Raw genomic sequence first — 60948 nt, 5'->3', positions numbered from 1 at the left:
ATATATTTCAAATGTTCATTTCTTTTAATTGTGATGAGCATGACTGACAACTAATGAAAATCCCAAATTCAGTATCTACGAAAATTTGAATACTACTTAAGACCAATACAAAAAAAAAAGATTTTTCAAAATGTTGGCCAACTGAAAAGTATGAACATGAAAAGTATGAGCATGTACAGCACTCAATACTTAGTTGGGGCTCCTTTTGCCTGAATTACTGCAGCAATGCGGCGTGGCATGGAGTCGATCAGTCTGTGGTACTGCTTAGTTGTTAAGGGCCTGGTTGCTCTGATAGTGGCCTTCAGCTCTTCTGCATTGTTGTGTTTGGCGCATTGCATCATCCTCTTCACAGTACCCTATTTTCTATGGGGTTAAGTTCAGGCGAGATTGCTGGTCAATTAAGAACAGGGATACCATGGTCCTTACACCAGGTAGCCTACTAGCTTTGGCACTGTGTGCAGGTGCCAAGTCCTGTGGGAAAATGAAATCTGCATCTCCATAAAGTTGGTCAGTAGCAGGAAGCATGAAGTGCTCTAAAACTTCCTGGTAGACGGCTACGTTGACCCTGGACCTCAGAAAACACAGTGGACAAACACCAGTAGATGACATGTCACATGGCACCCTAATCCATCACTGACTGTGGGACCTTTACACTGGACTTCAAGCAACGTGGATCGTGTGCCTCTCCTCTCTTCCTCCAGACTCTGGAAATCCAGGTCCCAGATTGCTGGTGATGTTACGTGCTGTGCCGACCGAGGCTTCGGAGCTTGAGAGGAAGTTTGGCGTGAAGCGCATATTGAGGCTTGTATCGTTTTAGAACAATGACGTCATTGATGACGCCCGAAGCCCTAACACCATTGATAAATTATTGTTTTAATGTCTATGAAAACAAAAATTCTCCCCTCTACATAACTGGTTTAGTTACACAAGCAGATGCACTGCCCTTTGAAGAGTTTACAAGTATATTCACTTCCCTGCGCCCGGATAAACCACTGCCCCTTTCCAGTTTTAGAATGATGATGAACAGTGATGTTATATTATGAAACAATTATTTACCAAAAGATGGATTGCACATGATACACACTTACAAGATAGACAGGTATATTATAAAGCATAAGCCTACTTATCAGGAAAATATAGCTGAAACTATTATTATTTTATTCAAAAGCCTTCTTCTGTAACATCTGCTTGTTTTACTCTCTTTGACCAACAGGTGGTTTCGTGTGCATATTAAGCCTCGAGAAATTATCCCTTTTGCAAGCAAATTTGCTCGAACGCTTCACTGATTAATTAAGATTCATCTCGCCATCATTTGTATTTTCTTCCACTCCACTGAGTGCTGAAATGTCCGTTTGTGTGTAGGCTAGGCTATGTTTGAATTTGCTTGCGTTCAGCTATGGTCTATTTTTCGTTTGATCACCCCGTGCGATAGGAGGCGATATAGGCAAGTGCGTCGGGTTGCTCAGTTTTTTCCTCTCCTGGTTTTAATGAAACTACGGATTTACATCCTCACTGGAGCCGGAGCCACTTATCAGAAATGAGAGGGGTTTTGTGCCTTTTCCATTCAGTTTGTGTTGTGTTTGCTGCGCTGCTCTCGGTTGTGGTGCAAGCTAGCTCATAGACAACGCTGACTGTTGGAGTTCACACAGTCGTCTGGCCTGTTTTTACTGAGCGGCATTTGTGTCCGACTGCGCTTCCGCCATGTTGAACTGATTCAAGTTGTGACTGCTGGAACTGAGGTGACAAGCCCCAGACATCGGACTAACGTTAGAGAGAGTTAGGGGGCTGTTACCGCGCCGGTGACGCAGGAAAAACACCCAGAAGCAGAGGGGAAAACGTAGGAATTAGATCTTTCTAGCAACAGATTTTGGGTCCCGCGAAACTGTCCCTGATATAGGCCACGTTTATGTAATATACGACATCGTTCAATGCTGGACGTAGCCCGTGAATAAAGGGGGAAGTCATATCAAATTCCTGGTGAGTTGTTAGCTAACTAACGTTAGCTCAGTGGTGATTGTTAGCTGGCTGCTGCTGCCATTAGCGTCAGCTGGTGGTGGATGCAAGGTAACAATACTGCATTTTGGTTGCTTGTGTTGTTCAGTTGCTGTGGGTTTTATCTCTGTTAGCTGCTGCTTATTGAATCTGTGACAATGTCAACGCGATTAAACTGCAATTCATGGTTTTTACCGTACGTGTAGTCTGATTAGCTCATTCTGCTAGGTTAGATTCACTGAAGCTAGCGCAGATGGTCCTTGACACTGTCTACAGTCTGAGAAGGAACATTTCTTTTAAATGTTTACAAGTGACTGCTATTTGGTTGTCCTCCACTAACAATTGGGTGTATTTCATTAACAGTAGATTTATCAAAATCACATTGTTGTTAACGTTTTGTATCACCCTAGCTTCCGATATATAAATTTCAGTTTGTTTTAGCTAACGTTAAGTTATAACTTATACGGTACAGGTCACACAACACCAACGTTACATTTCAGGAAATAGACGACTCCCCTGTCACCGATATGTTTTACGTTATCTAAGACAGCAAGCAACTTATTTTGAACGCTGAAATTTCTGCATAGTGACGTTAAGCTAAATTGCGGGTTATTCATTTTATACATGGGAAACGTAGTTAGTTATAAGCCGCTTGTTCATAATATGAACGTTAGCCAGCTCTATGCACCTACGGGTATTTACTCGCACGAAAGCTAACGGCTAGCTAACTGTTTATCTTGCTAGCTAGATCGCTGGTCGTTAGCATGCTAGCACGACCGATGCTTATTTTAAATGGCGTTCCGGGAACATGGTTGGTCAACAATAACGCCGGGGAAAGTGATGTTAAATCGATAATAATTTTGGTTAGTGAGTAAACTACATGTGTGCTTAAGATCATCCGTTATATAGCAAATATTTGGTGAGCAAGATTAATGTCAGGCCCTGGCTAAATAATGCGGCCTGCGAGTCTGTCTCAGCGCAACGGGCTTTGGACGAGAAGGCCGTCACTGCTCTTCTGTTTGGGCGGATCGCCTTGTAGGCTAAACTAACGTTAGTTGCCGCATCTAGCTATAGCTAAACCACCAGCTGTTAACGCCACTAGTTTGTATTGATAGTTACGTAATGCCACCGTGTATGTTATATGCACCTGGGCTGTCTAATTTTAAAGTTATTCCAAGCTAACAGGCATAATGTAACATGGTCGATTTCAGCGTCCATTAAATGTATTATGTTTTTATAATAACGCTATCGTTTCAAAGCCGGTTCAGTCCAAAAGGCCGCAGTTGTACATAGCGTAGCGCCTGTTTTAATGGTGGCTGTTGTTGCCGTGTGTGTCACTTTTTTGACAGTGCTAAAACATAACCTGTTTTTTGTGCGTCATTAGTGAAGTAACCCACCCTGTTCCCCCATTAGTAGATAGTTAGCTACCCAATGATTGGTTTCACTGATAGTAGCTTTCAATACATGAAATGACATTTCGTTCTCAATAAGCCAAAGACACTTGCCAGATTCTGCCATAATAATGACTAGTGTAACGTAATATACCCTCTGTAATGACAGCTGCAACCCAGCTTGCTGATGCCAAAGCAGATGTCACTGGCCACTTGTAAAATACGAAATAATCTAGATTCACTACCCTTAAGTTGGGAAAACACTCTTAACCCACCCTATCTCCCCATTAGTAGATAGTTAGCTAATAAGGGGTTTCACTGCTCAATATATGACATTTTGTTCTCAGCCAGTCAAATACAGTCGCTAGATTCTGACTATAGTAATAACTTTAATGTACTGTCTGTTATGACTAATGCAACCAAATTGCTGATGCAGATGTCACTGGTCACCTGATTTGTACAACATTAAAAAAATCAATGTCTACCAGTAAATAGAATTATAGTCAAAAAGTCAAATCAGCCACTTGAATGCAACAGTCTTAAATTGCAAGACACATTTTCAAGACATACTATTGGTTTTAGTCATTCCTCTACCAGAGGGCATAACAGCAACAGTTATGGTTCCTAATTACGTTCTCACATTTTTTGTTATATCGCAATCTATATTTTTGCATTATATGCATCAAACATTCAACTTGAATTATTTTTTTTCCCGTTTGTTGTGCTGGTAAACTTTATGTTTCTGTGCAGAAGACTTGGTAGATACAGTGGGGAGAACAGGTACTTGATACACTGCCGATTTGGCAGGTTTTCCTACTTACAAAGCACCCTAGGTCTGTAATTTTTATCATAGGTACACTTCAAACAGTGAGACGTAATCTAAAACAAAAATCCAGCCCTCCTGTTCTCCTTCATTACCTGTATTAGCTGCACCTGTTTGAACTCGTTACCTGTTTAAAAGACATCCATCCACACACTCAATCAAATAGAGTCCAACCTCTCCACAATGGCCAAGACCAGAGAGCTGTGTAAGGATATCAGCGATAAAATTGTAGACGTGCACAAGGCTGGGATGGGCTACAGGACAATAGGCAAGCAGCTTGGTGAGAAGGCAACAACTGTTGGCACAATTATTAGAAAGAAGAAGATTCAAGATGACGGTCAATCTACCCCGGTCTGGGGCTCCATGCAAGATCTCACCTCATGGGGCATCAGTGATCATGAGGATGGTGAGGGATCAGCCCAGAACTATACGGCAGGACCTGGTCAATGACCTTAAGAGAGCTGGGACCACAGTCTCAAAGAAAACCATAAGTAACACACTACACCATCATGGTTTAAAATCATGCAGCACAGGCAAAGTCCCCCTGCCCAAGCCAGCGCAGGTCCAAGCCCGTCTAAAGTTTGCCAATGACCACATGGATGATACAGAGGAGGAATGGGAAAAGGTCATGTGGTCTGATGAGACAGAAATATAGCTTTTTGATCTAAACTCCACTCGCTGTGTTTGATGAGTACAACCAAGAACACCATCCCAACCATGAAGCATGGAGGTGGAAACATCATTCTTTGAGGATCCTTTTCTCCAAAGGGGGCAGGACGACTGCACCTTTTTGAGGGGAGGATGAATGTGGCCATGTATCTCGAGATCTTGGCTAAGAACCTCCTTCCCTCACTAAGAGCATTGAAGATGGGTTGTGGCTGGGTCTTCCAGCATGACAATGACCCGAAACGCACAGCCAGGGCAACTAAGGAGTGGCACCTTAAGAAACATCTCGAGGTCCTGGAGGGGCCTAGCCAGTCTCCAGACCTGAACCCAATAGAAAATCTTTGGAGGGAATTGAAAGTCCATATTTCCCAGCGACGGCCCCGAAACCTGAAGGCTCTGGAGAAGGTCTGTATGGAAGAATGGGCCAAAATCCCTGCTGCAGTGTGTGCAACCCTGGTCAAGAACTACAGGAAACGTATGAGCTCTGTAATTGCAAACAAAGGTTTCTGTACCAAATATTAAGTTCTGCTTTTCTGATGTATCAAATACTTGTCATGCAAAAAAATGCAAATTAATTCTTTAAAGATCATCCAATGTGATTTTCTGGATTTTTGTTTTAGATTGTGTCTCATAGTTGAAGTGTACCTAAAATTACAGACCTGTACATGCTTTGTATGTAGGAAAACCTGCAAAATCAGCAGTGTATCAAATACTTGTTCTCTCCACTGTATGGGCTTTTATACATCTTTCACACCATTGACCAGGGTCGGACTAGGGTTATCTGACGAGTGACAAGAGCAAATTTGCAATTAGCCATATTTTTTCTTAAACAGCCCTTATTTAAGCACTACAGAGTTAATTTCTCTCATAAAGTATCAGAAGTGAAATAGACAAGCGTGCGTGTGTGTGTGTGTGTGTGTGTGTCAAATCAGTGACCTGTACATGTTATCTGTGTAACATGTAGTGGTAACTAGTGTCACATGCAACAGTGTTTTGGTTGCCTCTAACGTTTGTTTGGGTGCATCAGAGGGCAGCGATGGCATTTCAGTGGCACCAAAATCTACGATACTATTCAGTCTGGTAGAGACCGGTCGTTAGGTTGTCTCTGCCATAAATTGGTGCCTAAAAATGTATCAGAATCCAGGAAATGATGTTGTTGATGCTAAAAATTTCCTAGGTAGGACCAACCCCCCCCCCCCAGTCTCATTCTGAGCCAGGAAGAATCCTGCTAGTAGCATGTAGCAATGTAACCTGTTATCATCAAATAATGTGATAAACACAACTTTAATGAATTGATATGGGGGGGAAAAGGCCAAAACAACAACAAAAAAGACAAGGGTTGCAATAAAAAGAATTGACAGACTTACGTAGCCGGATAAAGTATGTGAATGATGACATGCATTACTAATGAAAAAGGCAGGAGTTTTTCAATTTCCCCAGTTAGGAAAACTGTAAAAATGTATGTAAAATAGTGTTTTCCCTTTGCTATCTGTCACAGCTTCCCAGTTGCCACAATAAACACCTGAGGCTGTATGTTCATATTTGAGATGGTGCTGTTGACTGGGTTAGGACCTAAGATGGATTCAGGCAGGCTGGATCCTCTGGCTGCTTGCTTGTTCATAGCGAGTGTTGAGGGATCAGTGTTAGCATGATGGAACAGAGTTTCATAGTTAAAATGAAGCTAAGCTTTTGTAGTATTACATTCACAGTGTAGCTGAGTTTGATATTCATGTTTTAAGCTGTTTATTGTTATTATTATAAGGCTACATGGGCTGGTAGGGAACCAGCCGCTGCGGTTTTAACTCTTCGTTGGCAAATTTGGTATCCGAAAGAATCAGTATCAGTCCTCCAAAGCCTTGCTGGAGCATCCTAATACATAACACATCTAGTTGGTCATTGAGCACAGAGCGGTTTTGATGAAGCATGTGAGAAAAAAGTAGTTGACTACAAAGCACAGCCCAATTAAGAACAAGTTGATGTAGATAGTAATTTTAGTACAAGAATATACCCATCTGGTGTATTTGGCTCATGCATTATAAGTAACTTAACCAGCCTGTTGAAAATTCTTACCTTAAACCTGCTTTCCTGTTGCAGGTTATGCAATGGTCTCAGCGGCACATCCAGATCTCCAGGTGCTTGTGTCCCTCTCTCGTGTGTTCGGCCTCTCTTCCCTCTGCTCTACAGCTGAGGTGGCTGTGATTTCCCTCCTGGCCAGCGCTCCCTAAGAGGCCAAGATTGCCAAGATCTGCCCTGTGGCGAGCATGACAGCCACCACGCGTGGCTCTCCGGTGGGGGGCAATGACAGTCAGGGCCAGGGCCAGGCACCTGATGCTCAGAGCCAGCCCCCCCTACCACAGAACCAGGTCAGCATCATCCTTCTAACTAATACTCAACATAGACCTTCACTTACTGTCTTTCACTGCACTCACCACATTTTGTCCTACATGTTAAATATTTTTGTTTGTGTCTCCTTTTGGCTGGCTGGCAACTGGTTTCATTCCACTAGTTTTAAAGTGCTCATATTATGCTTTTTGTCTATTTCCCCCTTTCCTTTATTGTGTTATCTTTTTTGTGCAAGTGAAAAAAAAACAAAGTCCACCCCAAAGGGACTTACCATCTCCAACAGAAAACACTGTTCACGTTGTAGTCCAGCCTTTACTTCCGTGACAAACTTGCATCACTTTGTAACACATGTAACATGCCCTCATACTCTGCTTCTGAGTGGCTTATAGTGCTGACTAAAGATTGAACAGAAGTGAGATGCCTCACTTTGTAGCTAAAACAGAGAGAACACACAGGGTGAAAAGAGAAACTGCAGCAATGTGCAGTACAACAAAATATGGTGTTTTTTGAAAACCTGTGAAAACATGTGAACCTATTCTGATAAAACCTCTAAATACAATTATGAACCTGAAAATTAGCATAATATGAGCACTTTAACTGACTAAGCATTGCACTTCCTTTCCAGTAATAGGCGCATGTATTTAAGTTAACCTGGGAAGGGAGAAGGAACGGAGTGGTTTTTTGATTTCCCACTTTGTTAGTCCAGACGCTTTAGCCGTTTTTTGGTTGTTTTTACAGATATTGCTCTTACCTAAACCACACACAGATGCCCAAGGGAACAAAAAGGGAGGGGAGGGGGGAGCGGAAAAGAGGGAGAAAGAGTGAAAGGCGAGGCATCAATGAACAGAGCTGTGTGTGTCGTGTGTGCGCGCGCGCATGTGTGTTGTGTGTGACGCGCGCGCCTGTATTGGTTAGAGATGAGCTGTGGTGAGATGTGAGAGGCAAGCTGCCTATGTAGGTCAGCCAAGCAGAAGGAGCCTTCACCACACACACCCCCACATTTAATATTTCTCAGTTACAGTATGCATCTCCCAACAGCAACTTGCACTATAAATGGCATCGCGAAAGACTGCGATATGTCGCGAAAGAAACGGATTTTTTTAGTTCGTTGAGAGAGTATCAGTCAAAAACTGAACTTGACCTGAACACTTATGTTACCTTTTCTGTCCATTCTAATGTTAAATTTGTTAAATAAAATAATGTCATTGTTTTTTATTCTGCAAGCAATTTGTTGTATGTTAGCAGTAAACTAAAAACTGCAAAAAGGCAAAACTGAGTACATTGTAAAATCTGTTTATCTCAAGAAATATTGTTATTGGGATATTAAACAATATTTTCCTCATATCTTGCAGCCCAAATGGTTATTTTGGTGCTTAAATGCACATTCATTGATGCACATTGTTGCCTTGGATTCTCACTCTTCTTTCCAAAAAATTCTATTTGACAGCACCGTAACACAGATACACCCACACACTAACACGTTTATACTTCCAACATAACCATGTCAGCCCTCAGTTTTTGTTTCCTCTGGGTAGATAAGAATAAAAAGAGCATTACTCTGTTTGCCAAATACTATGAGTGTAGGGAGTTGAATAGCCTTGTTTAAAGTCCTTTTAGGAGAGACACCTGCTTCTTTATGCCTACATGCATGTACACTTAGTGACCACTACAATAGAAACCCTAACCCCCCCCCATACAAGAAATGGGCCTTGCCTTTCTATTGGTATATGGCTCCATAGAAACAGGTAGTAAAGTTCCACTTTTGCTTTGGAGGTCAAAAAGTCAGTTCCTTACACTTTTAAAAGAAATATTCAGCCTAAGTCTGTTTTGTTGTTTTGCCTCAGATTTTGATTCATTCATGCAAAGCCATTAGTAAAATACAATCCTTCTATGGCTGTAGTAAGGCAGACAGATGCATCGACATTTTTTGGCTGGATTGGTATCAGCTTTTTTTAAGCAGTTGGCTTTATTTGCAATTGTTTCTCAAAAACATCATATGTCTTACAGAAACATACCAGGATATAATGTAAGTGTCCGTTCCCTGTCCTTTCTCACAGAGAGAGTTTTTGGATCAGAATAAAACCTTCTTTAGCCTAATGTTACTGCTGTGAGTCGTTCAGCATTAGGATATTACACATAGCAACAATTTCAGACACATAACACATTTAGCAATGTGCATTTCATATAACATTTTCCCTCACTAATCACTATTACTAAACATTGTAACAAAATATTAACGTTGCCATTAGTGGGCTTATTTGCTAACGTTAGCTACTGCTACCTCCAAAAAATCCAGCAAATAGATGGTACACTAGGATACCGTTACCTAAAACCGGTGATTTAACGTCACCCCTCATTTTACACACAGTTTAGTAACAAAACAAAATGCTGAGGGAACATTAACTGTGTTTTTAGCTTCTTATTTTATGATAAAACAGTAAATTCATCAAATTCAGTGTCCATGAAGCGATTTTTCCAATATTCTGTAACTGTCATATTTCACGGGACCCAGGTGAGTGTAGTTTTCATGTCGAGGCCTTTGTCACCATTTGTCTTTTTTATTTTTTATTTTTATTTTTTATTTATGACCAAATCATGTTAATAGACACAAAAATCAAAACGGATCGCCTCGAGGCATTCTGGTTGTTTACTGGTTTAATACACATGTCGTGTTACCACGACATCCAACCAGGAACCTGCCATGCCCCCCATTTCACTGTTTTCTGGCACTGTCATAATATCAAAAAACAAAACAAATCACCAGCAATTAAAACATTAGAGGATGAACAACAACATGGCTGTTGCGTATCGTCACCTGTAAGCCAAACATGCAATCTTCACATCAATTCTTCCTTGTATGATTTTGACTGTTCTTTGGTTTTCTAGACATCATCTCCGAACTCATCTAATGAGAACTCTCCAGTAAGCCCACCAGATGAGCAGGGCCAGGGAGATGGCCCCCCTCAGCTGGAAGAGGAGGAGCCCGCCTTCCCTCACACTGACCTAGCCAAGCTGGATGATATGATCAACAGGTATTTATTCACATGCTTATACAGAGGCTGCATCCTCAGCCACCCCTTATTCAGCACACAAGATACTAAAGTGCATAGAAATATTGCTCAGTGCTATTAAGTAGTCAAAAACGCAACGGTGTGTCTTTTAAGTGAGTTTGCTTGTAAAGTGGCACTTCCTAAAGTTATGGTCTGTATTTAATCCTGACAAACAGACAATATACCAATTATATTATCAGTAGCAGTCAGAGGTGTCAAACGTATTCACATTCATCGCTGAGGTAGAAGTACAGATACTGGGGTTTATAAAGACTTCAGTTGAAGTATCAACTCAAGCTTTTTACTCAAGTAAAAGTGTAAAAGTACTTGTTTCAAAATTAAAAGTATAAAAGTAACGTAAGGAAGAAAAAAAAATATCAGTTTGCCTTTTCAAATTAGATGGGGAGTTTTGGAAACAATTAGCTCATGGTACTTGGGAGCGTAGAGCTTGCAGCACATTGGAAACGAGCTGTTTTTGCATCCAACCATTTAAAAAAAAATTCTTCCAGGTACAGCCAGGGATGTAGAAGGGCTGGCTGGTTTTCCTGGCCAACAACCTCCTCACTGGTGCTTGGTTGGGAAATTTCACTTGAGTATTTGCCATGGACATCTTCGTACTAGGCTACATACGTCTGCTACTTCCTTGCTGGAGTGTGACGTGATTTGTGTCAAGTGCAGGTGCGATGGATCGCGTACAAACCAATAGGGTTTCGGAATGGTATACGTTTATACCTCTCATCCAATCACAATCAAATTCACATTCTGGAGAGCGCGATTTTTCAAGAATGAAAACAAGCCGAACTGAAATAGGAGTAACAAGGCTGTTATTGAAATGCAACAAGTAGAAAGTACAGATAATTGTGTGAAAATGTAAGAAGTAGAAGTAAAAAGTCAGCTGTAAAGTAATGCAGTATTTGTACTTTGTTACTTGACACCTCTGGTAGCAGTAGATACTTTGCAATACCCACAGATGTTTTTTTGTGTTGACTGGCAACTATGACTCGTGACAATTTAAAAACTCACCAGGAATTTATTTTATAGTGTGGGGGGAGGCAGCATGTGAATGTGCAGGCATGCCATTAGCTATCGGTCTGTGAATCTCTGGGGCGGAGCTTCTAAAGGGAGGGTTGTATTTGTTTGGCAGTTGAGTTCAAATAACAATCTTTGTGCAGCATTGCTTACTGCATCTTTAACACTCTACCCCTGCTGCTGCACAGAGTGGTTGCTTGTTTATCCAATTTTTTTAAATATTCAGCATGTTTAAATTTCATTTAGTTCAACAATGCACGTCATTGGGTCCCCAAAAATACACCTGCTAAGTGTGAAGTAGTTTAGGTGAACTGTTCTTGGGATATGTAAAAAACGGAAAGACAGACACTAATTCCTTACTTTATAGTTTAAATTATTACATTTTCACACTCAGTCTGATAAACATCACAACAGTCACACTTAACGCCAAGGTAAATTGAGCTCGTTGGGGTACTTTTAGAAATACCATGCAGCATCCATGCTTCTTACACACAATGGTTTTTCTGTTGATTCACGTTTTCTTTTTTTTCCCCTTTCAGGCCTCGTTGGGTCGTTCCAGTTTTGCCAAAAGGAGAGTTAGAAGTCCTCTTGGAAGCTGCTATTGACCTGAGTAAAAAAGGTATGAATATGCAGAATGTCTATAGAAATGCTTTGTGATATTCACATTCAGTCAAGCACAGTAATGGCTAGTTATGCAGTGCAGATTATCAGGAATTATAGTATCAGCCCTCTACCAGAGCCCAATGTGTCTTTTTCTAATAGTATTTTTTGTTACTTTGATCTAAAAAAGCAATACATATTCACATTTTAGAAACTGTAACCAACAAAAATAAACCTGTTGTGTTTAGGATTAATGGATTATAAATATAGTTTATTCATTTATGTTATTTTCATTATAAAATCTTCTGTGCTTTTTTTGCCCAGCAAACAGTCCAAAGCCCAATGATTTTTAATTTACTATTAAATAAAGCAGCACATTGCAAAACATTTGACGTTTCACCACTAAATCAAGCCTTCTTCCACCTGATACTTCCTAAAACATGACCTTCACTTTTTTTCTGCCCTAATTATGTATTTAAAACCACCTACCTCATGTCAGTGCCAGAATTGCAGGCCTACTCTGCCTATTACATCCAGGCTGATTGAATCAATAATCCGAAATATCTCTTCAATATATATTTTGTTGTGTGACTGAGATCAAATTTGATAAAATCCATTTTGTTGTGTTGTCTGAAAAAAAAAAACATAGTTGAGATGGATGTTTTGTCTGGAAAGAGAATCATTCATTTACAATAAGGTATTAAGTTACAGATGCATAATTTCATTTTGAGTGTTGCATACATAACTTAGCTTACTTTGGATGTATGGTGAGCTAAACCAGGTATCACTGTCACTGTGTCAAGAGCCAAAGCATTAAGAGATGGTTGTACTAACCAACGTTTTTATTTATTTTTAACCTTTATTTATTCATGGAAGGTTCACCTAGAGGCAGCCTCTCTTTTGCAGAACACCCTGATCACATTCATACCTGAAAGCTGACGTGTACAACCACAGCTGCTGGCCACTGAGCAGCTCCACTGGAGCATTTTTTAAGGTTAAGGGCCTTGCTCAAGGGCACCTCAGTAATGGTAATGAGGGAGAGACAAGCGCTGCTCTTTCACTTTCCCCACCTAAATTTTATCCTGTTGGTCTAGGCATTGAACTGACAACCTCCCAGTCACAAGCTCTCTTCTCTAAACTTAATGCCACCATTGCCTATTTAATAACTCTGATTAATATAGTGCATTATATGAAACCTGAGGACGCTTTACACACTTATAAGGGAACAAGGGGAAAGAAAATAGTAGGCCAACACAAACACGGACTGAAAAGAATAAATAAAACCAAGCGCTAAATGGAAGGGGGACTTAATTTAATGTAGGTTATTGACGTACAACCGCATTGCGCATTGTAAATTTCCATTCAATTATTTTATGAATGAAATTAACATATTGTGTACCTAAGATTGGGGTACTATTTTGAATCATTTCCAATCTAGTAATTGTTTTCTTTTATTGAAAGCCTGACCAAATCGGGTTTTCACACGTCGTTGTTTACTTTCCCTTTTTAGCTTTTAGTTCTTTGTTTTAACTTCCTTATTTTCTGTGATGGCCCTGCAGCACTATCAGCTTTAAATACAAAAAAACCTTCTAAAGTAAAAATACGATCGGAGAAAAAAATCGGACCTGGGAAGAGGCTTTATTTAAAAAAAAAGAAGCCAAAATGGTTATTCTCGTTGGGTCTTACAGGTCATTTATGATCATCAGATAGAAAAGAAACATTTTAAAGTTACATATAGTTACTTTAAAAATAATAAGTATAATTATTTGATATTTGCAGAGAATCTACATTTGGGGCCGTAACACCTTCATGCTCTTCATGTTCATTAGTGTCTTTTCATTTAACTTTGTAGCACATTTTATATGAATTGTGTGTTATTAATGGGATGTATTTCCTTGCAGGACTGGATGTGAAGTGTGAGGCATGTCAGAGGTTTTTCCGAGATGGTCTGACCATCTCCTTCACAAAGATCCTGACAGACGAGGCAGTCAGTGGCTGGAAGTTTGAGATTCATGTGAGTTTTAATTGTTGTATGTATTTTGGTACTTTAAAAATATGCATTTTTTTAAGCCAAGAAATCTATGTCAAAGGAGACCTATGATGCTTTTCTGTATTTTTTTGTCATATCTACAATGTTACAATCTTGGATGTTCATATTCATCAATACTATCATATTTTAACCTTCAAATGATGAGGTAAACGATACAAATAAAGATAAATTCCTGCCAACTCCTCCGATTTTCCACTGTTCCCACTCTAAAACTTTATTTTACAGTTAAACAGGAAAAACGTACTTTTTATGAACCACAGGTACTTAAATGAGTATCATTACACTCAGTAATGTTTAGGGTGCAACCAGATTCTTGTAAAAGACTTGACTTTACTGATCTCCGTAAGTTTCTTAGTCAGTCAGTCCCATATTGATTACTGTTATCTGGCTTCTTCAGATCTGTGAACCAGTCTGGAGCCATGCAAAACGGGCAGCAAATTGTCATTTTATTAATTATATAATTAACAGGCACACTTTAATTTGCTGGAAATCGGAAGTTTTCACTCAAAAAATGTTAATGTCAAATTCCAGTAATTGCACCAAAATGTGAGTAAAACATTTGACTTGGCAGGTAGTCCATTTTCTGGAGAGAAGTCTGTAGCAGCTCTCCCATTAATACTCGCTGGACTGCAGGGTAACGTGGTAGAATCCATGAATAATATAGTATTTCTCATATTTCTAGGTACTTTTTATTACTGTTAAGGTTAGGCCTGCATGATTAATCATTATAAAATGGTGACCTTGATTCACCCTGTTCACGATTTTAATTTTTAAATAACTTTAAAATTAACTTAAACTTTTTTTTGATTTTGATTCTCATTTAATTTTACGAGCCAACTGCATTACAAACTCTACTACTTCTGTAAGTTTTAAAAATAGACTGTATTAAATAGTTTTTTAAAGCTCCCAAGCGCAAGTTATTTGTGCAAAAAAAACATTAAATATACAGTGACTTGCATAAGTTTACACACTCATGCTAAAGTTGACTAAAAAGAGGAATAAAAAAACATTGTTCTTAAATTGATCTTGAAAATCTGAAAAGTCCCACCTTAAGGACACCAGTTTTCTTTGGGATTCAGTTCAAATTAGATACTGTCAAACTGTATTTATGAACATTTTTGTTGTAATAAGTCAAAATATACTTGGACCTCCCAAGCAAAGTCTATGTGTGGAAAACACTGGATTTTCAGATCAAAATGCAAGAGTATTGTCAACAAACCAGACGTGGATGGCAGCATTTCTAAGAAAGGACATTTTCCTGTTAGACTTGAAATTTTCTTCCTCACTGCCCTGCTTTTCCCCCGTCTTTCGTAGTCTAATTGTTGATATGCCACTGTTTTTATTCTGTCCACAAACCTTGTTTCCCTTGTTTCGCAGAGGTGCATCATCAATAACACACACCGGTTGGTGGAACTGTGTGTGGCCAAGCTCTCTCAGGACTGGTTCCCTCTACTGGAGCTGCTGGCCATGGCCACCAACCCTCACTGCAAGTTCCACATCTACAATGGCACACGGCCCTCTGAGACTGTCCCCGCTGGAGCACAGCTGGCTGACGATGAGCTCTTCGCCCGACCACCAGACCCACGCTCTCCTAAGGTGAATCACCACTGCAACAGTCAGCCAAATATGAAAATGCTTACCTTTTTTTTAATATAAACTATGAGGCTCATTATAGACTCTTTCATCCTTATTCTTTCAACTGGCCAGGTTTGAACTTTTCTTAAAACCTTCCTTTCCTTTCGCCCTGCAACACAGTGTTAGATTGTGCTTGATATACATTTTTATTACACTTTTGATACACATTTATTTATTTTACATGAAAAATGTTTAGGTGTGTATAAAATTATAAATAATTTTGTCGGGAACTGTCATGCAGAAAACAGCCTTACCCCAAGGGCCCTTAGGAAACAAAGAGAGTCCCTGTCTGGAGTAGCCTGATTAGGAAAAATATGGAACTCACTGTCTAGAAGACACTTAGTCCTTGTGTCAGAAAGAAGACTGTATAAAAGAGAAGTCGAATACACCAGAGAATAGTAATTTTACCATGAAAAGTGATGAATACAGCGTGGGCACGGGGTCAGTGAACAGTACTGCAGCGCTGCTTGCCTGTCTGCCTCTTTTGGCAAGGGGCCCAGGACTACTTAGGGCTCCTCTGTGCAACTATTAAGTCCGATTTTGCTAATGTTGTTTTTTTGGGTATTTGTTTTTTGTTTTTTTTAGCTCAAAGTTATTTAGTGGCAAAAAGTAACAGTCAAATTTCTTGTTGGGTAAAGCTGTTTGAAGTCTCTCCCAGTCCCACTATAATACTGTCTCTTCCTCGGTGCTTTGGATCTCTTTCTCAAATGAGACTTGAGGAGAAGAGAATGCATGAAAATATTGTTTTTCAGTTGTGAACTTATCTGTAGGGAAAAATCGGGAAATTAGTTCATTTCGTTGAGTAAATTAATGTCTGTTATAATCCCAACCTGAAATCTCTAACACAGTTTGTGAAACCATCCCTCTATCAACAGATTAAACTTCTTCAATGTGTTTTTTTTCTCTATTTTTATAATCCACAGGGCTGGTTGGTGGACTTAATAAACAAATTTGGAACGTTAAACGGGTTTCAAATGTTGCACGATCGCTTCATGAGCGGCCAAGCACTGAACGTCCAGATCATCGCTGCACTTATCAAGTGAGGCTACATCACGTCAATGGGCTTTCCTTAACATTTGATGTGCTCTACTGTTCTTACAAGTTTGTGTGAGCTGATTTTGTGTTATCTGTGTTGCAGGCCTTTTGGCCAGTGTTACGAGTTCCTCACATTGCACACGGTAAAGAAGTACTTCCTTCCAGTCATCGACATGGTTCCCCAGTTTCTAGAGAATCTTACAGATGAGGAGCTAAAGAAAGAGGCCAAGAATGAAGCCAAAAACGACGCACTGTCCATGATAATCAAGTCTCTGAAGAATCTGGCTTCTCGTGTACCAGGGCAGGAGGAGACCGTGAAGAATTTAGAGATTTTTAGATTGAAAATGATTCTTAGGTGAGATTTAAAATATGTCTTATCACCAGAGTAAGCACTTTCTTTCAAATTTGAGTGCAATGTGATTTAATGTTAAGTACATTCTTAATTCTTTTCACCAGGTTATTGCAAATTTCTTCTTTTAATGGCAAAATGAATGCACTAAATGAAGTTAACAAGGTGATCTCCAGTGTGTCCTACTACACTCATCGGCATAACCCTGAAGAGGAAGAGTGGCTGACTGCAGAGCGCATGGCGGTAGGCTCAGCTCTTGACTTTGGTACTGTGCATCAAATATTTCTCTGTATCTAAAATCCGTCTTCTTGTCCTACGTCAGGAGTGGATCCAGCAGAACCACATCCTGTCCATTGTGCTGAGGGACAGTTTGCACCAGCCGCAGTATGTAGAGAAACTAGAGAAGATCCTTCGCTTCGTTATCAAAGAAAAAGCTCTTACAATGCAGGATCTGGACAACATCTGGGCGGCACAGGTACATTGCAACCAACAATACTTTTAGTATTATTCTCATGAATAATTGTTTATAACGTGACAGAACCAAGATATACACTCAAGTAGTTTATTTCTATTGACATGACACAAAGCAAGGTAAGCCAGCAAATGTTTTTCTATAGTTCTGTATTTACCTAATGCTACATTACAAAAATAATGTTGTAATGTATTACTTTCCTATAGAGTCTGAGTATGCTCATATTTCGTTTTGAGTGTTGGTGTATTTCAGTTGGAACTAAACAGGCGAACATGTATACAGCATTCAACAGACACTTGTTTTCAGAATACAATACAGCACTGGTACTTGAGTAATTATAATACAACTTTAAGTGCTCATATAATGCTCATTTTCAGGTTCATAATTGTATTAAGAGGTTGTACCAACATAGGTTCACATTAGTCTGAGGTTGTCATACTCAGATTCTAGTCAGAATATGAGTCTGATATTGCCCCATTGGGCGTGTTTCAACCGAATTAGGAAAGAAAATGCCTCTGCACTCAGTTGGATAGACCTACAACCAATCAGAGTGACTAAGCACAACTGTCAACAGAACTCAACAACGACAAGACCGTGTATTGTCTCCATATGGTAGAAGATGGTTATGGTAGGTTATAACTCGACTCAGCCAGACATTTCTTCATTTTCGGCTGAGATGGACAGAATGGCGCTGCAGTTATACAGTGTTTACACTGTATGAATTAGCCTAGTTGACTTCTGCTCAAAACTTTATCCTGACAGAATACCACTGAATTTCATTTTCATCTTTTTTTTAGCCCCACACATTTTTGAAACAGGGCAGCTAATATCGATAGTAAGAGCAACAAGTTAGCGGACTGCTGAGTCGACTCGCACACTGAGCGGAAATGGAAACACTGTGCTCCGACACGCGTCTTTCGGTTTAATAAAATGTATTCATTTTTATGTTTTTTTTGTTTTGTTTTTTTAAAAAAGTGTATCTGAATCCCAAAATTGAAATTCGAATACATACCCAACAAATTAAATAGTTGAATATTTGGGTCTAGCCCTAGAACAAATAATGTCTCTCTTTTCTGTAACTGAAAAACAACTGCAGTTGTTCCTCCCAAACAAAAAGTTGGCTGCTGCAAAAAGTACTGGCTGTCAATTGCTACTTGTCCACATTGCAACTGCAGCATATTCCAGCCACTGCTGAGAGGTCTGGTGTTGAACGTTCAAAACATTTTGCTAACCCAACAGTCTGGATGTTGTGTCTCTGCAGGCCGGTAAGCATGAGGCCATTGTGAAGAATGTCCATGACCTCCTGGCCAAGCTGGCATGGGACTTCTCACCTGAGCAACTCGATCACCTTTTTGACTGTTTCAAGGTTAGTAAGTGTTGTATTAATTAATCAGTCCTTTAATCACAGATTGTAAAGGGGTTTTGTATAGAATATACTGTATATTTTCATTTGGTTCTAGCTTAATCACATTACAGTTGAATTGTTGCATCACAACAACATGCTCTTGTATGCGCTGCCTTACCCTCTGGACTTGTTTGTTCCTCTTGTGCAGTCAAGCTGGACCAATGCCAGCAAGAAGCAGCGTGAAAAACTGCTGGAACTTATCCGTCGCTTGGCTGAGGATGATAAGGATGGGGTGATGGCCCACAAGGTCCTCAACCTGCTGTGGAACCTGGCACACAGCGATGATGTGCCTGTAGACATCATGGACCAGGCTCTTAGTGCTCACATCAAAATATTAGATTACAGTTGTTCACAGGTACATGTTGGTGAATATGTTTTAAAGGTTTTGTAGGCAACATAACAGATGGAGGGCTAATTTAACTTAAATACTGAGGATGTTTGATTTTTCACTCACAGGACAGAGACACACAGAAGATTCAGTGGATAGATCGCTTCATAGAGGAGCTACGAACCAATGACAAATGGGTGATCCCTGCCCTGAAGCAAATAAGAGAAATCTGTAGCCTCTTTGGAGAAGCCCCTCAAAACCTTAGGTAGGTTATGGTAAAAATCTATTTTATATTACAGAAACATTAGGATTCTAAGGTCGGCAAGTATAAAGTGTTATTTTCAATATAGTCTTCAATTATTGTATTCTGAATTATTCAAATATATTTTACACATAATGCATGAACACTCATAAGAAAAGCAACAAGACACATAATTTTAACATCCATTATGACCAACTGACATTTCTGTCATTCTCCTCACGTTTGCACAAGAACTGCGGCATGTCTACTCTTCTGCTTAGTACCCAACAGGGTAAAGGGCTCTGCAGTTTAGTGTTGTCATTGCGAGATGACATCAGAATCTTACCCTCTCTCAACAAAACAAATTTAGCTCCCAATTTATTTTGACTGTTGGTATGTTCTTAAAACATGTCCCACTTTGTGTGGGCCCCTTAAATCAAGCATTCCAGGGGAAAAAAAAATCACAAAAAAAATCACAATTGGATTCTCATAACGTTTAGCCCTAGTTAGGATGGTTTAAGGCAAGGGCTGCTCCCGTTTTTTCAGTACACTGAAAGGAGCTGAATGGTACACTTACTTTGTTTGCTTTGTTATACTGCATCAAAGTTAACGCTGTAACTGCAGTTGAAAGATGGCGCTGGAAAGTGTTAAAATGCCTATGCCTAATCAACCACTACAAATGCCCTTTTCTGTCTACAGCTGACTAGCTAGTTATCGGTCTAGTGTGGTAGCTAGCTTGTCAAAAAATGTGCAGTAAATAGTAAAAGTTAAGTTTGTGTTTACATCAATATGTTTTTAAAGTCATAGGCCTTTTCACAACTGACATCTTGATTTGTAGTACTAGGAAAAGCAAAGTTGTTACTAATAACATTAACAATGTTATTGATACGATACCGGGACTCCAAAACAGATACACCTGTGCCTTTTCTATTACGACAAGTTAAAATGTCTTTATTGAAAAAGCCTATTTGCTATATATGTTGATAAGAAGCGTAGGTTCAACAGAATGCAGACTTTGTTCTGTCAGTAAATCATGTTATAAGGAATTTAAGATGTCAGGTAGATGTAATAGTTAAAAAGGAGAGATTGTACATTTAACTTAAGCAATAATTCAACATTACCATGGTAAATTGTGAAAGAATTGTAAGAATGATATGAACTCATATTGTTTATAATTAATTGTAAATTATTTTGATTTTTTTTCTAGTCAATGTAGAAAACATGTAGTATACATGCCTATTGTTTTTCAGAAAGAAAATGCCAATTAACATACAAACGAACTTAGTGGGGTAAGTTGAGTGCTAATTTCAGGGTTCTACCTATTTCTGTTTCACGTCAAGTCTAACTTTCTCTCTGACATGTTTATGATATACATACTATATAAAATGTAAATCTGTCATGAATCCGCTTAAACAATTCTTTCTTGGGTTTCATCTCAAATGACTGATTCCTCATCTATTCTCCGATTCAAAATCCTGCACATGTGTAGATCAGTCAAACAAGAGACAAGATACTTGTATTCTGACTAATGGCAAAGCAATGAGCTCTAGATTTCGGTTAGGTCTGGGGAACATTAAATTATATCTTCTCTGCTCTTGCTGTTTGCAACCTTGGCAACCCAGATGCTCACCCATCACATTCTTCGTAGCACTTGACCTTAGGCAGAGATGGCAAAAGATGGTACTCACTTCCCGTACTCAAGTAGAAGTATAGATAATTTTGTTAAAAATACTCGGGTAAAAGTAGAAGTACTGATTTATCTTCTTTACTCAAGTAAAAGTAACAAAGTAGAGGCTTGTAAACGTACTTAAAGTATAAAAGTAAAAGTAGCCTTGCAAATGACAAAGCTCCCTGGACCAGACAGATGTTACTAGAGAGACGCTGAGAAACTACAGTGGACATGGAAAAAAGGCTCTTTATTCTTTATCATTTACATGCCATTGGCTACATTTTAAATGGCTGTCTGCCATTAGGCCTAAAACATAAAGCTTATTTATATTGACAGAGACTGGGACTCCAGGTTAATAAGATTCTGACGGAGTAGCAAGATATGAATTAAAGTGGGATTTAGTGAGAAGTCTGTGTATATTCCCATCTAACTAGATTCAATTTGGTATTGATGATGCAAAAATAATAACTAACTGCAGTAAAATTATTTTAAATCTAGTGAGGACTAGAGTAGACTGGATTAAGGCTGATTCTGGTTTCCAACTTCGGCCCAGGTGTGTCTGTTAAAACCCGGACGGAGACCACTTCTCTCTGTTGATGCTTTATTACAATCAAGCATCAGTATAAACATAGCTCCGCTATGGCTGTGTGTGGTAATAAAAGAAATGAATAACATTGTAAAGGCTACCATACACAATGCATAGGAATCATCTCTGCTAGTAAATAATAACAATAAACCCACAATTAATTACATTATCTTAATGAGCAAGGACGTTCAACGATCTTCATTATATTGAATCAACAGCCAGGTGTAACCTAGGGTAACAGGGGTAACTTTTAAATTTGCCAGAACTACAGACCAATACAACAGGCTTAAATGAACTGATAACATAAGTTATATGACTTACAGTTCTCAAAGACGCACACACACACAATCTCAGCTGGTTATCCTCCTGACAGCTAGTTTTTTTTCTTTTCTCTAACTTTTTTCTCCGTGTGACGTGCGCGCCTGCTCGCAGTGTGAGGCGCGTGTCCGCGCTATTCTCCAACATGCACTCAGAATCACACCTGATAGACGACCTTTAGTACAAAACTAAAGTAACGAGCCAATTTTGTAAAATGTATGGATTAGAAAGTACCGATATTAATGTTAAAATGTAAGGAGTAAAAGTAAAAAGTCGCCAAATAATAAATAGTAAAGTAAAAATATTTGAAAAATCTACTTGAGTACAGTAATTAAGTATTTGTACTTTGTTACTTCCCATCTCTGACCTAAGGTTTAATGAACTGAAAACGAGGCCTAAAGAGAACCATAAATCATTGATCAATAGGACTAAAATCTGTGGTCACAATCATATGTAAGGGTTAATGTAGCGCAAGCCGGTCATTGTTGTGAATGGCAACCCCGATCGGGTGATGCAGGACTCCGAATCAATGCAGAGGGGTCTTGAATTAACCTGAAGGGGTTCAATTTGCAATAATGAGCGGCTTGTTCTACATTATCCTGCTTATTACCCGGCTACTCATACAGAAGTTACCCACTGATGATGCCCAGTCCCAGTCAGGACAGGTTAACTTGACTGCTGATTAACATTAACCTTGCAATAGATTCTACTTTTTATGAAGCTTATACATTTTCATAAAATCTTTTTCAGTTTTAGTTGACACTCGAGAGGTAATATTTCTACTTTTATGTTTGTGATTGAGGTCATAGTGGGTGGTAATGTTGTACTGGAATGCTTTATATTAAAAGGTGTTTCTAACATAATGCCCCTTTTTTACGTACATGGAGTGGACAAAATATTAGGAACACCTCTCAATATAATGCAGTCCAGTTCAGTCAGTCAATCCATCAAAACTGAACATTATTATCTTGTACCTAATTGTTGAAGTGTACCTAAAGAAGTGGCTGGTGAGTGTATGTGTTAAAAAAATTATTATGACAGATATTTTTATTTTAGATGATTTCTTTTGTTATTTTATTTAATTATTAAGCAATATAATTGAAAAATATATCTTTGTACGCAATGATTTGTTAAATATTGAATTCAGTTTCAGGTTAGATTAAAAAAAAAAAAAAAAAAGGTGTGCTTACTGAATGTAAGCAAATTCCCAAAAATGTTTGAGGCAAAGTTATCATGATTTATGAAAAGCAGACATCTTATGTATTCGTAAGGCACAGGCCATTATGCATACACAGAATAGTCCTTTAAGCTTGATAGTTATGAAGGAAAGGTCCTTTGAGATGGAGCCCCATTCCTCCTGATGCTCCTGTCAGCACAAATCACTCAATGCAAAATATCAGGGGTATTTCATGCCTTGAACCCATTTAAATGTATGCTAATAGTGTTTTCCTGCATTTGATATGCAGATATATATTTTACTTGAGAAATGTTGTAACACTAAAATGTGTTAGTGTAGATAGTAGTTTTTTTTTTTAATTCAGTGTAATTTAGCCACTGCTAATTAATAATAATAATTTATCTGTAGAATTGTATTAAATCTGAGCCAGCTCCTTTTTTTTTAACAATAATTTGCCATTTGGAAATTCAAACAGATTTTAATGTGTTGCAGATTCCAATGTGGCTCTTTTTAGTATGTTGGCTATCAAAACTGAATCGTGGATGTCAGACTCATTTTGGTTCTTGAATATTTTTTTCAAGCCAAACACATTGTTTATGTGGAAAACAAGGCAGGAAATGACCTTTTATTGATATGACTTCTTCTGCTGGTTATTTTATGACACATACATATACACAAATACACCAAACGGTGCTTTCTTTATGTCCCTGATAGAGACAATGAGAAATCAGTCATGCTATTTATTTTTAAATCAGAAATACTAAAAGTACACAATGTCAGATTAATTCTCACTCTCCCTTGCTTCCTCAGTGGATTTCTGTTTTTTGTCCCGCTTACAACCTCCACTCCTGCTGTTCTCTCTTTAGTCAAACCCAGAGAAGTCCTCATGTGTTTTACCGCCATGACCTGATCAACCAACTACAGCACAACCATGCTCTGGTCACGCTGGTGGCTGAGAACCTCTCGGCCTACATGGAGACCATGAGGCAGTTCTCCAAAGGTATATTGTTGGGGTCAAAATGGCACCCTGTGTTAGTTGGACATTTTATTTTCCTAGGTGCAGCAGTTGGATCAGGGATGTGCACTGTCTGCAGCCTGACTAGTTGTATGTGTGCTTTTACAGAAGAACAAGCTGAGTTTGACCCCCAGACGGTCCGACCAGGAAGCCGCTACAGCCATGTACAGGAAGTGCAGGAAAGACTTAACTTCCTGAGGTACAACATTACATCTCACATTGAAATGAATATCAATTTTAGTAAAGTAAGTACAATTTATTTCTAGAGCACATTTAAACACAGCTTAAGCTGACCAAGTGATGTGCAAAAAAGCGCCATGATGCTGATAAAAACATTGAAATAAAAGCTGAGACTGCAACTAGGAATGAAGAAAAAAATCATACCAGCAAACTATTCATCGCTTTTAGTGTCAACCAGGTCATCCATTCCTGATGTAATGTTAGCTACAGTAACTAGCATAAGCTAACTACTAAATAAAATATATCTGAAGTACTTAAAATTAGCTTATTGTGCAATACAAATTATTTGTTTGTAATGTGGTATTCTAATCTTAAAACTCTCTAAAACGCTTCATTTGTTTTAAAATCACAGATTTTCTTTATGGGGTGCCCTTGGATGTCATTACCTGATTTTTAGTCTTGGATCTTGCCACCTTTTTGCTAAATAGAGAAACCTTAATCATCAAGCTTATTCTTCCTTATTTCTGCCCTATTCTGTACTTTGAGTAAAGTGGTGGTCAAATCTCAGTGTGGCTCAGATCAGCTGCATTGCTACTAAAGCCGTTGTATTATTTTTATGATCAGTTTTTATAAAAGTAGCTCTAAAGGCCGTTACACACCGGGAGCGTGACAAATAGGAGTTTCGGATTTCCGCGCAAGTGCATCTGCCATGTTGGTGGAAAAGCTGCTGAAAAGAAAGGAAAAATTGATGGGAGGTGCAATGTGAGTGGACGAGAGACAGATCAGAGCAAAGGAGAATTGACATTTAGGCGTTAAGATATCAAATGTTTGTACAGTAACTAGAGTCTTCAGTTTGAGCACAAATTTACATGTAACAGCTCCTCAAAACCCCCGGAAGTGTACAATGTTTCCCTACTGCTGAATAAAGTGACGGGGGTTAGCTCCGAGGACTCCAGCCTGACTCCTCCTGAAGCAGGAAAAGCTAATGCTAAGCTACTGTAAGCTATTTATTGAGTTTCCTTTTTTAGCAAAATACTCAATGAATTTGATTCCCTCCAGCATATGTCTAGGCTTTTTATTGTGAAAGGTAAGAACTGAAAAAGTGTCTCTGGTAAACGCCGTGTTTGTCATGGTTGAAAGGAGTAATAAAGTTTGCCGTCTGTACAGTCTGTGGTTTGGACAGCAGCCTCTGTGTTGTATTATAATCCTCGTATGTAAACAACACAATGTGATTTGGTTGATGTCTTTATTCGCGTTGCAAAAGCCCCAAAAAAACGGCCTTGTTTCCCAAAAAAATTGTCGTAACGCAATATTCATGTTCTGTGTGAAAGTACTTATAACAAAAACAACAGTTCAGAAAAATATATTGACATGAGATCGCACAAAAAAAAACGTCCCTGGCGGGAAAGCCTTAATTCACCAAAAGTATAAAGAATGTTGAATGTCAATATAAGATAATTAAAAATACAATATATACAATATATATGGCTGATTCAAGCCCTGCATCAAGCCCTGCAGGAAATACATGACCTTCACAAGCATGTTTCTCTAATCGTGAGGCTGCCAGTGTCCAAAATTGATTTTTTTTATTTTTATTTTATTTTTTTGCCAGGTTCCTGCTGAAAGATGGCCAGCTGTGGCTATGTGCCCCTCAGGCCAAACAGATCTGGAAGTGTCTGGCTGAGAACGCAGTGTTTCTGTGTGACCGTGAGGCCTGCTTCAAATGGTACAATTTAATTTGATCCCTTCTTGCCTTCGGCTTGAATGAATTCCCTTACGTTTATTAATTAGCAAGCGTCTGTTTTGAATGCTGTTTCTTTACTGCAACCCAATAGGTACTCTAAGCTGATGGGTGATGAACCAGATCTGGACCCAGACATCAATAAGGACTTCTTTGAGAACAACGTTCTGCAGTTGGACCCATCTCTGCTGACAGAGAATGGCATGAAATGCTTTGAGAGGTTCTTTAAGGCTGTCAACTGCAGGGAAGGCAAGCTGGTGGCAAAGCGCAGGGCCTACATGATGGATGACCTGGAACTAATAGGCTTGGACTACCTCTGGAGGGTGAGGAGATTTGTTATAACAGGCGGACACAAACAGATGTATTTGTTTAATTGGGAAGGAAGGCAGATAGTTGAAAGTGCCTTTAAAATCTTTTGCCCTTATTTCTATTTTTTTAATGCTACAAACTTTATAATAGCTTTAAGAAACAAAATTTGATTTGCAATTGAAAATTGGTAAAGAAATCTCCATTTAGTTCTTTTAAGCATCAGTTAAACCTTGTTGGTAAACACATTTGTGATGTGTGGGCTTTAGGTCTGACTGCATGACCAGCTGCACTTTGTAGTCCTGCTGACCAAACGTGAGCTACTCAGCAGAATCTATTTATGACTTCAAAAATTGCTTGAAAACCAACCTCTTCCAAGAATACATACTTCATCTAATATGTTGGTTAGGCTCACATTACACCCACCCTCTGCGCTGAGATAACCTTAAAAGCTTTGATAAATTGGTCCTAATTTGGTGCACGTGTGATTCAAAGATGCTCTGCAGTTTGTCACTACTAAATACTGGTCATTGTTACCCTGGAAATCCAAAATTCTCGTTAGAGCACAATTTGAATTTGCTCAGCGAGTTACTCTGGCATTGAGTAATGCTGCTCGTAACTATCCCCTTGTAGCCGAGCTGCAGAGATGGGAAAAGTACTCACTTTCCGTACTTAAGTAGAAGTACAGATATTGTGTTAAAAATACTCTGGTAAAAGTCAAAGTACTGATTAACTCTTTACTCAAGTAAAAGTAACAAAGTAAAGGCTTGGAAATTTACTTAAAGTATAAAGTAAAAGTAGCCTTAGAATGACAACAATATTTTTGCAAAGCTACCTGGATCAACCAAATGTTACTAGAGAGACGCTGAGGGACTTCAGTGGACATGGAGGGTACGTCTTTATATGGCAAAAGGGCTACATTTTAAATGGATGTCTGCCAATAGGCCTAAAACATAACATGTATGATTATTATTATGACAGACACTGGGACTCCAGGTAGTAAGATTCTGACTCATTAGCAAGATATGAATTCAGTTGTTATCTGTAAGAATTCACAGACCAGTTTCTATTTTTAATCTCCCCCCTAACATGTAAATGAATCTACATGTATGTGCGTGTGCTCAAATATGGCTTCTGGAAAGAAAATAAGGATTAAGTATGAATAAAACAAACTGACATTAATGAGGAAGTTCCCCAGCACATTGGCCAGGAGTCTTTCTTGATGCCTACTGTTTACATCTCTTTCAGATAAGGTCGAGGATGATGGGAAGTATTGCTGCTTGTCGCCCTTTTTTCTTCATTTTCAATCATGTTGCCATCCATACTACTATGTGCTAACGTTAGCGCCATCCATACTACTATGTGCTAACGTTAGCGCCATCCATACTACCATGTGCTAACATTAGCACCATCCATACTACTATGTGCTAACATTAGCGCCATCAAGCCTCAATGATTTGCTGTGAATGAATGCTGAATCTGTTGAGTTGTCTTAGTCGTGCGTCAAATGCAACGTACAGTAGATATATTCCCATCCATTTAGATTGAATATGGTATTGATGACGTAAACAATAATAACGAAACTCCAGTGAAATTATGTGAAGGTTGAGGACTAGATTGGGGACTGGAAAGCTGATTCTGGTGTCCAACTTGGCCCCAGGTGTGTCTGTTAAACAGACGGAGACAACTTCTCTCTAGCTAAGTTCCATCCACTTGTCACGAATTACAGAATTGAAGTTTGGTAAAAAAAAAAAAAAAAAAAAACTCATGCGAATAGAGCTGGTGAAAGTGTTGATGCTCATGAAGACCAACGTGAAAACCCAGCTAACATGTGAAGACCACCCCAAAAAACCACGAGCTAACAGGTGAAGAGCACACCAAACCCACTAGCTAACTTACTTTAAATGTGAAGAACTATAGACCAAAAACAGGCTTAAGTGAATGACAACATAAATTATACGACTTACAGTTCTCAAAGACTCACACACACACAATCTCAGTGGTTATCCTCCGGACAGCTTGTCTCTTTTTCTTTTCTCTCACTTTTTCTCCGTGTGGCGCGCGCACCCGCTCGCGGTGTGTGGCGCGTGTCCGCGCTATTCTCCGATAAGACGACCACTTGTACAAAACTAAAGTAACGAGCACAATTTTGTAAGGAGTAGAAAGTACCGATATTTGTGTTAAAATGTAAGGAGTAGAAGTAAAAAGTCGCCACAAAAATAAATAGTAAAGTAAAAATATCTGAAAAATCTACTTGAGTACAGTAACGAAGTATTTGTACTCCGTTACTTCCCATCTCTGCCGAGCTGCACCTATCACCAAACAAACTACCAGTTAGCTCCGCTGGTAGCTAAGCGTATGGGCCTCTGGATACATCCCCCCCCGTGTGTTGTTGTGATTGGTTGTAGTGTTATCCAATTGTGTGCAGTGAGATTTTCAAATGCACGCTTGGTGCTGTCCCTCAAGATTGGCCACTTTCATTACTCGATGCCAGACCCTTAATCTTTTGGATTTGGGTCTGGATTTCAAGGCTAAATGGTACTGGCAACACTTTTCTTGAGATCCTCTCTTCCCCAAGATCCAGTTCTGCTAGGTTTTGTCTCTGCCACTATATTGCAAGATAAAAAAACAGCAGTCCTGTAGCGTTAGCCTTTAGCCCCTCTTGTATTCCGAGGGGGCAATAATGAGGCTCCTCTTTATTGCAGTGCTTCAGACCTCCAAAGACATGTTTGACTTTCAGCTTTAAGATTTTGTTCCATATTCTCCTCTCTCCCAGGTGGTAATTCAAGGAAGTGATGACATTGCCAGCAGAGCTATAGACCTGCTGAAAGAGATCTACACCAACCTTGGACCAAAACTGCAAGTCAATCAGGTACACTGTTCAAGTTGATTCAGTGCTCATCTTTTTTTTGTTTTTGTTTTTCCAATCTAGGCTTATCTGTTGTTCTGTGAAGAAATCAATTCAAACCATTTTAAATTATTTGTTTGTAATGAAAACTTACCTGTCCTCATGGTTGTACTCTTTTCCTTGTCCTTAAGGTTGAAATTCACGAAGATTTCATTCAGTCATGTTTTGACCGTCTGAAGGCGTCCTATGACACCCTGTGTGTGTTAGATGGAGACAAAGACAGCATCAACTGCGCCCGTCAGGAGGCTATCCGCATGGTGCGAGTTCTCACTGTGCTCAAAGAGTACATCAATGAGTGTGACAGTGACTATCACGAGGAGAGGACTATACTGCCTATGTCAAGGTACAGTCAGCTACAGCTACATTGTTGTGCAAAATCAACATTATCGCCAACCCAGAAACCACAGTATAATTTAATAGGGTCACACAGTATAATTCCCGAATCACCTTTCTCAAAATGTTGTAAATTGTTGCATAACATAACTGAGTACCTCTGTTTTCCCTGTTGTGTATGCCCTAGAACAAGTCAAGTCTATTTGCCATATTCACATTTATTGCGGCTTGTCATGTCTTTACTGTTTCACTTAAACTTCTTTCTTCCATTTCTCTTTCAGAGCTTTCCGTGGGAAGCATATCACATTGATTGTCCGTTTCCCCAACCAGGGGCGTCAGGTAGATGACTTGGATATCTGGTCACACACTAATGATACAATCGGCTCGGTTCGGCGTGGCATCCTCAACAGGATCAAAGCTAATGCAGCACATACCAAGATTGAGCTCTTCATTGGTGGGGAGGTTGTTGATCCTGCTGACGACAGGAAGCTGATTGGACAGCTCAATTTGAAGGACAAAGGGTGGGGTTTTTGGACTAGTTTTTTTTTTCATTCAAAAAAGGGGGTTTTCTGTGCTTTTTTTGGCTCTATTAGGCATTTTTTTTTGTTATGTTCTTGAATTTTACCCAAACCTTGTGTCCCATAAAAAACCTTTTTTAAGACAAAGGTGTTTCTAAGGTCCTGTAATTTCCCTTTTGTATGCTGGTCAGGGCCAAAGGCCCCGGGGTAGTCCCAAACCTCCCTTTAAGCCCAAAGCCTTGACCTTCCCGGCCCCCGGGAACCACGGCAACCACTACAGCGATGGGCCTAACCCGGGGGGAGGCTGTTTTCCTGGTGTGGGAGTTACAGACAGTACGTATACATTAACTGAGGGAGTCTTTCTTAAAACTACTTCATTTACACGTAAGAGGAGAGGGGTTTTTAATTAAAATTGGGGTTTGCAGATGTCTGCGTTGTTTAATGGCTATTACAAATGAGCCCCTTACAAACATTTTATCAGATAGATTATTTTTTTCTTTTAGTCAGTTAGGAACTCTTATTTTGTACAAAATGTACATTTGGGTCAAAATTTACGGAAAATTAACTCCCCTTTGCAACCCCCGGTTTTTTTTTAATTTAAATTGAAGATGCAGGGGGGTTTTTGCATTTTGATTAGTATGGAAATAGTTTTTAAACTAACTTTTCCTTTTCACAGTTGTCGCTCATCCGCAAATCCCTTCCTGGGCAGGGGCTGAGGGGCTGCAACCTCAACTGCCATGTTAGAGAGGAGCTCGAGTTCTAATGAAAACTACCCCCCCAATTCTACCCGGCTCCAATATTACCCGGGGGTTTAATTTGTGAGAACACAAAGAAAAAATTTTGATGTTATTCACTTTGTGTTTTTCGTTTCCTTAAAACCTCTATGTAAAAAATCTGCAGCTGTTGTCTGGCCCAGCCAAGCTGGGTTTAGAACGCCTCAGCCCCCTTTGGATCTCGTTTCTTGGCCCTCACCGCCAAAAGTGCTCTCCCTCTTTTGGGTTGGTCTCCCGTTTTTGAAACAAGTTTTTGCATCTCATTTACTTGCCTGGATAATGGTGCGTTAGTCAAACTCTTTGAATCATAACAAGATAAATTGGCCTGTCTTGCAAGGCAAAAATTATAAATTGCCAGGACTCAGGAATAGAACTTCAAACCTTTATCTTTTTGAGCATCCTGTTTTTTTCCCCGCAAAGAGCCAAATATACCACTAAACCGGAGTGAAAAAAAGGGCCCCCTGTTTTCTTCCCTTACTGTTTTCTGTAAAAGGGTTTTTATAGTATTTCCCTTTTTCCCGGGTTTTGGGTTTGGAGCCAGCCAGTGCAACCGGGGGGGGATCCAGTGCTTCCATACAAATTTTTAAAAATGGGGGACTGCCCCGGTTTGACTGCTCCCCAGGAAAAAAATTCCTCCATCAAACATGGGGCCGGCTGGGGGTTACTCAATGCGCTTAAAATCGCCAAAACTCTCCCCATGCTGTAGGTTTTGGGCATGTGAAGGCTGTGGCTGAGGCCTGCCAGCCCAACGCTGAGGGAAATATACCTGTCTCACCGGTTAGGCCACACACGCAATTCACAAAGAGAAATACCTGTACAACTGGTTCCTCAGTAGTTGACCGCCATCTCTGACTTTCTGTTTTCATGCTTTCTCCACGCCTCCATCACCTGCCCTGCTTTATCTACAGATTAACCAGGCCACTCATGACCAAGCCCTGGTCCTCCAGAGTGCCCTGCAAAACATCCCTAATCCTGCCTCAGAATGCATGCTACGCAATGTAGCCATCCGTCTGGCCCAGCAGATCTCCGATGAAGTAACAGAAAATGTAAGTAAAGGGATGGAGGTTTGTAAGATTAGAAAACAGTAAACCCTTAATGGTAATGCAGTATAATTAGTCATTTTTTTAGTGGTTCTGTCTGTAATAATGGCTTTTATGGGACTGCTTTTTTTACCAGAATTTCTTCCAGGCATCGAAGTACATCCCAGACATCTGTGTGATCCGAGCAGTACAGAAAATAGTGTGGGCATCAGGCTGTGGTACAGTGCAACTCGTCTTCAGTTCAAATGAAGAAATCAGCAAGATATATGAGAAGGTAAATTGCCTTTGAATGTTGCTCTATGTGGGATTATTTTTGTTTTATAGTATGTAGTTTAATTATTCAAACAAAAAATATAATAAATTGAATAGGAAGCAGAAACACATGTGAGGGCCAGTTGTGCAGCACAGACTTCCATAATGGAATAAAGTCTGTACTTTGCATCCCTCCATAATAGATGCAGACCCCAGATCCCCAAAGATCCTAAGCTTTGAGCAATGTACCTCCAAGAGACAAAAAGCTCTTCATAGGCTTATAGGACATTCAAGGGATTAGCAAATTGAAAAGTGTAATGTATGTATTTTTGCATTGTCTTTTATTGTTCCTTTTTTTCGTTAGACAAATGCAGCTAAGGAGCCAGATGGGGAAGATGAGCAGGTGTGTTGCGAGGCCCTGGAGGTGATGACACTGTGTTTTGCCCTTATGCCCACGGCTCTGGATACTCTCAGTAAGGAGAAGGCTTGGCAGACCTTCATCATAGACTTGCTGCTACACTGCCACAGCAAGTAAGTACACCAAGATGTGTTCCAACTAGGGCTATCAGTTGTTTCAAATATTTAATCGCATGATTATCCATAGTGGACCGCGATTAATCACAACAATATGTACTTTTAAAAGGGATACTTTTCAAATTTTTACACCACTTACTGATTTCCAAAACTACAGAGCGAAACTATTTTCATAGCCCTAATACCAACAATTGCTGCATTATTAATTTTCTGACTTAAATTGCGGAGACATCCTTTTTATCTCCAGCCTTTTTTATAGGTCTTAAAGGATATTCTGATGGTGATGTTGTCATTTTATTAACAGATCTGTGCGTCAAATGGCCCAGGAGCAGTTTTTCCTGATGGCAACTAGGTGCTGTATGGGCCATCGACCTCTCCTTTTCTTTATCACCCTTCTCTTCACTGTGCTGGGGGTGAGTTGCTATTGCCTTGTGTTCCTGAAGGCTCTGACACACCAACCCGACGGCTGACCGTCAGCAGAAAAGGCAGGCGACCTGGCTGCCTCCCCGAGTTGTGCCTCGTAAACACATCAAAGCGATGCCAACTTGAGTGTACGTTCTGCGCGTATGCAAGACGTAATAGGTCTCCATTACGGCGCTTATCTTTATTGTCACCCAAAATAAATGAAAACCGGCAGCTGATTGGACGAACGTGTCACGTGGGTCTGACTTCTCCTGAATTTCAAAACTGACCATAATGGCGGCTCGTTCGGAATATAATCTTGTATTTTACACAAATAGTTCCACAAAACGGGTTTCTGAAAACATTTTAAGCGAGAAGTAGGCCATACAGTAGCTGAATCTGTCTTCATTTCAGATTGACAAAAGTCAATTTAAAAGATTTTAGATTTAGATTTTGAGAGGTGTTTGTCATGCTCATCCCGCTTATCATTTCTGGATATGCAATGCCCACTCACTGATTCAACATGTCAAATTGACCAAAATGAAGGCCGACGGCCCCTGCGACTGACGACAGCACGGAACACACCAAACAAACTTGAGTCACTGACTTTGCCAGGCTCTCCGACGGCCGATAATCGTGTTGGCTTGTCAGCGCCTTAATAACTATTATCTGTCTGTGTGCATTGTAATGCATTACCACAGTGCCAGACATTTTAACTGTTAACTTCTTACAAGATCCTAATTTGAAATTGTCCATTTCCAGAGTACAGCCAAGGAGCGAGCCAAACATGCTGGAGACTACTTCACTTTACTCAGACATCTTCTGAACTATGCCTATAACAGCAACATCAACCTGCCAAATGCTGAGGTCCTGCTCAACAATGAGATTGACTGGCTGAAGCGGATAAGGGTAAAACAGCCTGTAAATTCTATGTTTCAGCCAATATGTCATATTATGCTCCTAGTAAAAATCAATTTGAGGTTATCTAGTTTAGTCTTGGGCAGAGCTAATGGTTAACAATATGTTTAATATACTAGGATGAGGTTAAGAGGACAGGGGAGACTGGTGTGGAGGAGACCATCCTGGAGGGTCACCTTGGGGTTACCAAAGAGCTTCTAGCCTTCCAAACACCAGAGAAGAAGTATTACATTGGCTGCGAGAAAGGAGGAGCAAACCTCATTAAGGTAAAACAATATTAATATAATCTTATTTTGTTTCCTTTATTATAACATCACTAAGATTATTTCTTCCTCTCTTCTTGATTAGGAGCTGATTGACGACTTCATCTTCCCAGCATCTAATGTGTACCTGCAGTACATGAAAAGTGGGGAGTTTCCCACTGAGCAGGCCATCCCTGTGTGCAGCACCCCTGCTTCTATCAACGCTGGCTTTGAGCTCCTGGTAGCACTGGCTGTTGGATGTGTTCGCAATCTCAAGCAAATAGTCGACACCCTGACTGACATGTACTACTTAGGTAGGTAAACACCAGTGTTGTAATTTCGCATGATGATTTGTAAAATACATCATGCATGAGGGTGTGTTTTCCCTCCACTTCCAGGTTGTGAGACACTGACCGAGTGGGAATACTTGCCTCCGGTGGGGCCACGTCCCAACAAAGGCTTTGTGGGTTTGAAGAATGCCGGGGCCACCTGTTATATGAACTCTGTCATTCAGCAGCTGTACATGATTCCTCCAATCCGCAATGGCATCCTGGCCATTGAGGGCACAGGCACTGATGTGGATGATGACATGTCAGGGGATGAGAAGCAGGAGAATGAGGTAAAGTCTGAGTTGGTCTTACATTAAAGCTTCTGCACAGAGAAGTTGTTCATTTACAAATACGATCATCATTTGGCCATTACTCTTTAGTCTTGTTTACCCAGTGAACACAATGGCATACGGTAGCAAAAAAGTGATTAACGATTGTGGGTGTGGAGACATGTTGGTAATGTGTCATCTGTATGTTTTTCTCCACAGAGTAACGTGGATCCTCGTGATGAGGTGTTCAGCTACCACCATCAGTTTGACGATAAACCCTCCAGTAAGTCAGAGGACAGGAAAGAGTATAACATTGGAGTACTACGTCACCTACAGGTCATTTTTGGACATCTGGCTGCGTCCAGACTTCAGTACTATGTCCCCAGGGGATTCTGGAAACAGTTCAGGTATTTTAATGAGTCATATTAATTTAGCATTTTGCCTGTGTAGCCGTTGCTGCTAATTGTCTCATCTCCACTAATTGTCTTACCCCCACCCTTTTTAGGTTATGGGGTGAGCCAGTGAACTTGCGGGAGCAGCATGATGCTCTGGAGTTTTTTAACTCTTTAGTGGACAGTCTGGATGAAGCTTTGAAAGCCCTGGGCCACCCCGCCATGCTGAGCAGGGTGCTGGGAGGGTCCTTCGCTGACCAAAGATCTGTCAGGGATGCCCCCACAGGTAAGTGCGGTCCTTTTCCCTGTGCTTAGTCACTGGAAATATTTTCACAAATAGAAACTTGAGACTGCCTTGGGTCCTCGTTACCTAATAATTTTTTGTGTTGCCAGGTATGAGTGCGAGGAGTCGTTCACAACACTCAATGTAGATATCAGAAACCACCAGAACCTGTTGGACTCCATGGAGCAGTATGTTAAAGGAGATCTGCTTGAGGGAGCCAATGCCTACCACTGTGAGAAGTGTAATAAGAAGGTGAGAATAAAGCATCCATCTGCTTGTCAGCCAATGTTAACTCAAAAAGTGCTTTTAAAATCTGATGAATGTTTAATGGCTGTCCCATGGTTTAATTAAAATATTCTTTTCTCAATAACTTTTATTAGAGATGTAAATAAAGGGCCAGACAAATAATCTGTAATGTTTTCTCTCCTTGTCAGGTGGACACGGTGAAGCGCCTGCTGATAAAGAAGCTGCCACCTGTCCTGGCCATCCAGCTGAAGCGCTTTGACTATGACTGGGAGAGGGAGTGTGCCATCAAGTTCAATGACTACTTTGAATTCCCCAGGGAGCTGGACATGGAGCCATACACGGTAGCTGGTGTGGCCAAGCTAGAGGGTGATGACGTCAACCCAGAGAACCAGGTGATCCAACAGAATGAGCCCTCTGAACCCACACCTCCCGGAAGTTCCAAGTATCGTCTGGTGGGAGTGCTGGTCCACTCAGGCCAGGCCAGTGGCGGGCACTACTATTCCTACATAATCCAGAGGAACGGAGGCGATGGGGAGAAGAACCGCTGGTATAAGTTTGATGATGGTGATGTGACTGAGTGCAAGATGGATGATGAGGAGGAGATGAAGAACCAGTGCTTTGGAGGGGAATACATGGGCGAGGTGTTTGATCATATGATGAAAAGGATGTCGTACCGGAGGCAAAAGCGCTGGTGGAATGCCTACATTCTATTCTATGAGCGTATGGACTCTTTGGACAAGGACAGCGAGCTGGTCAAATACATCTCGGAGTTGACCATCTCCTCCACCAAGCCACATCAGGTCAAGATGCCTGGTGTCATCGAGTGCAGCGTCCGCAAGCAGAACGTCCAATTCATGCACAACCGAATGCAATACAGCCTGGAATATTTCCAGTTCATTAAGAAACTTCTGACCTGTAACAGTGTCTATTTAAACCCTCCTCCAGGTATGCATCTTTCTTTTGCGTTCTGCTAAGCTGAGCTTGTAAATGATGGTTATCAACACAATATTGTTTTTTAATGTAATTTTCCTACGCTGTGTAGCTGTTTTTTTTTTTTTACATCTTATTTAACCAGGTATGGCCCATTTAAGTTGAAAACCTCCAAATAAAGTTGCAGACAAAATTATACAAAAACAATCACAAGAAACAATATTAAGAACGATAAAATAAACATACAACAGACAGATCATTAACCACACAAGTAGTTAGTGTTAATGTGTGTCTTTGTTCCACAACATGCGTACATACATCAGGGATCGACAATGTACCCTTCAAGAAATGGTTAACACTACCAGTGTTAATAATTTCTGTAAAGGTATATATAACTGTACATTCAACCTTTGCCGTGCATTATTGTGTGATTTGTTATAGCTGCACAGTATCATCATACTTTATCAAATATCATACTTGTCCAGTCTAGGCATGGGCCGGTATGATAACTTTCAGCAAAAATATCAGTTTCACAGTATTGTGGTATTGCAATTACAGCTTTGAAATAATTTTCAAATGTCTGGGTAAAAACTTTTTTTCCATTAAACACAATGTATTTTATTTTTTAACCCTGTGCACACTGGCAGAGAAACAGATTACTAAAGTTCAGTATCTTTCCTTGAACACTCGTAAAAACTAAAAAAAACGCTCATATCATAGGAATGGTAAGACAGAAATGTTACTGTTTTTTGATACTTTGACTTTTTCAAACTGCGCTATACCTTGAAACCCTTAACTGGCCCATGCGTAGTCCAGTCATGATTCTACATATTTAATACCTCCAGAGGGCAGAGGCTTGATTGATCCTTTGCACACTGATAAAGCATCCATGTGGAAAGAATTGGTGGTCAGTAGCGTTTAGCAAGCGTTGCCGAGAAATGCACTGCCTCTGTAATGCATTATTAATGGAGCCAAAACCCCACAATGTTTTACAGGAAAATAAATGTTTGAGGGAAGTCATCCGTATGTTTTGTTTGCTACCATGTATCTTGTTGAGATGCTAATGCATCTTCTATTAAAATCATTTTCAGCAGCATAGACATTTTTTAGAAACAAATGTTGGTTGTAAGCTAGGCAATCCACTTACTGACCCAAAACATTGACCCAGTATTTTAGTGTGAATGTGTGATTTGAAATATTATTTATTGACCTTACTTTTTTGTTTTTGTTTTAACTTTTTTTGTAGCTTGCTCTGAGCCTGAACTCTGCTCTCTCTGGGGTTGGGTACTCAAACGCGGTGCCAATAGGGCACCGAATAGGGTAGTGCCAAATTTCGGTGCCTGACTTTTTTTTTTTCCCAGAAGTATCGCTGCATGGGACTCTACGTTACCATTGGCTAGTATCTGGATTAAGCACAATGGTTAAAATGCTGACTGCTTACGACAAACAGTGTAAAATGACTGTATAGGAATAAGTCAGTTATTAGTTATTGTTATTACATTATTAATCAATCATTTAATTTTGACCATATGGCCTTAGCAACAAACAAGCCGTTCTTTAACGTTGCCAACTGTCGTATTGTGCTCCCTTTTTTATTTTTATTATATACTGTACATTATTAATATATTTCGGTTCAGGCACCATTTTAGCACCAGTGTTGGAAAAAACCCAAACGATACCCGACCCTAGCTGTCTCCCAGTTGCCGTGTTATTAACTTCATTTTGTGTTTCATTGTAGTTTATGCTGGATTGAACAAGGATTAGACAGGAGTTTTTGTGGCATTCAGTGTCTTTTACGTCACTATTCATAATATGTTGTATGTACATATTCGTCATTGTGTTGAATCCACTCCAACGCATTGATTATTTTAAATGAAACCATTACTTTTTTTTTTTAATCCAGTGGGCTGTAGAACAGACCAAAATAAAGGGAGATAACGGCTCTACTACTTGCAGACTGCAATGTACGTTTATATATGTTGCGTGTGTATATATATATCCACGTTTAAGTAATTTTCTTTATATACGCCTGGGTTATCACTATTGATGTCAAATCATTGCTAATAAGCAGACCCAAATGGAATCTGCAGATTTTCTTTTTTACAGTTTTCAGCGATGATCTGAAATGAAAATCTGCAGAATTTAGCGGACTGTTTTGGCTTGGGGTGGAAATGTGTTTCCATTTTGAAATGTAATTTTAATTTATATTTTAAAATCTGCAGAAAATTCCGCGTCCACTGCTAATAAGACAAGATATATTCTCGATAACAATTCCGTAATTTGATCCAACCATGAGTAAAGTCTCTCTCTGGGTGTAGCTTAAAAGATTGCCAGCTTATGTTATAGTATTTTGTAAATAACCAGGAAGACTCCTATACTGTGTTTTGTTAATTTTTGCTGTCTTTTAGTCGGGCAAGACCATCTTCTGCCAGAGGCAGAGGAGATTGCTATGATAAGTGCTCAGCTGGCTGCTAGGTTCCTCTTCAGCACAGGTTTTCACACCAAGAAAGTAGTAAGGGGTCCTGCCAGTGACTGGTAAGCTCCATCTACCCCTGTGTTTTTGGATTTTCTCCCTCTTCTTTTCCTCTATAACCCTTCTCCTTGTCCTTTTCTATAGGTATGACGCCCTCTGCATCCTGCTGAGACACAGTAAGAATGTACGCTATTGGTTTGCACACAAAGTCCTGTTTGCTTACCCAAACCGGTTCTCAGAGTATCTGCTAGAGTGCCCGAGCGCTGAGGTCCGTGGTGCATTTGCCAAGCTCATTGTCTTTATCGCTCACTTCTCCTTGCAAGACGGCCCGTGCCCCTCCCCCACCGCCTCGCCTGGACCCTCAACTCAGGTTGGTGCCAAACTTCAGATGGAAAATGGGCTCTTTATTAGGACTGAAGATACTTAAAGCTGTTTCAATCACAAGTTAATTGAAAGATGATTAAAGCCGTTTGTATCACTGAGTGATATCTTGGCCTCTATTTCTGATTGATTTAACCCTACTGTGGTTTGTCTGTTGTTTTCCCTGTTTGTATATCAGGGCTGTGATAACCTCAGTCTAAGTGACCACCTGTTGAGAGCTGTGCTCAACCTGCTCCGAAGAGAGGTTTCGGAACACGGCCGTCACCTGCAGCAGTACTTTAACCTCTTTGTCATGTATGCCAATCTGGGTAAGGAGCACACAGCAATCACACACCTGCCAAGTACATCTGTTCCTCAGTGAATTTCACAAGAAAGGTTTATAAAAAATGTTATTAATGATTAGTTTGGGACTTAAAATGCTGTATTATTTCCTTTTCGCCCCCTCGCAGGCCTGGCAGAAAAGACCCAGTTGTTGAAGCTGAATGTCCCAGCCACTTTCATGTTGGTCGCTCTAGACGAGGGTCCCGGCCCTCCCATTAAGTATCAGTACGCTGAGTGGGCAAGCTCTACACTGTGGTCTCCCAGCTGGTCCGTTGCTGTGACGTCTCTTCGCGCATGCAGTCCTCAATCAATGGTGAGTGTTACTTTTCAGCCACACGAAATGTGGTATGAACTCTGGCAATATGACCCTGTAATAAGTCATTAGACAGAATTAAAGCTCAATGAAGATTTTCATCCTTGCTCAGGATCTTGTGACTGACAAACCAGCCACTCTAAACCTCTGCATTGTGTAGGCAGAGCTTAGTGCTTACAGAAATGAACAATTGAAGAAGCTCACTAAAGAAACCATTTTTGTATGTCCCTCTTATAGCTTCATGTATTTCAATTTACAGTTACTCTAAATTCTCCCCTTTCCCTCTCCAGGTAACCCTCCTCTTCCTAACCCGTATGGTGATACCAACCTGACGGCCCCAGTGATGCCTGTACAACAGCTGGTAGCAGAAATCCTGTTTGTGAGGACCAGTTACGTGAAGAAGATAATCGAGGACTGCAGCAACTCTGAGGAGACAGTGAAGCTGCTTCGCTTCAGCTGCTGGGAGAACCCTCAGTTCTCCTCCACTGTGCTCAGTGAGCTGCTCTGGCAGGTAAATACATGCCCAACATGACATCTATTGTTGTGCAGGTGGCATACTTGAATGTGTCCACAAGATTATGTGTGTTGTGTGTCTGCAGGTGGCGTACTCCTACACCTATGAGCTGAGGCCTTACCTGGACTTGCTGCTACAGATCCTACTCATCGAGGACTCCTGGCAGACACACAGGTCAGACAGATTGCTCAGTTTTTAAATTAAGAGTGTTGCATTGTTTTGTATGTCATTGGAGTTCAATGTCACCTTTCCTCGTTGGGATGAACAGGATTCACAATGTGCTGAAGGGCATTCCTGATGACAGAGATGGGCTCTTTGACACTATCCAGCGCTCCAAGAACCACTACCAGAAACGAGCCTACCAGTGCATTAAGTGCATGGTGGCCCTCTTCAGCAACTGCTCTGTGGCCTACCAGATCCTACAGGTACACTTACTCACAAAGCAGTCTCTAACACTACACATTTGCCATAAAATGAATTTGTGATTTAGAAGTGCCAGATAATTTTGGGGATAACCAATTTCGCCAAAACAACCTTTTTCTTTTAAGATTTAGTTCTTCTGTTGTCACACCTAGTTACTTAGGGAAGAGCATTTATCTTCTGCGATAAAGTTACTTTTATTTGTCTTTTCTGTACATGTACATATGTACAACTCTAAAACAGTCAAATTACATGTTAATAAAGCTGCCTTGTGCATTCACAGGTGCAGCAGGTGTATCCATATTTGCTAATCAGCATGTTCTCCTTGTGCCTACAGAGTAATGGTGACCTGAAAAGAAAGTGGACGTGGGCAGTGGAGTGGTTAGGGGACGAGCTGGAGAGGAGGCCATACACAGGGAACCCCCAGTACACCTACAACAACTGGTCCCCTCCGGTTCAGAGCAACGAGACCTCCAACGGCTATTTCCTGGAGCGGTCGCACAGTGCACGTATGACCCTTGCCAAGGCCTGTGAACTTTGTCCCGAGGAGGTAATGGCATCGACATTGTACCTTTCACTCACTCACACACACACACACAAAGACACACACGTGTGTACATTAACATTATCCTCCAGTCTTAGGGACTGTGCTTAGGGAGCCAAATCATCACTATATAAAGCTATAGTGGAACACATCTGTAGTCCAGAACAGCTGTTCAAAATCACTGTTGAACTTTTCTGAGCAAGTCAAACATCAGTATGGAGGGGGACTTTCTGTTACATTCAAATATATAAATATTGTAAAAACACCGCAGTAAAACATATCTACATGGCCGTTGTTGCCATGGGAACATGTTAACAATAGTGTACAGTGGTGAAAGTAACAGAAAAATCCCACACAAATACTGTATGACCGAGGCAGAGGAGATTTAACAACCCACTGAATTACTAATAATTGATTACTGGATTGACCAGAAAATTGATGATCAACACTTTGAATGATTCAATTATCGTTTGTCGTATATGTCAGTATAAAATGAATATGTTTAGGGTTTCTTAGCTTGTTGCTTTTTTTTGACATTTTATAGAAGAAATGATTTTGTAGATAATTTAAAATCTGACATTTAATACAGTTATTTATTGGGCCCATTAATTACAATCCATTAAATGTTAAATGTCCACCCTAAGCTACAGCTATGACTATGTTTGCTATGCTAAATATGTTTTTGTCTTTATTCATGGCTGCAGTTCACAATGCATACAAATATCATTTTTTGTTCTCACTTAAAATAAGTTACTTGTATTTTTATGTTGACAAAACCAGTCAAATGACACACTTTTCCTGTAATATTCCATACACAGCTCAAGTGTACTCAGGGAAGCCCAGGGAAGGTCAGTATTCCAGGCACCACAACATAAAGGAAGGAAATGAAAACAATATTTTATTTAAGAATCAGCAGAGAAACAGTTGTCCAATGTTTAGATCACAAACACAGTTAACACTTTGTTTAGTTAGAATTGCACAATTTTGTGTTTCCTTTAGCTCAAGCAGTCATCAGTGGCAAAGGCTAGAAGCATTGTGTCATGTTGAGTCCTCATAGGTTTTCTCATTTGTCAACTTTGCTTCATTTTCTTTTTGTACTTTTGATATGCATTTATGTGATACAAATGTAACAAATAGTCTCAGGAGGTTCTTGTAAGGCTACACAAACTACCAGAATAATAAGTTAAAAAGCACTTTGAGTTTACAATATGTACCTGAGATGATTTTTTTTTTTTTTTTACTTCTCAAATGATGTTCATGCTGTGCTAGTAACACAGATTATGACCATAGATAATTGACAAAATTGCCATTCTCCATCCTGTCGTCCACTCGTATAGTAAAAGAAAAGGTGGACAGGCAGCCTGTGAGATGCCATATAGTTTAACTGGCAAAATAAATGATGTTATGCAGCTGCACACAGTGAACAGATCTTTGTTCTCTTGCTGTCCTGTTGCCCAGTCCCAGTGATTCGCCAAAGCAACATCACTGACACAGCCAGTCCTCCATCTCAATCTAGTGCTCTTTTTGCCAATTTTTTACATTCTCCCCAACTCAAACTGGGATGCCGCCAGCCACCTGCATCTGATTGAAAACTCTTAGCCTGATCTATACTTCAGTATTCAGTAGTAGTTACAGTATTTAAACTGTGAGGCCAAGACTGTACTGTGCTTTAGGCATAATGTCTTCATTATGTTTTTGTAGCCAATATACTAGGTATTTATAGGCTCTTGTCATTTTGGTAGTAACCTGTTAACCTTTTGACATTATGTACCTCCAGAAATAAATCTAAAAACTGACTATTCTCACCTGATCATTGGGAGAACCACTCCTTTAGGAAATTAGGACACAATTTGACAGAACAACCTCTAACTCAAGGTTGTCAATCGTCAGAATGTAGTTTAAAATATTGTAGGCTTTAAACAGTTTACAGTTTTGATGGATAATAGCTAGATTAAAAAATACATGACGGTCTTTGTAATGACATATATTAGTACATGAGCTTCACATATTACACGTTTGTGATAAAAGACTGACAGGTTCTGTTTTTCCAGTTATGACTTTACATCATGTAATATATATATAATATGCACGCGCACATTAAAGAAATGTAATTTAACTTGACACATAGATAAGAATTAACAGTAGTTAACAATGAAATGATACGGCTGGCATTTGTTGACCGTAAGAAAAACATTTAAAGAACATTTATTACCAGCCTTGAAAGTGGCACTGACATAACCTCCACAGTAGAGGTTCATGTGCGCCTCCTGTTAGCGGTGTGTCTAAAGACCTAACAGCAGCTCTCCTGCTGAGAGGATGCTCTCAGGTGTAGAATCCACCCACACATAATCATATCTAGTTTGAACTTCATTTCCTTGATAATTTAACACGGTTAGTAATTTGATTTTCACCACACAACCCTACTTGCTATTTTATACTGAAATACAGAAGCTTAACATTATACCCACTGTTGTGTTCCAGTAACTTAGCGTTTCCTGCTGTGTATATTTTAAATAAGTATTTTATTTTTAAATTAATGTGATAACATTTGTCATGTCTTCTAGGAGCCAGATGAACAGGAAGCACCGGATGATCAAGACTCTTCCCCACCCGAAGACACCTCTCTGTACCCACACTCTCCTGGGACCACACAGTTTCAGCAGGTAGCGTATCAAGGGTCCCGTTTACCCGTTTACATCAGTTGGTGACATGAAACACGTTCTATTGTCATGGGATCACCATATTTATATGTTTTTACCGTTTGTGACGTACCTATCTTAGCAGAGCAGAAAGTACGAATGTGGAAGGCAGCATCAATTCTTGTAGCCGGTCTCACATTAACCATGAATAATTCCAGTATCCATGGCAACATACCTTTTAACTTAATTATGTGTCAGTTTGTGCTCACACAACCAGGGGTTAAGGTTAGAACTTCCTGGTTTGTGTTGCTTGAGTTGTGCCATTACTTTGTCTAATTGTTAATGTCAACAAATCCCATTAAAAGACCAAAGCAAACCAAGCATTATTCTGTTTCTGAAGCCAAAGATCGACTCAAAATCAGCAGCGTTTATGACAATGAAGTAACACCGTCACTCAGTAAAACGATGTGGCATGTTTTTTTTTTTATTTAACAATGGAGACTCTATGGCACAGAGGAATGAGATGTATCAAGGTTTTGATACACAGACAATTGTCGTTAGTAGGATCAGTTTATTGTTGGTCTTTTCTGATGGGATTTATCAACATGGAAAAAAAAAAAAAAAACCTGCGACTGCACACAGCTGATAAGAGGATGTTAGAAACCTCTTCCAGCCTTCGACATGCCCGAAACATGTGGCTGCGGGTGCTTGGGTCAGATTCACTACATTTAAGTCGAGCATTTTATTATATGTAGTTACATGTAACAGTTTAGTTGTTATAATCCACTGATTTTTGACAACTTTCTCCCACTGAACAGAACAACCACCCCCATGGGCAGCCGTACACTGGGCCTGCTGCTCAGCACATGAACAACCCTCAGCGTCCTGGTCCTGCCTCTGCCCCGACTCCAGGCCCGACCCAGACCACCCCCACCCCAGGTCCTGGTCCCACTCCTGGCCCAGGCCCACGAGCACAAGAGAACTGGGAGAGCACCGAGGACGTCGCCCCCGCCCCTGCACCCACCCCGGCCCCGGCCCCTGCCCCCGCCTCAGCCCCCGCCCCCACCACCTCTACTACCCCAACGCCTGCCCCGCCTAAGGAGTAACGACCCCTACCCCTCTGCTGTGCCTCGAGCCTCCATCGTCCCGCTCTCCTTCCTCTCATCCTTCGGTCAACAGAGCTGCTCGTCGGGCCTCTGTCTCTCTCTCTCTACTTCTCTCTGGCCCCAGGGCAGGGCAGAGCCAGGCCTCCCATCCCCTCTCCAGGCCTCTGCTCCCCCGTCGGCCTGTGGGGGGGCTCTTCCCTGGCCTGGGGCTTCTTGACCGTGTGACAGGGCCCTACTGGTGGCTGCAGAGGCGAGGGAGTGGACAAGAGTTCTAATAAAGAAAAACAAATTTACCCAGAGCTGACGATGCTGATGCGCTTGTCTACACGACAAAAAGGTGTACATAGTATGTTAATGTTTTTGACTGTTCAGATCCCCCAGTAGCATAACTCAGTGTTTGCTGTTGGGAGATGTTGCAGATATTATGAAAAACAAAATGGAAATTATAAATAAGAAAAATGCCCCAAAAAAAAAAAGAAGACAACAACTCCTCTTTGTTTTATCACCCATGCTCAGCAGTAAAGTTTGTTCTACCATTGGACGGTTACTGGTCATTCAACTGTAGAAGGATGCATTGTTATTATCATAATTATATTATTATTCTTAAGCTCCTTGGCAACCTTACGACCCATGCCAAATCAACTCACAAGCTGTGGTTGGTTTTAGTGTGAGATATGGAATGGTTGGGTGGACTTTTACAGTGTTTGGTTGATGTGAAAAAGCAGTGATGCAACATTGTTCTGAATCTCATTGCCTTTCTTTTTTTTCTTTTTTTTTTTTCTTCTTCTTTTTGTTCTGGTAATTAATTCAATCCTTTTTGAAGCTCTATTTAATATGCTGTAACATTTAGCATGGCTTCTCACCAGAATAGTGTAGCCCAAGGGAAGACTTGTGATCATAACAACCTAAAGCTGTTCTTAATCCACATCTCCAGAGGGGTGTTGTTACCCTTTAGGTTTGTTTTTTTTCGTCTTTTTTTTTTTCTACTCATCTACCCTATCTACAATGAGGGCGATATTTTGAACCGATGTATGAATAAGTGGCTTTTCAATTGCACATTATAATCCTCCAACTTCAACATTTGGCAGTCAGTTTTGGTGGGATAGACGGCTTAGCTTTCATCTTAAAGAATTCTGAAAAATAAAACACATATGCAACAGAATCGCTGCACTGGGTTATCTGGTGTAAAATAGACTGTGTGGTTTGCTTCGGTCTCTTCAATAGCGTCTAGTTGTAGACAGACTGTTGCCCGTCGGCTTCCTTTCTGCCGTGGAGCTGGTCAGGTTTGGCGTCTCGGCTGTGTTTCGGGATGAAGTTGGCAGCAGTGAGACCCTCGCCCTGTCGCTCTACAGAGTATAGGTTCCACAGCAGGGTCGTACCGTAAGAATAGCAGCTGGTTAGTCATGTTGCAACTTGAGCTAACTTGTAATTCTGTAGGAGTAAAAGGTAAACATCAGTAAATACTGTATTTAATTGGTAACTTGAATGCATGTATTTTTTGAATTTCTTTTTTTTTTTTGTCTAAAACATACCAAATACTCCTGCAAATGAAAATATTCTGCCCATCGTATTATATTTAAATATTTTGCTCTTATTTTATAGAATTTATTTTGTTGTATTTCACTAAAAAATAGAATTTGATTTAAGAGGAACATTTTTGTCCTTGTGTTATTTTTAAAGAAGATATTGACTGTACAGAGTTCTGCGCCCTGTTTTTTGCCGACTTTTGTTTTGGCCATGGTGTGACGTTGAATTCTGGAGCTACAGTCGCGATGTGGACTTTCACTTTGTGAGGTTTTTTGTGCACAGAAATATAACAAAAAAAGCATTGCGCCCTTAGCAAATAAAGAACATGGAATCTTGCCCGTGTCTTTTTACTTGTGGACAATAATTGGTAAACATCTGCCAATCATCACCAAAGTTCATTCAAAAAGTATCTAACTATACACAGTAGCTAACTAATTGGTGTCAGCTGATGTTTTGTTTTGTAAGTTGTCAAGTTATGACAAGTAGGGTTTGTTCCCGCATCAGACTCCAGAGGGATAACTTGGGATGAGGTCACTGTTGGAGATCCCTTTTTAAAGGAGCACTCCTCAATCCTCTGTGATACAGTTCAGCAGCACCACAAAATAACCTTGTAAAGTTGATTCTACACCTTTTCTAAATCAGTTTAAACAAAGACTGAACATACCTTTTATGGAGGACTGATAGATTACACTTCATTGGTTTTAGCTAGGTCTACCTAATAAACTGACAACTGAGCGTTTAACGTTGGTAATTGGCATTTCTGTAAATGTTCCAGGTTAATTGAGGTTAATTGAGCCTGTTAGATTTTAACTTGCAGTACAAGTCATGAGAGATGTACCTGTTTACCAACTCTGTTGCATTATGGGAGATACACTGATCTAAAGTCAAGATAGCTCTGCCTCTACTTCATCTTTGATTTTTTTTTTATTAAATCTCTTTGGTGCAGTGCCAAATTGCTGGATTTTATCAGTCTCCCAACCTGAGGGGGGGGGGGGGGGGCACCCTTCATGAGGTCAAAAGAAAAAATTTAAACACATGCTACGTTTTCAGATTTTGTTTTTCTCGAGAAATACTGGATAATTTAACTTCTGCGTTCTCTAAAACACCTGTCGAGGGTGTTCGAAAGTGGCCACAATCTTAATGTTTCTTTAAATATATCTCCAAATAAACTTCATTAAATCGTCACCATTTAATCAACCTATAAATAAATTCAGCATTGGCGTTAAGGGCCGACAACTGTCCTGATTCAGGTGCTCCCTCTAGTGCACATATGCTCAGTTACATGTTCTAAAAGGGAAAATCTTTCAATTAATCCTTCCTTTATATACCCCCATAAGGTTATAGTTTGTAGTTTTCTGATACGCAGAAGAGAAAACATTTAACACTTCAGAATAATTCAACACAAACCACAACAGATTTAAAATCTCTTCATATTTTCAACTAAATACTTATTAATGGAGGTACGATTTATTGCCTGTAACCGACTTGGCCATGTAAACCTAAAACTAGCCTCAAAATGTTAGGGTACCTGCAGTAAATTATGTAGTTCGATTAGTAGTCAATAGAATCATGGTCCTATGGTAAAAGGTTAAAATAACTTTAGATGCCAAAAACTACAAATGTATCAGTTACATATAATTGTAAATCTTGTATTTGTCTTTCTGGAACCAGAAAACGACCATTTTGTTAGCAGTACACAAGATTAAGAGTGTTATTGCAGGCATTTAGACTTCATCAGAGTAGAAAAAGCACTTTTAACATTCAATAGCTCTGTACCGAAAGTGTCCAGGTAGGCTGTGACAATGATTGGACCAGCCAAACGGACTTCAGCAATCATTACTTGCATCATTTACACATGTGCTTTTCGTACGGTTAACCATCAAATAAGTCTTCTGTGGAAAGGGCAATTTGTTGATCTTTTTACCTCTCAATTCTTAACATCTGTCCCACTTTGATATTTGATCTTTATGCGTGTGTGTGGACTCAGAAATGAATCAAAAGAACAGTCTTTTAGAACCGTTTTTATTATCAAGAGTCAGATTTTAGTTCTCCTTCTCTTGTACGGTCTTTGTTCCACGCAGTCTGCCTGTACGACGAGCAGCAATAAGACCGACCTTGCGACCAGCAGGTGCATCCCTCCTGATCGTTGAGGGTTTGCCAATATGCTGATGGTTACCACCACCGAAGGGATGCTCAACGGGCTGCACAGAGAGGAAAAAAAAAAAAAAAAGAAAAAGAGGACATCAGTCTGAGGGAAACCTTCATTTATCGTAGTTGCCTCCTTGCATTGAGCAAGAGAACAAAACCCAAAATGTAAGGAATACTTTGCCTCATTTCCAGAGCGCAGACACTGGCACAAACAAGCTATACAGAAAATGTCTTATATACACTGTTAGCAGAATAGCATAGTAATCCATCTTTACTCCAGAAACCCAGCACCAACCAAGCTTCTTTTTACTTAGCCATGATAAATATATTTTCACATTGAGGGACTTCATTAATGTTAGGGATTTAGTGTTTTTAAATGTAGACCCTCACACCATCCATTTAGGAAATGTTAAGTGGTCAGGCCCTCAAAAATGCTTCTACATGCAAGACCAAATCTTCATATCAGCGTCACCTTACTGGACAAAGTCGCTACCCTAACATTTTAAAAGGACAAACAGTCTAACCCAGCAGCTGAACCATTCACACATCTAAAAAAAGTGCTCAATTTAATGCAATATGTTCAATGTCTCAAAACCTCTTGTAACTTGAGATAAACAAGTTTGGAAAACGGTTACCAAAGGCTAATGAGAACTCGTGGGGAGCAAGGCAGAATGTTAAGTGTGATAACCTCCAACTCTGTATAGAACAGAAAACCACCTCTTCATCCACCTTAAGGCTTCTCCTTAATCAGTACAGTGAGACACACTCTTCCCCTATGCTGCAGTAGACAGTCAATTATTTAAGTCCTGCAGTATCAAGCCTCCATGATGTCCAAAACACGTCCTTCAAAATAGGTCAACGTCTCATCGCTCACTGTTCCTAATCCTGCATTAGCTTCGCATAACAGAAAATCAGTTGCACCTGGTTTGAGTCAGAGAACACGGTTGCAGTTTGAGTTCACTTACGTTCATAGCCACACCACGGACACGTGGCCAGCAGTTCCTCTTGGCCTTGTACTTGTGGTAGGCTCGACCGGCCTTCAGGATGGGCTTGTCAATACGACCACCTCCAGCAACCACACCTTTAACACACACACACACACACACACACACACACAGTGCTATCACAAACAGTTTCTAAAGTATCAAAATAGTAGGGCTAAGCAATATATTGATGTATCAATACTACAATATGAGACTAGATATTGTCTTAGATTTGGGATATATTGTAAAATAGTATGGTAAGTGTAGGCTCTACCTGGTTTTACAGGCTGCATTACAGTAAAGTGAGGTCATTTTCTCAACGTACCGGACCGTTCTAGCTGTGCTATTATTTACCTTTACCCACTAAGGCATTAACACATTTCAGGAGAATATACGTCAAAAATCTCACTGTGTAAATAACATTGTTAATGCACCAACAGTCAACCATACAATATTGTTGCTACATCAACATTGACGTATTTGGTCAAGAATTTTGTGATACATCGCCCAGCCCTACTTCCTGGTGACAATGAGGAAATTTAAGGCTTTACATTACGTTAAGGGTCCTTACCGACAACAGCTCTGTTGGCAGAGGCGATGACTTTCTTGGAGCCTGAGGGGAGCTTGACTCTGGACTTCTTGGTCTCGGGGTTGTGGGAGATGACTGTGGCGTAGTTTCCTGACGCGCGGGCCAGCTTGCCTCGGTCACCGGGCTTCTCTTCCACGCAGCAGATGATGGTTCCCTCGGGCATTGTGCCAACGGGCAGGACGTTGCCGATGTTCAGCTGAGCTGTGGGATAAAAACAGTGAGACATCGGCTTCGTACTGAAACACTTCCATCCAACGTGAACCAATTTCACCTGATTACGAGCACTGCATTTTCAAAGAATAAATGTTTTCTAAAATTGAGCCCAGTTTAAATATCTTTTGAGGTGGCATAAATGCACTACAAGTTAGTAAAATGTCAAACATGCTGCAGTTGCTGAATGAATAAAGGAGGCAGAGGTGCATCCAGTTCCCACTTCAAATCCTGGTCGGACTGCGAATGTTCCATATTTACCAAATTTCCCAGTTCAGAGCTCGTCTGTACGTTTCAGACATAAACCTCAATACTTAACATGTGTTGGCAATTTCACATCAATCTTATGGTTGAATAACTCCCTTTCCCTTAACACACTGCAACTCACTTAATCCGATTCAACATTTCTGCAACACTTTCAACATACTTCAAATAATTATTAGTTAAATGACAGCATTAGTGTCCCCTGCACAGACCCAGGACCAAATCTAAGACGGGGGATGTGTCCTGTTGCTGACTCGGGTCAAGACAAAGCTACAGTTTCAATTGTTGGAATGATATCAAGAAAGGTTAAAAAACAGAACTTTACTTTTACACCATTCAATTAACTGAAGACATTACATAATCGTTCATATTAGAATGAAAAAGAAATGGCAATGTCAGGACATGTTAAACTTCAAAATAAGTTTCAAACCCCATTACTTGACATTATGCAAGCAATGCATCTGTAACAATCCTGTCATTTGTAAACCATTTTGAATCATGTACATAACAGACCTATAACATGTGGATAAAGTATAATGTAACGATGTATAAAAAAGGGCTTAATGGTGGAGCTAGGACAACAGACTACAGTCCAAACACTGATCAGGGTTCATCTCTCCAGTCTCCTACCTTTCTTGCCGCAGTAGATGAACTGTCCAGTGTGGATGCCCTCGGCCGCGATGAAGAGCTCGGTCCTCTTCTTGAAGCGGTACGGGTCACGGAAGGCCACTTTGGCCAGGGGAGCACCACGGCCGGGATCATGGATAATATCCTGAGTGAGTCGACCACCACAAGAAAAGAAAAAAAGCCAGTGTTTGTTCACCTGCAGCCAGTGTGGTGACTTCAATCTGCTCCTCCAGGGTCCTCGCTTACCTTCACAATCCCCTTGATGTAACCGTGGCGTTCAGCGAAGTCAATGTGACGGAGTTTAGCGGCTCCTTTTCGGTGCTTCACGTGGGCTTTGAACACGGAGCCCGCACCTTTTCTCTGTCCCCTGATCACACGTCCCATCGTGTCCTGGAACAGAGAGACAGGCGGCGTTATTTACCAGCCTGACACGCGAGGACTAACTTTTGAGGCCTGTTGCTAATGCTTTCAAGTAACTACTGACTATTGAACATTGAACCTTTCTAACGTAAATGTGACTTAAGCAGCCATTTAGTGTATAAACTACATTATCGATAGCTTCTCCGAACGGCTCACATAAAGGACAACACCCGGATCTGTGCGAGCGTCCGCCGGCCTTAGCCGTCACCGCTACTCACTGCACCGTGTCACCGCTCAGACACAGAGCCACAACAAAACGCTTCAAAACAAATGTCTGCCTTTACAATACTCAGTAAGACACATTCTTTTACATGTTATGCCCATTTAGAAAGCTTTGTTTAAAGTGGATGAACTAAGAAAAACATGATTTAGAAGAGATTGTACATGGGGAATCAGACAGTCGATGTCCTACCTAAACTCCGTTGACGGAAAGAGGAAGTGCAAGGGGAAGATCAGAGGTTTTCTTCCGGATAAATCACCGCGGTGCTTTGTGGGAGTTGGAGGCAGATATACATATCCATGTAGAAAGTAAAATGAGATAGCTCATCCCTTGTGGTAAAAGTATCTTCTGTTATTTTTCTTTTTAGGGGTCTAAGCCGGCGGGTGCGTGGACCGCAGTAGCAGCAAAGCGCCACGCGGTCCACCCAGCAGGGCTGTGGAACCCTGTAGTTTTTCCAAGGATTTTTCTCCATTATTGTTGTTGTTGTTGTTGTTGTTGTTGTTGTTGTTAGTATCCACGTAAAACTCCCACTGCGGCCTAGACCGTAGGCCTAGGCCTACATGGTGGCGGTGTGCTATTTTCAGAACTGGTCCAAATGCCCGCGGACCCCGGATGACATGGGACGCTCCAGGCTGCAGCCATATACTCTTGACCCCGGGCTGGGAAATTGACCCACTTCCACCACTAGGTGGCGCTATAGCAGAATCAACGCGTTTGGCCTTAACTCTAAAGCCATACATCGAGAATTTAAAAACCAAAAAAACTTGTAGAAACATGTTGTCTTTTGGAGCCAAAAGCTAACAATGGCCCCGTTCTGCTGATGTGGTTGTTGTCTTCCTGTCCCTTACAGAAGGTTTTGTCTCCAGCCAAGAAGTTTTTCGGGGTCATTGTGCAATTAATCCGTAGGCCTACTGTTACATGCAAGATTGATCCACTGTAGGCCCTATGTCAGAAATATAACAAATGTGTCCTTTATATGAGTTATAATGTTCAGTAGGCCTATGTTCATTTAAAATGTGTGTGTGGCATTGTTGTGTGTGTGTGATCTAAACTGTGAGATTTATGTTCCGTTTTCTTAATTTATTTGTTCGTATGATACGACCTTTTTAACATTCAAGTGACCTCAGTGCAGCACAAATATTCTAATAGCTCAGTTTTTCCTGAAAAGAAATGATGTTCATAGATTGACTGTGGACAACAGGGTTGATGTTTAACAAGCTTTTATAGAAAATGAAACCAGCCGGACCAGAGGCTGTCGTAAATCCTTCGGGGCTCTGGGATATTTGCAACGGCAGCGGACCGCAGACCTCGCGGCTCGCGCCTCTCTTCCTGACGTTTGCCTCCCCGCGTGGCGCTTCGGGTTCCGCCTTCGCGAGCTCCCCGGTTCGCCCATGGCGACTGGCGTCGGGAGGACTTGCGCGGGGAGGCCTGGACCCCGTTGTAACTGCTTGCAGTTCTAGTTTATTATTATTATTTTACAACCTTCGCGGGCACCAATGTTAGGGTATTATGGTTTTTGCAAATTCCTTTTTCTCTTATTCATTCCTCAGTTGAAAATGAAGAAATGACAGACACGTGACCCCGAAGTGGGCTATATCAAAATAATACCTTTAGATGGTTGGGGTAGTTATGCAGTATTATATTGTTGGTAATTCAAAAAGAGGCATCAGTAAAAAAAAATAATCTAATTCTATCTATCCATCTATCTATCCATCTATCTATCCATCTATCTGTCCATCTATCCATCTATCCATCTATCTATCTATCTATCCATCTATCTATCTATCTATCTATCTATCTATCTATCTATCTATCTATCTATATATCTATCGATTAATCCATCTATCTATCTATCTATCTATCTATCTATCTATCTATCAATCTATCTGTCCATCTATCATCTATCCATCTATCTATCTATCTATCTATCTATCTATCTATCCGTCTATATATCCATCTAGCTATCTATCCATCTATCCATCTATCCATCCATCTATCCATCCATCTATCTATCTATCTATCTATCTATCTATCTATCTATCTATCTATCTATCCATCCATCTATCTATATATCTATCCATCTATCCATCTATCCATCTATCTATATATCTATCCATCTATCCATCTATCCATCTATCAATCTATCTATGCAGGTCAGCAGGTGGTCCTGTCATGCTTCTGACTCTAGGGGGAGGCCTTGCTTTAGTTTTCATAAAATGCAGTAAGGGTTGAAGAGGCTGTGGGCCGTACTCGACAGCTAAATGTAATGTGCATGGGGCAATCATGGCTGTAGTCTCGTTTGTTTTCCTGCACAACACAATGCAGAAGACCTATATTAACATTTACAGAGCAAATAAAAGAAGCTTGAGCTGGATCCCTCTTCATGAAGTAGCTTGTTTTATACGCGTTGCCTTGAATGTTTCCCAAAATATTTTGTATGTTCATTATTATAATATCTGTGGCGACTGGATGGTTTATGCTGTGCCTTGTAAAAGTGCAAATTCAGTGATAAATTCAACCAACACGCCACATGTCAGTCATTTCATCTCTCTGTAAAATTAGTTCAGCTCAGACTTCTGGGTGTTTCTTCTCACCACAGAAGAAGTAAAGGTGTTGAGCAACAGATGAATACCCTCCTGAGATCAGAGCGTCCCACTGGAGGAACAACCCTGCTGTGATTAATGAGCACACACACACACACACACACACACACACACACACACACACACACACACACACACACACACACACACACACACACACCACACAACACACACACAAGCTGACACTGCAGGTGATAAATATGTGGTTCAGTTATTATGATGCTGCATTGTTTTATGCAGTCCCACTGGTACAAAATGAATACATCCTACACACACACACACACCACACACACACACACACACACACACACACCACACACACAACACACCACACACACACACACACACACACACACACACATATATACACACACACACACACACACACACACAGTTTTTGTCCTGTTCTTTATCCTTTATTATTTTCTTTAAAATACACGCCACTGTGGGTTTTTATTCCTGTGAGGACACAGATCTGATAAAAAGCTCAAATTGATCAAAATCAGCCAATAGTAGTCTTATAGTCAGTCTTTTTTTTATTTTTTATTTGTATCATTCTTCTACTGTTAACTTTAAGGTTCATCACAGTAAAGAACATACTTTACAATACATAGAAGTGGTACATTTTATAGCAGACTTTCCTTTGCATAAAATACAAAAAAGAGCAGATTAAACGTGTGGTTCAGGTCTGCAAACCCCTAGAAGAAAGACACGAGTCTCTCAACATTTAAAACACAGTTCTTACCTCCTTGATGTGGAGATGTGAGACCTGTGTACGGACAGATAGTAGTTAAGCTAAAAATCAGTTATTTATTTTATACTGAACAAAATTATAAATAAAACACTTTTGTTTTTGCCCCCATTTTTCATAAGCTTAACTCAAAGATCCAAGACTTTTTCTATGTGAACAAAAGGCTTCTCCGGGAGGGGTCCGAACATGTCAGTTTCTGGTGTTATGGTTAGGCTTATGGTTCTTCCGTGAAGAGAACACCTCTCCAAAGTGCAGGACGCCATCAAATGTGAGCATTTGCCCACTCAAGTTGCTTACGACGACAAACTGCAGTCAGGTCAACAGAGAGAGAGAGAGAGAGAGAGAGAGAGAGAGAGAGAGAGAGAGAGAGAGAGAGAGAGAAAGAGCCCAAACCCTAACCATGACACCAGATACTGACTGGTTTTCAGACCCCTCCCGGACCCCCCAATACAGTAAAACTGCATATTTTAGAGTGTCCTTTTATTGTGGCCAGCCTAAGCCACACCTGTGCAATAATCATGCTGTCTAATCGGTTTTTTTGATATGCCACACTGTGATGTGGATGGTTTTGAAAAGGAGAAGTGCTCACTAACACAAATTTAGACAGATTTGTGAACAATACTTGAGATAAATAAGCCTTTTGTTTATATAGAAGAAGTCTTAGTTCTTTGAGTTCAGCTCATAAACAATGGAGGCAAAAGCAAAAGTGTTACATTTGTAATTTTGTTCAGTGTCTTATTGAGTGGACAACAAGGTGATGTAGAGGATTGCATTTCTTTTTGTAATCATGCACATCAATAAACATAATTTATAATCTTACATAAGCATGGTTGTCAAGAGCACGTTAGTCTCCAGATGGTGCTGATGATCATGGTGGGACTCAAGATAAAGGGAGTGAGGATGATAGGACCCCAAATGCAAGAATCAGACTTAAATCCTTTCATCCAATTTATTGGCAACAGCATAACTGCAGATACTTCTGATTGTTGTTATTGTGCTTTGTTACTACTTGAATTGGTTCAGTGTGAGTTTTTAGCTGCATGCAGTAAAGCCTTTTTTCAACTCAGATCCTATAACCTGTCTGACTAGTTTGCTCCTCTTTAACTGGAACCAGCGGAGAAAGCAAGTAGACACCCCTGAGTCAGTGGGAATCAGTAAACACTGTGATCAGATGGGAATGTGAACGGGGTTGCTCATAGTGACAAAGAGAATTATCACCCGGGTCTTCTGCTCAGCTCTACATGGCTCTATACCTTGTTTCAGATAATGTTGTGCTTTTGCATCCCACATTACTGTTTTCATTGAGTCTCACTGCTCTCATGAATAATAAAAAAACCCTCTCTGGCTTGCAGCACCAAACAGCAGACAGACACAGTTTGCGACTAGCTGGTCGCCGGGTACATATAGTGGAGCATTCAGCAGCTAAAGAGCGGGATATTTCCCTCAGGAGTTGGCGGAGTCAAAAAACGGAAGTGATAGGAGATTGTATATTGGACTTACTTCCATCAGGTGTGCACAAACACATCTTGTTGTTCTGTGTCTGCTGGATGTGTAAATAGGCGTTTTTTTGCTAACATGTCAAATTTATGAAGTGATGTGTTAACTTGATTCTGTAGCTGTCAACGAAATGATTGCAGTTTAAAAGAGTCAGACTGGAGAACGGCTTAAGCTTTAACATTAGTTAGTTAATTAGAATTAGTTGATTTACGGTGGCAACGAGCATGCTCGGCACACTAAATGTTAGTCTGGAAGAAAGAATATATGAACTGTCACTCTCTCTTGAAGCAAAGAAAGCCTTTGACAGACTTGAGTGTGTCATATTTTAAGGTTAGTTTTCGAGGTGATGGGCTTTTGCAGTAAATACTCAGTAACATGCCATCAGCTGAGTCTCCTAAATAATGCTGCTGAGATGAGGAAAAACTCTGGAAACTGAAAACTTTAGTTTCCTCACAGGCAGGAACATAAACTGCAGCACACCGAGACTAAAGTTTAAGCATTAAGACATCAGACAGTGGGGAGCGGCTGTGGTAACCTTTGACCTCTGACCTCCCAGTGGTAGAACAACCTTTGAACTCTGTAAGAAGGAAACTGCAGAGATCTGCAGATGTGACTACAGAGCTCCATTCTGCTGTCCAACATCTAAACACTGCACCGTGTGTGTGTGTGTGTGTGTGTGTGTGTGTGTGTGTGTGTGTGTGTGTGGTGTGTGTGTGTGTGTGTGTGTGTGTGTATTAGCCTCATCATCATTAATACAGTTAGCTTTGTCAGATCTGGGACAAAACAGAACAATAGAGCTGAAACACCAACAACACACACAGATGGTTCTGTATATTTTACTGTTACTTTTGGAGGAAAAATCCTGTTTTCCATCCCGTTTCTCTCAGATTTTACCAGAATATATGATTCTGCTCACCTCCTGCTGCGGTTATGGAATATTATTCATGTCAAAAGTAGTACAAATGTAAGCATAAGTCTAATTTGAAGTCATACAGGAACCTATTCATGCATTTCATAAAAGAGTTTTAGATAAACCTTCCTCTGGCCTTTTAAGATGATAAGATAAAAGAAGAAAACAACTGCTTTTAGATCTCAAAGACATGAAGACAAGACCAGATATGTAAGTGCTAATACACTGCAGACAGAAAGATCCAGAATGAAGTCAAATGAAGTTCAGGCAGTGATGGAATAAGTTTACAGATCCTTCACTCAAGGGAAATAATCAATATCACAATGTAAGACATGTATTTAATAACAATGCATTTCACATCTTAAGTAAAAGTAGCAGTAATTTACTTTGAACATGTAAAAAATAAAAATATATACATACATACTTGCACATGTATATAATTAAAATGACAGATAAATAAAGGCATGTACTTCTCAGCACAATCTTCCAAAATGATTGTAAGTAATTCAAACAAACAGAAGTTCATAAACAAACTTATGTCCTTCCCCCTTTCTCTATTTTATCCTTTAGTAAATACAGAATCTTATGCTTCACTTATTAACACATCATAGATACAGATGCAAAAGTATAAAGTAAAAGCATCAAATTATACCTAAAGTATCAAAAGTACAAGTAACCATTATGCAGAATGGACCATTTCAGAATAATACATATTATATGAATGGAATTTAATTATTGATGCATTCATGTGTTCATTACTTTAATGTTGCAGTTGGTAAAGGTGGAGCTACGTGTTTATACTGTTGGATAGTTTAACCTATAATAATACATCATAATTTATATTTTGTATTAATAATCTAAATCTGCAAAGTAACCAGTAACATAAGCTATCAGATATGAGTAGTAGAGCAAAAAAGTACAATAATTGAGTGGAGTGGAGTAGAAGTGTAAAGTGGCACAAAATGAAAATACTCAAGTAATGTACAAGTATCTTAAAACTTTATGAAAAAATTATCTAAGTGAATGTGCTAAGTTACTTTCCACCATTGCAATCCAGAAATAGAGACCAGCAAAATGTACCAAAGTAAAACTAACTTTTAACTTAAACTTAACTGTTTACTAATATTGTGTGTGTGTGTGTTTGTGTGTGTGTGTGTGTGTGTGTGTGTGTGTGTGTGTGTGTGAGTGTGTGTGTGTGCATGTTGTACCAGAGGGCTTGCATAAAACAATACAGTCAATGGTTCCCCCTCAGTCTCTCCCACGGTCACCATGGGAACTATGGACAGGAAGGATGAATTTAAACATTAATTAGACATGGTATTTACACGCACGCACACGCACACGCACACGCACACGCACACACATACACACAGTGAATGTAACGTGTGTTTTCTCTTTGAACTCTCATGACTTCATCACTCAGCTGATTTAGTGGGACTTGTTTGTTTCAGACATGCGTGTTGAGACGTCCCTGTGCAGGCGGTGAGGACGTCTCGTCTGTCTGCAGGAGAAAAGTTAGGACATAAATAGTTAGTTATTGAAGTCCATGTATCAGATATCAAGATTAGAGCTTCATTATTATGAAGGTTTTAATGTTGTCTGTATTGCTTTTAAAAACAACTTTTTCATTTTTATCCATGCCTTTTCCCTAAAAATACAAATTCTAAAGTTATTTTTATTTTAGGACCCAAACAAACAGATCCTGCTATATGATGTGTTTAAATGACGCTTTAAATCCTTATTTTATTCTTGTAAAGCATACAATATGTTCCTTTAAAGTGCCATAAAAACAAAGTAATATTCCTATAGCTAAAATACTTGTATTATTTGTAAAATAAAGTTATATTATCACTAGGCTTGTTCGAGATGAACCGCGCCACACCTGTAAAGTAGAAGAGAGTAGGCGGTGACAAAAATCAGCGGTAAAGTTGGACAGTTTTCAGCAGCCTTCATGCTGAACTGGAAGTCAGAGAAACACTCACATCCTGTCAGGTCCCACTCCGTTTTAATAAAACGTTATCAGAAACACATATCAGCTGGTACACAGTCTCCTGTTGTTTTGGGTGAACAACAGACTGAATATGATCTATGATCTGAACGGATTACGTCTCTGGTTTCTTTACGTCACTATCAGCCACACAACGTGTTCTGTACAGCATAGGCCTTTAAATGACAGTGACTCGAGTGTGTTTGGTGTGTTCCGTGCCGTCGTCAGTCGGAGGAACTGTCGGCTTTAATTTGGGCCGATTGGACTTGTTGAATTGGCGAGCGGGCGGTCGGACTCAATGACCAATCTGAGTGGTGGAGTGCTAGCCCTCGACTAGCCAATCAGTGCACTTATGGTAAAACACCGGAAAGGACGAGCGGGATGAGTGTGAAGAACGCCTCTTAAAATCTGATAAATATCTTTCAAACTGACCTTTGTCAATCAAAAAAACAGACAGATTCAGCAACTGCATGGCCTATTTCTCGCTTAAAAATGTTATCAGAAACACGTTTCAGTGAACTATTTTCGTAAAATATGATGATACGTATTCCAAACGAGCCGCCATTATGGTCAGAGAAGCCAGACCCACGTGACATGTTCATCATTTCTGGTTTTCATTTTTTGGGCAACAATAGATAGATTAGCGCTGCTAAAGTGAGTTCTTCTGTGTGTGCCGAGGCACTATTTGGATCGACGGAGCTGAAAGATCAGTCCAACTGCCTTTTTTGGGG

The 60948-nt window shown here is 40.2% G+C and overlaps 2 protein-coding genes across 2 annotated transcripts; one reads left to right on the top strand and one right to left on the bottom strand.

Annotated features, from left to right (window-relative positions):
• Positions 1-1511: 1511 nt before the first annotated feature.
• usp9 (ubiquitin specific peptidase 9) lies at positions 1512-47344 on the top strand. Its single transcript, XM_032530297.1, is given in 50 exon segments — positions 1512-1977; positions 6967-7235; positions 10102-10247; positions 11834-11913; positions 13796-13908; positions 15322-15540; positions 16503-16618; positions 16718-16969; positions 17071-17206; positions 17286-17438; positions 18697-18801; positions 18989-19195; positions 19297-19433; positions 20660-20698; positions 24026-24159; positions 24283-24373; positions 25967-26080; positions 26190-26418; positions 29178-29273; positions 29441-29652; positions 29924-30163; positions 30352-30367; positions 30837-30899; positions 31556-31625; positions 31628-31710; positions 31842-31979; positions 32110-32247; positions 32590-32756; positions 33064-33172; positions 33924-34070; positions 34199-34345; positions 34428-34635; positions 34720-34940; positions 35139-35326; positions 35425-35567; positions 35570-35597; positions 35705-35846; positions 36029-36784; positions 39181-39305; positions 39388-39613; positions 39803-39932; positions 40074-40178; positions 40181-40258; positions 40549-40769; positions 40858-40946; positions 41041-41197; positions 41530-41742; positions 42555-42584; positions 44301-44399; positions 45194-47344. Coding segments are annotated over 49 exon segments (7446 nt in total). The 5' UTR covers positions 1512-1977; positions 6967-7133; the 3' UTR covers positions 45482-47344.
• A 1670-nt stretch (positions 47345-49014) lies between these two features.
• Positions 49015-52742, bottom strand: rpl8 (ribosomal protein L8). The gene is made up of 6 exons (XM_032529998.1): positions 52662-52742; positions 52076-52219; positions 51833-51974; positions 50711-50929; positions 50122-50237; positions 49015-49209 (listed from the first exon to the last, which is right to left on the bottom strand). Exons 2-6 carry the CDS (start codon positions 52211-52213, stop codon positions 49051-49053), a joined length of 774 nt encoding a protein of 257 aa, XP_032385889.1. The 5' UTR covers positions 52214-52219; positions 52662-52742; the 3' UTR covers positions 49015-49050.
• Positions 52743-60948: the final 8206 nt, after the last annotated feature.

Source organism: Etheostoma spectabile, chromosome 11 (assembly GCF_008692095.1).
Source record: "Etheostoma spectabile isolate EspeVRDwgs_2016 chromosome 11, UIUC_Espe_1.0, whole genome shotgun sequence".
Taxonomy (NCBI): domain Eukaryota; kingdom Metazoa; phylum Chordata; class Actinopteri; order Perciformes; family Percidae; genus Etheostoma; species Etheostoma spectabile.
The sequence above is the reverse complement of the archived record's forward strand: the minus strand, read 5'-3'. Positions and strand labels throughout refer to the sequence as shown.

What these genes read in the sequence shown, in the direction of transcription:
- rpl8 (XM_032529998.1), bottom strand. Translation starts at nt 52,213, where the DNA reads ATGGGACGTGTGATCAGGGGACAGAGAAAAGGTGCGGGCTCCGTGTTC. An exon ending in CATCTACTGCGGCAAGAAAG is followed by an intron (nt 50,930 to 51,832) that starts GTAGGAGACTGG and finishes TTTATCCCACAG; the next exon opens with CTCAGCTGAACATCGGCAAC. An exon ending in TGCCAACAGAGCTGTTGTCG is followed by an intron (nt 50,238 to 50,710) that starts GTAAGGACCCTT and finishes TGTGTGTTAAAG; the next exon opens with GTGTGGTTGCTGGAGGTGGT.